The following is a 72,089-nucleotide window of genomic DNA, read 5'->3' as shown; positions in this document are numbered from 1 at the left end:
ATTTACCATAGTTTTATCCTAAGGTTTTTATAAATTAACTACAAGTAGCTGATTCTTTTATTAATAATACCTGAAATTAAATGTCAATGGCAAAATAAACCATATTTGGATGCTTCAGCGAATCTCAACTGCTATTTGACATTGGCCATATGCTCAGAAAATCATCAAGAAAATCATCTTAAATTGTTTGGCAAATCTGGGATAAATACACAAAAATCATCAAGAACTTAATAGGGTCCATTTGGCACAGAAAATTAATGGACTAATTTTACTTTACACCCCTAAACTTATATCATTTTTGCTTTGCACCCTAACTTTTAATTTTAGACACTGTGCACCCTTACCAAAATTGATAGTTTAGGATGCACAGTATTCAAAAACAAAGTTTAGAGTGTAAAGTAAATAGTGGTACAATTTTAAAAGTATAAAAATAGAGTCAATCCAAAATATACACACATACAATCATTTAGGACTAAAAGATTAAGAACTACACCTGCAAGAAAGAATCTGAAGAACAATGACTAACCCCACCAAGATAAGCATATATAGCTACACGTTCCAGAATATTTAGAAATCCGTAGTATGAAATTTGCTTTTTCCTAGGGATGGCAAAAACTCAGAATCATCTTCTAGCTACGAGTAGAAAGCACATACAGGTAATGGAGTAATGAGATTTTTATAAACACTTAAGACGAGTCAACCATGCAAGACTGAACAAAAATCAGTGAAAGACTAAACAAAAATATCTATATCCGTACCAAGCATTCGCAAGGCGCACGCACCAGCAAATTGGTGTCAACCTAAACTTCTCAATTAGCTTGACATTTTTTCTTTTAGCCAATTAGATTGATATTATCTAAAAAAAAAATACCAGCAGGTGATGATGAGTTCTTATCAATCCACCATAAGGACAGCATAGAAGACAATCATTAATATTGGACACAAGTTATTTTCAGTAAACATGCAAAATACATTCCTTATAATCACTTGAAAATAATAGGTTTTTTTTTTTGGCATTGTAACCCATTGTCCAGTTAAGAAACAAATCCAAATGTTTGGAAATTGGAAGAACTATAAAGTTAAGAAACAAATCCAAATGTTTGGAAATTGGAAGGACTATAAAAGAGCTAGTTTGAAAATTTTAGATGCATAAAATATGAATAAACAAATTTTATCTTCGACTATTTGGTTAACGGGTACCCATTGGACATTTAATAAGAGGAGATTCAGGTGTTAATTTTTTAAAAAAGTGCAGTTAATTTGAAAAAGTGTCACAATTCTCTTGATTTTAAGCATAACAATATGAACTTCAAAAAAGTGTATTAAATTTAGACAAAAAAGATATGTTTAACATAAATATCCATTGATTTTAACAGTACTTTATTTTATGAACAAACCTAATCAAGGTGAACACCTTAGTGTTCAAATCATTTAATTATTTTTACAAGTTTGAGATTGTGTTCAAATTGGGATTATTTATTTATCAAGCCAAGTTTGAACATGTTTTATGAAAGTGAGCTCAAGTAGCTTTAATATTTTATGTAGAAATTCAATCAAATCAAGTTCGAATCGAATTTAAAAATTTGCCGACCATAAATCACTGATCAAACTTAGCTTGATTTGTTCATGAACCAAATTCGACCGAATTCTTAACGAATTAAACTAGATTTGAGTATTGAGTAGGTTGGTTAATCTTTCAATCCTAACTTATTTCATATGCCTATTAGAGATTGACCCCTCCTTGATAGTTCAATTCCGTTCACTTAAGCCTTACTCGACCTTCTCACTTCAGTGTTCCTTTCCGTAAACCTATATACTTGATACTTTCTGATCAATCAGCTTTTCTGGTGAGAATTGGGCATTCTATGGCCAAACTCCACGGGAAGATCATCCTAAGTTTACTTTTCCTCTAGCTTTCTCAGCTTTGCTTTCTTCACTTTTATCCTAAGATCATCTGTTTTAATTTCGATTGTTTTCTAAGTAGTAGAGATGGAAATCTAGATGCTCCAAATTCCCCTCATATTGACCTACCCAACCTGATAAAAGAGGATCTTAGAATCCTCTAAGCCTAAATTATCTTCTGTCCCGTGTTTATACAACAGCAATGTGTGTTGACATATTGATAACTCAAACAAACTTTTGACTTGTTGACCGAGTTTGTTGTCAGTTTGCGACCCAGATTTGAGTACCTTTTTTAAAAGATATTTACACCTGATATAATTATTGGGCAAATTCCACTTTACCCTCATGTGGTTTAACCTTTTTTTACATAACCCTCCTATGGTTTCAAAAGCTATACATAACCCCCTTATGATTTGGATTAAAGTGTCAAAGTGACAGGAATGACCATTCGTAACGGAGTCACCTAAAATGTCAAAAATCCTTATGTAAAGTTGAAAATTATTTATTAACTAAGGGGGGTTATGTGTATATTTTGAAAACTATAAGGGGATTATATGGTAAAATATTAAACAATATGGGGGTTATTTAGTAAAATATAAAAACCATACGGGGTTAATGTGTCATGTATTTATAAGGGTAATTCGACATTTTTAGAAGTTCCATTACAAGTGACTATTTCCGTCACTTTGACACTTCAATCCAAACCATGAGGGGGTTATATATAGCTTTTGAAATCATATGGGAGTTATGTAAAGAAACACTAAACCACAAGGGGGTAAAATGTAATTTGTCCATAATTATTTGGCAGTTTTGCCTGTACTTTAACATTTGAGCTGGATCACATATCATCTACCTTGCACACTTAATATTTGAGGATGAAGAGTTCCATAACATGAATGCTTAATCAACTACAATTTACAATTTCGGTCATATAAAATTAAAACTGTAATTACTTTTATGGTATAATTTGCGTGTGATTTAATTTGGATTAAAAGGACTAAATAAATTATTTTTGTAGGGTTGCTAATTAAATGGTTTTCAATTGTACACCTTTCATCTTGCAGGCAATTTCAAAGGCACTGTCCTGCTACCGGTAGACAGCATAGGTGAAGAGGTAACGGGATTCCTTGTCAACACTTCTGAATGCAAAGTTGAATTATGTAAGCTTACATATCTATAAAACCAATTCTTCTTTTTGATTTTTCAAAGTGTACTCATGATTGAATTGGTCAAAAGCTAGACAAACACAAGCGTTAGTGCATCAGATCAATGATAGACTAAAGCACAAATCTACATGACAAGTACACGCAAAGCGCACGCACCACAAAATGAGATTAAGCCAAAGTTCTTAATTAGCATTTTATCTCCAATAAATCGATGTAGCAAACTAATGAGATATAACCTATCCTAAATTTTTGGACTTTCTATCAATTGAAATAGGAAAATAGATATGAATTATTATGAATGGATAAATCACATTATTTGTTTAAGGTCATTAATTAAATAGTTCTCAAGTGTACGCCTTCCACCCTACATGCGATTTCCATCATATGAAAATTGCTTTTTCCTTTCTTGCTACAAGTGAAAAAAGCATGAGTGATGGAGTAATGGCATTCTTTATAAAAACTTATAAATGAACCAATTAATTTTCCATTTTATTGCTATTATTAAAGTATACTTACATTCCACACCACGGATGTTCTTTGAATTGGTAATTGAAAAAGACAAAAACACACATAGTACTGTAAATTAGTGGAAAAGCAAAGAACAAATGTACATACCCAACGCATGCAAAGCACACTCATCGATAAAATGATGTATCAAGATAAGTTTTTCAATTAGATTAACAATACCTTTAACAAAATGCCTACCTATTTACTGTTCAATTCATTTTTCAAGCATAAAAACTTATTGTTGATTTTGACATTGTAATTCATTGTCTATTCGCGAAACAAGATTAAAATGATGGAACTATAACAGAGAGGTTTGACAAATTTAGATGATATATTACCAGATAAATAACTTTAATTTTCAAGACAAAAAGGACCTACTCTAGGTATGGGTGGAATACTCTTCAACAAATACGAGTACTAGAAACAAATACGAATACTATTTACTTTTCTTAATCAATTTCTTGAATCTAGAGCTCTGATACCTAGGTGTAAGCCCTCAACAAAATACACATTAATCAAACAACACTCAATATGATGAATCAGAGAATTATCAGGAAGTTTCCTATCAATAAAGCCCACGACTCTCATGCAATGAACGCTATCGAGGGAAAAAAGAGGGAAGAATTGGAGTCAAGTAAGTTGACAAGGAATGGTGAAGAAATTGTTAGAATTAGTAGCAATAGCAGTGATGAAAAGCAAAGGGGGGAAAATGTCAACCAAAACATCTTCAATAGAAAAACGAAGGGAACTATTAAAAAGAATTTCAATGATGATGAGAGTAGTGGAAGTGATGTTAGGATTTTGGGAGAAGAGAAAGTTGTCATGATCCAAGTTTGGAATAAACAACTATTAAAATATCAAGTGCACAACAATTTAATAACAAATAAGTCACAAGTATGAAAAATAAACGACACATAATATTTAACGTGGTTCGACTCCACCATTGAGCCTACGTCCACGGAGAGAAATCCGTTCTTTATTATGAGAGGAAAATCCTATACCAGAATACAATTTGAACCAAAACCCAACCCTTGTATACCATCTCTCATCTCCCAAGAACCTTCTCTCAGTCCCTATGTATAAGGTTACATGTCACCTCTTGTGTGTCCCTTGTGTGTCTCTTGTGTAGTATGCCAACCCACCTATTTATAGATAACATTATTTGGCCAAAATCCAAATAACAATAGAAAATCAATTCTAATTTCTAAACTTAAATAGAATAGGAAATAACTTCTAATCCTAAATAAAATAGAAAATTTTTTGGCTACTATTTCAAATAACTAAAATTAATTACAAAACTATTTACTTCCACACAAGACAAGAAACTTGCCTAAAAGAAATTAAGCCAATTTTCTAACAAATCACCTCCTTGGCGAAAATTTCTTTTAACAACCATTTGCTTTCAACTACCAAATAATATGGTACCGAACTATACACTCGAATCAATACAGTCCGGACACCAAATTGATTCAATCGACAAATGAACATGTGTAGTTATCCCGAGTCCAATCTCCAGTTGATTAGTGAGAAGGTGTCTCAATTCATCATCTCTCTTTGCAGGATTTCTTCTCACCACTACTTGCAATCCAGGATCCCATTTTGTGAGCTCTAACCCTATCCATGGAGGCAACCAAGTGGTAAAACCACCATACTTCTTCTCATCCTCAGGACTGTCTCGCCACATGTGGTTTCCAAGACTCCACCTAAAACGAAAAACTCGTAACTGTCAGAATCTTCTGACATATGGAAATTAGATCTCTTTGTTTCTTTGGGACATATGCCACACCACCTAAAAAACATAACCAAAATCTAAAATCCATCAAGATGAAGTATCAACTGTTAGAGGTATGAGAAAGTCTCTACCGATTCATGTCCAAAATCAATATTGGACTCCACATTTTTCTTGATCCAAACAAACCTATTGACTGGCAAGAGTTTCGTTTAAAGAATTTCAAATTTGCCGGTTTTTGTTAATAGATAATTCATACAGATTATGGAATCTAAATTAAAATGTAAGGCACGTTACTACCATAGTGGCAATGATATGGAACTAGTTGGTTTTGCCCTACTCTTTGCACATGATTGCTCGTGATTTTTTTCATAATCTATTGGCAAAAATGTTAATATATTAACTATGAAAATAATTATTTGAGCAAATATGTGTCAGTTAAAAGGTTAATATGTTAACTATGAAATAATAATTCAAAGCAAAAAAAGGATAAAAAAAATAAATTAATCTGTTAGCTTATTGAAACGCATGATTCATAAAATACTTGTCTAAGCTTTTAAATGACGAAAGAATAAAAAGTTAAAATTTTCATAAAAAGTTTACACGCGGATAAATTTTTGTATAAGTTTATATAAAAAGCATCACTATGATTAATGAATACATTAAGCCGAAAATGTAACAAACAAAAACACGAAATTTCTGGTTGTTAGTAGTACAATCAATGTATATATACAATGCATTTAGCTTTTATAAATTAGGTTGATTTATATCTTTATTTTTCAGGTTTTAGAGGTTATCATATTATTCGAGTCAACACTACTCAATAATTTAACTTAACACTTTATAAAACTTATAGGTTAATCTTTCAAAGTTTTAGAAACAGAAAATACTAGAAACCAAAAATATCAAAGATGTAAGAGACCAAATCTATTAGAAGCTAACTCAATAAGATTAATCAAAAGTAACTGAGCAATTCTTTTAATAGATGAGTTTCTATTTTTCCCAATAATTATTTATTCTTCACCAAAGAAATTAGTTGTTAAAGAATTAACCATCTAGCTTATTGCATCATTGTAATTAGCGTAGTGATAGGCACTCTAAAATGCTAAATTCTAAATTGCAACCTATCCTAGCCATAAAGTTGTGTATTACTAAGGGGAATAGACATTTTCAAAACTTTTTAAGCTATTTTGGTTTTCTAGAACTTATTTTTTAATGTCAAATTCAATTAGATTTTATATTGATTGTGGTCTTAAATCCTCTCTTTTATAACCTAAGTGTTTCAAAATTGCTCAAAAATACTTGATCTGTCAAAATTAATTTACGAATTTCTGTAAACTAGAATATTAATATATTGATGGTCAAGTTGAGCGTTAAAATGGGCATTCTTATCAATTGAAAAGAGGGAAATCAATTGAATTATAACCAAAGGAGAAAACATATCATCATTTATGTAATGCTCACAATTTCCATCATATGAAATTTGCTTGTTCCTATGGATTCATTCTAGCTAGGAGCAGAAAGCAAAGGTGATGGAATAATGACATTCTTAGTATAAAATTAATGTAAGCTACTAACTCCATAGTATAAAATTAATGCTCCTTTGTATTGCGATTACCAAAGGATACACAGATTCCACTCCACGACGAAGCATGCATAGCATCGTAAGTCATTGGAAAAGCAAAGAACAAATATACATACTCAAACACACGCGACGCGCACTCATCGATAAAATGATGTATCGAGAGATTTTTTCAATTAGCTTAACATTATCTCCCAAAAATGATGTACCAACTTTTGATATTATATATCATTAAGTAGTACCAAATCCGAAGGAAAAAAGTACGGCGCAATTTGAAAATTAGCCTTGTCACGGAGTATAATTTATTATGAATTGGCAGTGTTTTTGTCCAGAAATATAACAGGGTTTCGTCTAAATATTTTCAAATGAAGCAAGCCGGTATTTGATAAAAAGTAATTCTTACAAATTCTAAATATTGATAAAATAAACCAACATTAGAAGTATTTATTTATGTATTGACTAGTTCTATTGAAATCAGATCTTTAGTAGTTATGTTATTTAGAAGTATATGTTTCATTTGGTAATTGCTGATATAATTAGTTTCTTTTCCAACAAGTCTGGCAGTTTATAAATAGAGGATTAGTTGTCATAGTTTCTCATTCTGAGAGCACGGTTATAGTGTGAACTAGTTTTCTTCTATTATTTTGAAATATAATAATATTGTGAGTTATTTATTCTCACCCACATCAATATTATGAGTGATTATGTTATTCATTCAATTCTGTAAGCCTGCAAGCATTAATTATTATTAGAACCCTGAATTTGGATTCCACATTTGGTATCAGAGTTCCCTTATTCTTCTTTACTATAGTCTTTATCAAAATCATCAGCATCCTCTTCAGAGCTAGAGGATTTTTGAGTCAAGAGTATCATGATTCCCAATCAACAGACTCTTCCCCTTTTCCTGGGCTCTATTCTCTTAAGGTTCACTTTCAATGGTCACATTTTCATTTGTCTTATTTCCATCACTTCTTCCTCTCTTTCCTCTAGATGGAAACTGCCTCCTACATTTTACATAATTACATCTCAAGTTTGGAGGGACATCTTCTTTAGTTATTGCATCCACTTCCCCATCATCATCATCACAATCATTCTTCTCCTTAGTAACAGTTTTCCTCACCATTTTGTTCATTGTACTTGAAATCAATTCTTTACTCTGTTCCTGTTCGTGCAAAATCTTAACACTACTTCCAGTTGATGACCATACATTGAAATCTTAATATCATCTAGAACAGAGCCTTCAGTATCAATGGAGGAATAATAGTTTCTAGAGGCTAACTCACCCAAATGAACCTCGTGAATACCAAAGCAATCACCTCTGTGAAGGCCAACCCAATCCCATCTTCATAGAGTCTCCCTTTCCAGACAAGGAAAAATGTCCTTCATCTCCGTATACACAATTTGACAACATTTGCATATGATTCCAATTGGCTCCTCAAGAATCAGATGAAGTTCCCCTAACAGACATAATTCTACTTGGCTCTTTGCCATAGACAAATTATTATCATTGACAAATTCTCCCCTAACAGACATCAACCTATGTAATACATTGACAAGTACTCTCTTCGAGGAGATAGCAAGATGCTTGATTTGATAGATATGGATTTTACCGAAATTGAAAAATATTTTGCTCTTAAGGAGTTGATTGACAGTATGAAGGTTTTTAGTAATTGTGGTAATGGAGTTTCTGAATTATATGGTAGTGATCATTTTGGCAAGAAAGAAATTTATGAATTTATATTTTTGGGCACTTATGTTGGCAGTAAATATGCTGACTATGGTGACGAATGGGTTTTCCATAAATGTTTATTTTGATCGAGAAGATGCAAATTTATGAAAATGTAAAATTAGTTGTCCTTTTGAATTGCGATTAAAGTATACTTATGTACCTTTAAAATGACAAGATTGAGCACAAAGACACACAAAGCGCACGGACCAACAAGATGATATCAATTTAAAGTTCTCAATTAACTTGACATTGTCTTTAAAAAAAAAAAAATACCAGCAGATGAAGATGAGTTCTCTCATACATCCACCACGAGGGCAGCATAGAAGGCAACTATTGAAAATTCAACCTAAAGTATTTCAGTAAACATGCAAAATGCATCTCTTATAAAATACTTAAAAAGAAATAGCTTTTTCTAACATTGTAACCCATTGTCTATCTATAAACAACCATGTTTCACAAAATTTAAATGCATAAAATATAAAATAAAAACTTCTATCTTGGACTAATGATGTGGCAAAGGGAGAGTGAATGTGCTAATATACTTTGTCTGTGATTGAGAAGAGACGAGAAAGTGAGGGAGTTGGTTTGCCGGAGTAGAGATGCTACATTCGTTGAGGAGGCGTTGGTTTGCTGGATAAAGTTGAGGTTTCAAGATCTAGAAATATTAGGTTCAAATCTCCTTTCTCTCACCCAACTTCTTAAATTCCATCATTCCACTACTCGAAAAAAGTTTTTAAAAAAAGGATGCTAGATGCGAGTTCAAATTACATACCTAGAAAATCGTCTAACTTTAGAATTAATTAGAAAATGAGAAAAAAAAAACATTAAGCATTTCTATTCAATCCAACTTCTTTATCTCGAGCTTCGTCACCAAAATTTTTTTTATTCATAGCAAGCATATCTTCTTATAATAAATTAAACCCAAAATAAGGGGAAAATATCTTTTGACCCTAATATTTTACTAAAGATAATTATAACAATGATGTAGGAAGATGAGAACTTGAATTACCTGCAACCATTACAAATTTGACCTTAGAGTAAGAATTTTAACCATAGCACCCACTATTAAATTAAAAAATATTAACTGGGCATCATGAAAAATACAAAACAAAAATTTAATAAATGCTTCCTTCATTTCCTCCTCACACCCTTTCCACCACCAACTATTAGATCCAAGATTCAAATCTTAAATCTGACAATAAAGAGAACTCCAAAAACCATTCCCTATTTGTTGGGGTTGGCCCAATGATTTATACAATATATATGTTAATATTTCAATTGAAGTTTTAGAAACAAAAATGTAGGACTGTCAAATATATCAGAAGACATCTTAACAAGATTGATGAAAAGTAACTAAGCAATTCCTTTGATTGACAAGCTTCCCATTCCTCTCGTTCAAGAAATTTTTAGATTTTTTTTTTACAGTGACCATTTTTTTCACAAGAACAATTAGTTGTTGAAGAAATAAACGCTTAGCTTATTGTGTCAATTCTAATAAGAGTGATGACAGACACTTTGAAATACAAAACTACAAGCCAGCGTAATATCTTACGAAGTGTGTAATTTTTAAGGAAATAGGGATTTACAAAATTTGTAAGCTATTTTTTGTATAGAAATTTTGTTGATGCAAAGTCGAAATACATTTTATATTGCATGTGGGCTTAAATCCCTTCTCAATTGTGTGCCTTTCCATCTTATGAAAGTTGCTAGGAGCATTAGTTAGGTAACATTGAGGTTCCTGGTTCAATTCTCAAGTCCTCCCTTTTCCTCATCTTTTATGAAGTTTGAATTCTCTTCTTAGACCAACAAAAAAATTTTAAAAAAAATAAAACCATAAGTGATGGGGATAATAACATTCTTCATAAACACTTATAAAATCTGTCAATTAATTTTCCATTTTATTGCGATTATCAAAGTATACTTGTGTTCCACTCCATGGATGTAGTATGAACTGGTAAAAAGACAAAAAACAAACATTCAGTTTGTAAGTCAGTAAAAAATCAAAAACCAAATCCACATACCAAGCACACGCAATGTGTACGCATGAACAAAATAATATATCAAGCCAAATTTCTAAATCAGCTTGACATTATCTCCCACAATATGATGTGGCAACTTTTGTTATTATACATCATTAAGTAGTACAAAATCCTACGAAATATGGCTCAATATGTAACCCAGCCTTGCCACGGAATTCAGTTCATGCTAAAATGCAAGTGTCTGTCAAGAAAAATATTGCAGGCACGAGTTTCATTTAATTAACTAGTTTCTTTCCCGTGCATTTGCACAGGCACTTTTTTTATGTTCTATAATTTATATTTTTTTGAACAATATTTGTTATAAAAGAATTTAAAATGCTATTTTATAAAATTTAATATACTAATTCTAAGACAAACATTAAAATCAAACATATTAAAAATGATTAATTCAAAACAACATAATATTTTGTTTCAATCAAACCTTATCCCATAATTTAATTATGTTTATTCTAATTAATAGTGGCTAGTCAACATTTGATTCTTTCACTACTAAAAAGAATTTTAAAAGTAAGCTAATAGAATGCACTTACTATTTGCTCAAATTATTAAAAGCTAAGAAACTAATTTGGGAGAACTTTTACAACTCCGTGTTTATATGAATACTACTTTGGCCTTAATCGAATTTGAATGGAGGGAGTATAAAACTTAATAGAATATTTTTAGGAAAAAATGAATATTTATACAATTTAAAATGGACTTTTTTTTTATTCAAATGGACTTGTATTAGTAATATGCTAAAATTGTGTAATGCAGATTCATTAAAAAATGAAAATTGTCAAAACTTTAGAATTACAAATAAATAATCAAGTATAATAACAGAGATAGAGTGAACGTAATTGAAGAAAATTAAGAAAATAAAAATTATGCATTGAATAATTAATACAAATTTATGCGAGGTAGGTTATTGATAGATTTGTTGAAATTGACTATAAATAAAAACCATGTTATAAATAAGAAAGGAAATTAATTGTTACCAAAAACCACAACAAGAATAAAAAATAAAAAATGCAAACATAAAGACATCCACTTGACAAAAAGATAGATAATCCACTTGATAAAAGGCTAAAATAGCCAACTTAGCAACCTATTAATATATATATATATGTGTGTGTGTGTGTGTGTGATTTCAATGAGCCAGTTTTTTGTTAATAGATAGTTCGTGCAGAATCTGGAATCTAAATTAAAATGTAAAGTACCTCACTACCTCCCCATGTAGGACTCTTACCATAGCGGAGATGATATGGAATAACAGTATTTGGCTAGCCAGAGACATATATTATAAATTAGGAGGGCCAGATCATTAACATTTATATTCACCTACTCAAAAACTTAATTTTTTTTTTAAAACAACATCAACTGTTTTGGTAGGTTTCCAAAATCAATAAGGCCTATCTATTTACAATCTTATTCATATTCCAAGGATAAAAACTAATAGTTGATTTTGAAATTGTAATCCGTTGTCCATTCGAGAAACAAGCCCAAATGCTTTGGAAGTTGGAAGTATAACATAACAAGTTAATTTGATAAAGTTAGATGCATCAAACCTTCAAAAGAAGATGGACTTAATCTAGGATTGCTCAAATACTTGTTAAGAAGAAACGAGTAATAAAAATACTTGAGATTGATAAAGTGACAATATGAGTATGTGTATGCAAATATGCAAATGACTAGAAAAATAGAAAATAAGTGTGCATGTGTGTGTGTGCCTGTATTTTGGCAGTTTTCTCGTTCTCAATAAATGAAAAGCTCTAAAATGATTTCATATGCTACTCGACAAGTCCTCTGTACACAGCTGATAAGTGAGAGGCTCTAGATTGGTTCCATTCCATCTGACAAAAGCATAAAAATTTAATGAAAGGAAAAGCATTTGCAGTAAAGAAGGTATATAAGTGACCCTTTAAATTTGAAGAAAGCAAAAAAAATAGAGCATTTGAGTTCATCTGCTGCTTTTCATCATGGTACGCTTTCAGATCACAAAATGGAATGTCATTCTTCCCATCTGGCACATTCCAACTTGATAGAGGCAAATGGAGCTAAGTCCCAAAGGTCACTCACTTAGATTGTAACATACAATCAGCATCCTTTAGTGCTTGAACAAGATGGTTCGTGCGATACTGGTGCTTGGCATTTTCTGCATTTAGCTGCTTTTAGCTCTTTCTAAAGCTTGTTCTGCTTTCTTCTCTTCTAGCTTTGACTGAAGCTCACGAACCTTATTCAATAATTCCTCATTTCCAGCACTTCTGTCACTAGCAATTGCAGCTTCAAGTCTCTCCAATTGAGTCTCAGCTCAGCCAAGAGATTTCTTGAAGATTGTTTGCTGCCATTAGAGTAGATGGAGGCAGCAGCAGCCAAGAGACCAAAGGGACTCAGCCTCAGAAGCTCGCTGGTAAAAGGGTTTCAAGATTTCTTGAAGATTGTTTGCTGCCATTAGAGTAGATCGAGGCTGCAGCAGCCAAGAGACCAAAGGGACTCAGCCTCAGAAGCTCGCTGGTAAAAGGGTTTCAAGATTTCTTGAAGATTGTTTGCTGCCATTAGAGTAGATGGAGGCTGCAGCAGCCAAGAGACCAAAGGGAGGTATCTATATGCTGAAGGATACTTCTACATCTGTTTCGGGAGTCCATAGCAAAAAACCACGTGCATAAGTGCCAAATATACATAATAATCATTTAAACTCATAATAACCAAAAAAAAAAAAATCTTTGAACTCTAATATTCTACTGAAGAGAATATAAAATTACCTGCAACCATTTCACAGCAGCCACTTTTTAATTTGAATTAACTGGGCATCATGAGACACTTAAAAGAAATTAAAAAAAATGCTTAAATTCTCTAGGTATCTTTTGGCCCAACGATTGGTATGAAATAAAATTAGGGAATAATGAAAATTTTATAGAGTTCTATTTGGCAAAACACGTAACTCGCACGCCTCCCACCTTCCCTTCAACGGTAGAAGATACTAGCCAACTAGACTACTACTGTATATTACCATTTTATATTATCTCGGTGTCACTTTATCCCCAGAACTCAATAAATAGGTATTTTGCCTCCTTACTTTATATTTTAGGATAAAAGTGTCTTCTATATTGATTATTATTTTATTTTTTTTTCTGCTTTTTTGCCCTTTTTTTTTACTTGTCCCTTTTTTTTTTTATATTTTTGAATGTTTCTCCCTTCTCTCAGGTGATCAACTACTTTCTTCTCTTTATTATTATTGTCTGTATATTAATTCTAATCTTCTCAAACATATTCTTTACTTACTTCTATCATTTTTACTTTTTTTGTTAAAAGTGGTAATTATCATGAACTCTATGTTGTAACCAGATATGTGTTATCTATGCACATAGATTATTTCATATATTACTTAAATCGCTATGTAAATAGTTTAGAAAAAATTAATTTTTAATAAGAATAGTAGCGAATTCACATCTTAAAAACATAGTGATTAATAAACTGTACATAAAAAATTAAATAAAAGTACTACTTACTTTATTTAATGGGTATACTTTTAAATATTAAGTAATTTAAAGTTCTAGCTTGCTGATATCTTTTTAAATAGTCAAATTGCTAATAATATGCTCCTTTTAATTATGATAGGCATATATCTATCTTCTAATAGTGTAAATAAATAAAATAAGAATGAAATTATAAGTAAAAGATAATTATAATATTATAATAAGCATAAAATTAGTAATAGAGTAGGAAAGTGAAACAAAATAGTGACATGAGAGAAGTGAAAAGAATAAAATAAAAAATAAAAGAAAGTAATGGAAAAGAAAAAACAATAGTGCCTAAAAAAGAAACAAAATAGAATAGTAAAGGCACTTTGGTCTTAAATATCAAATGGATGGACAAAATACTTATTTAATGAGTTCAAAGAAGCAAACCGCAGCTAAAGTAAAGTTCAATGGCGTCTAGTGCATTTAACCCATATATATATATATATGCAGATAGATGTTTTTTAGGTAGATGTGAATCTTTTGTATTTCAAAATTGGTGAAACAAAGAGATCATTATCCTTAAGACTACATGTTAATGATTTTCCTGATTCACTTTGCTAATGGTTCTTGTCATGAAAATGTTTTGGAACTTATCACTATCCTTTTCTTCCAATCCAACTTTATAAGAGGTAAAGACTATAACATTTGCTGTAACAGATGCATATGGCCAATTTTAGATTCCAGATTATCAGTTCTGTCATTTGAATCAACATCATATGCTTTCTATCACTAACAGCACATACAGATTTAATATTGGTGATATAAACTAATATAGGCTAGAATACTTCTTATAGAACATAAGCAATAGATGTATATTACATTTAGGAAAAAAAGAAAACGAGTAGTTGTACACTGAGACTTGAAAGCGTCAGAACCACAAGGAAAGAACAGTTTAAGGAGAGAACACGTGACTTGCACGCCATCCCACCTTCTTGGCCTGTCCACCAAATCTTCTACTTGAAAGTTCAACTTTTCTTTCTTGATCCGTAATCAATGTATATACACAAAAATTTGTACAGCCATAATTTATCTATACAATGCACACATCTAGCTTATATAAATTACGCTGGTGTATATCTTTTTTCTCTTCTTCGCTTTTTGGAGATCGTGGTATGATATGGAGTCTCCAGAACTCAATAATTTTCACTTAAACACTTTAAAGAATACATAAGTGAATGTTTCAAAAAAAAAAATTTATCTGACAAGCAAAAAAAAAAACTACTCCTATAGAAGTAAAACATTTAAGAAACCAAGATTTCTAGTAGCTATATTTATCTTGCTAATGAAATTAAACTGCATATTTCTGTGTGTATCATCTTTGGACTTGTTAACAACCATTTTGAAGACTTGCAATCACTGAAAGAATCTGTTGGAAAAGACTATGCTGCCAGAGCAGTGGTACTGTACTGCACAAGAGTCAAAAGCCTGTTGATCACTTCCACGAGGCTTCATTTGGAACAAGATGCTGTGGATTTTGCTGGGATGGAGGGTTATGCTAGTGAGCTGATTGCTGGTAGCGGCAGAATGGGTATGGAGGCTTTTAAGATTCACGTACACATAATTAATTGAGATAATTTCAGAAGCCTCCCCTGAGGTTTCTAACAATTTCACTTAATTCCCTTGAAGTTTCAAAAATTACACATACCTTCCTTATCCATTAATTCAAAATGACAATACTGGCCTTAACATTCTAATGAAACTTCCTTATGTTCTATGCTTATACAAAAAATGATTTTATAATTTATTTTCCTTTTTTCTTCATGTTCATTTCTTTTATATTTAGTTGGAAAAAACAAAATAAAATTATCAATGTTACCCCTGACCTCTATCCTGATCAAATGTCAAACCAATAACATTTTTTTTTTGGATAACTTCTAATATTATCCAACTTTTTTGCAGCTTTCATTTGTTTTTTTATCAAAATCAAGAATAAATTAACAATAACCTAAAAACAAATGGCCCAAAATCACTACCAAACTATGATAGTTCCACCACTTAACTAGTCCACAAACTCTAAACAAAAATCAAGATGTGATTTTTTTCTCTATCTTAGAAAGAATCTATATATCCAATAAATCACTATGAAAAGTAGTCTATTATAGTGATAAATTTATTGTTATACTTGATTATCAAATAACAAATATTGTTATGAAAATTTTGACGCTCATTTTTTTGTAATTGTACAAAATGACTATGAAATTGTTTAGAAGAATAAATTAAATTTTATAAGATAACTGCATTTTAGGGTATTCATTAATTTTTTTGATCCTGTTTTAGGATTTGGTTATCGAAAGTGTCAAATCAAGGGAGGTAAATACAATTTTTAAAACTTTAAGGGAACCAACTGACATAGTTGAAAGCCTCAAGAGAGATTTCTGAAATTATCCCTAGTTAATCCTGCCTACGATTCAAATGCCATTGAATAGAGTTTTCAGACCTCACATTCTGGATGCTGTTTCAATTTATTGTCTTTCTTCTTGCAATTACACATACACACAGAGAAAGATGACTCCACAATATTTATGAAAAGTTTCCCACTCCTTTCTTTCAAGAAATACTCCGTTTTTTCCACAATAACCATTTTTCTCGCAAAAGCAATAAGTTGTCAAAGAAATAAGCATCTAGCTTATTTATCAAGTTTAATAAGAGTGATGATGGACAGTTTGAAATGCCAAACTGCAAGCCAAGTATAATATCCTACAAAGTGGGTAATATTCAGGGGAATAGAGATTTTCAGAGGTTTTAAATTATTTTTTATTGGGATTTTGTTGTCGCCAAATGGAAGTACATTTTCAAATGCATGTAATCTTAAATCCTTTTACATAACTTGAGTGATTCAAATTTAATTTAAGAATTAAACAATCCTGGAAATTTACTTACATTGATCCCAAGTTGAGCATTAAAATAAACATTCTTGTCGACTGAAAAGTGGGAAACAGATTGAATTATTATAAAGTTTAGGGTTGTTAATTAAGTGGTTATGAATTGTAACCTTCTATCCTACGGGCAATTTCCACCCCATGAAAATTGCTTTTTCCTATAGATGTCAAAAGCTCAGAGTCATCTTCTAACTACAAGTAGAAAGCATAGGTGATGAGGTAATTGCATTCTTTGTAAAAACTTATAAAAAAAAGAGTCACTTATAAGCTCCATAGATATACTAATTTTAATTCTCCTTTTGTATTGCCATTATCAAAGTTGCCTGATGTTCCACAGCACGAATGTTGTATGAACCCCTTGAGCGTAAACTGGTAAAAAGACCAAAACAAGCATTAGTGCATTAAATCCGTTAAAGACTAAGTAGAAATCTACATACCAAGCACACGCAAGGCGCACGCAACAACAAAATGACATGAATCCAAAAATGTATCCGATAGATGTTTTCGCCAAAATCCCTCGAATCAGTTTTGTGTGTGTGTGGTGAGTACATGACAACAAACCATATGTACAAAAGTACCAAACATTTCTAATCAATAGCAGGCATTTATCATTATAATTATTCAAGCCCAAAATAAGAGAAAACATTAACTCTCATATTCTACCGAAGACAATTTTAACAATGATGCGAGAAGATGGGAATTCAAATTACCTGCAAATTTGACCTTAGAGTAAGAATTCTAAATCATAAAGAACCACGACTTTATTCAAGAAAACTAGATAGTATTACTTATGCATCATGTGACACCCAAGAAAAAAGATTGAAATATGCTTACAATATGTAGGTTTTTTCAGCCCAAGGATGCGTATGAAATGAAATTAAGGAGCAATGAAAATGTTAATAGAATTATACTTGGCTGAGAAAAGATTAGATTCGTTGGTGCTGATTAGGTTACTATCACTACTTAGTGCCATATTTTATCACGAAAAAATATGGACAGCTACATACATTATCTGAAGGGAGAATTCGCCCAACACACATGTCGCACGTTCAAGGCAAGTTTAGCGAGACAATTAAAAGAAAATCATGGAGAACAAAAATCTGGAGACTGAAACTTAATTATGGTTTTTTTTTCATTTCTCTCTTATTGATTGTAGTTGTCCACTGGGTGGAAGAAGATTAAAAATTAATCTTGTTACATTTCTGAAGAACCATTGCAAGTCAATTATTTGACTAAACTTTGTAAAAATAAATGAATCCTCCAAAGTTATTAAAAAAAACAAAAAACTACTATCCAAGCTAGCAGCCTAGCAAACAAATCAAAAGCAAGAAACAAAAAATAATAATCTTGGAACATATGTCAGGAAGCATTACTAAAACGAACTAAGCAGTTCTTTTCACCCATGAATTTCCAGCTCCTCTCTTTAAAGAAGTACTCCATCTTTAGATCCTGACATAAGATTTCCATTTTCTTCTTGTTGTAATACAACTTCCCAGCAGAGATGACAACAGAATCCCTCACTTCCACATCGAAACTTAGTCTTTTTCTTGTCACTTCCATTCCCATGTCATCAATAGCATTTGTTTCTTCAATCTGTAACCAAATGTTTGGGGAGGCTACAGCAAACTCGACACTCTGGGTTGTCTCGTTCATTTTGTTCAGAGAAAATGTCTCCAAAGAAGAACTTGAAATCTTATGACCATTGTAAAACAAGGACATATTCAAAGTGCAAAACCACAAACTCGTTAACAAGTTGCGGTTTTTTACCGTGAATCCCATCTTATATTGAGTGGAATTCGATATATCGAACGAGTTAATGTGGATAATTGGTACTCTTGGACGAAGAACGTACCACACAGCGAAGGTGCATGCACTAATTGCTATTACGAGCAAAATTAGTGCCCATATCATGCAACGTAGTAACGGCCTTGCCTTGTTAAGCCCAGAAGAAGTTGATGAATGTGGTGTGAAATGCAGAGTCGAAGTTCGTATTCGTGCAGCTTCAAGATCAATGGATGCCATAGTTCATATGAGAAATATTATTGTATCACTAAGAGATGGTATATAAAAAAAAATGTAACACGAATTACCTGAAGGACTGTTACTAAAGATTTGTACCTCTGACAATTAAGTAAATAATTTGATCGCATGAGGGAGTGAAGACATCAGGTGAATGAGTTCAAGAATGTTGGAGACATGTATATAAATGTATATATATGCTAAAGTGCAACGAGTGGCTTAAGGTTCCTGTGAAACTTCCTGTGGCGGCTTTTGTTGATTAGAATGATGAAATGCCATGAAAACGACGTTCAATTTTTCTTGACTGGGCAGGATCCATTGAACTGCAGGCAAAAGTCAAAGTTAACGGTGTATACGTGCTTCTGTTTCTATGGTGGTTAATGCTGACATGAAAGGGCGCCATGCATGGGACTCGTCTTTTTCACACTTTGTATGGATGGTCGGTTGTACAGTGTGCATATGTGATGTGGAGTTGTTAGAGACACAACAAAATTAAATATTTTGGTAAAATGTTTAAATACGTAATTTTGGTAAAATGTTTAAATACAGAGAAACCTTGTATAGGATAGTTAAGAGGAAAAATCATCCAAATGTCCATCATATTTTATCAAATGAATTTTTTTCATCTTTTACTTTTAAAATGTTAATTTTACATTTTTTACAAATTTAAATTAGTAAAATTTAGTTTCAACCTAAATTTTCAATCACTTTTTACCTCAAATCATTATGTAACTCACATGCAGTTATTTAAAATTCAGATTTCATTTTTTTAATGACAAAAATAAATATGAAATGAATCAAATCTCACTCTTTTAGGAAAAAATAAATATGTTTTGGGTCACATCTTACGTTTTTAAGGATAAAAATGAATATGAATCAAATCATTTGTTTAATTACAATAAGACCTAACCTTTTTGTCGCTAACAAAAGTGACCATGTATAGGTTACGTAATGGATTCAGGGTAAAAAGTAGTCGAAAATTTGGATTATCACTAAATTTTACAAATTTGAATTTGTAAAGGATGGAAATAAACATTTTAAAAGTAAATGATGAAAAAGTTCATTAAACAAAATGTAAGGAATGTTTTAAACAAATTTTCTAGGTTAAGAGATGGGTAAGTGAAATTTCATTTTCTTTGTGTACATGTATTCGAGCAGAAAATGTTGGCAAACTACTGTCTGTGCTTAATTTTATTAGAGATTCAAAGCGTAAATCCCACTATTGAAAGTTATGCTAAAAAAAAGGAATTTGGGTGGACAAAATCATTTAAAAAATTGTACATCATGACTTTCGACAGCCAAAACATGAAAAAATTTGGAGGGTTAAAAAATGAGTAAGAAATACACTTGGAAACCTACTTATACTTAATACAAAATTATGAAAAAACAATCAATTAATACTACTTACCACCGATATATTTTTTTAGGCCTTATCTATGTAAGAATTATGGAACATGGTTTTATTAGTAGGTTTACTTGGGAAAGAGAAAAAGACAACCTAAAATTAATTAGGACTCCAAGAAAATTCAGCAATCTATATTCTGCATTTTTTTTTTAAATTAACGAAAAGGCCAAATGAATCAATCCAACTTTTTTCATTCTTATATTAATTGACTTAGTTTTGACCCTTTTCTCAATTACGCGGGGTAAAAGGCAGCTGTTGCCCTTGACGTCATATTCCACGTCACATCCCATTTCAGGCACCGCATCTGCACAACTAGGCCTGTCAATCGGGCCTAATGAGCCGGACTTTGATGAGCTCAAACTCAGCTCATTTAATTTGAATCATTTTCGGGTTTCGGGTTATGAGTTTCGGGTTCGTAAATGTGAAGCTCATACTCAACTCACATAATATTCGGGTTGTGAGCCTTAATTGTGCTTAGCCCAAACTCACTTATTACTCCTTAATTTTCTTAATATAATTACTATAACTATTAAGTTGTAAAACTAATTTAACATTTACAAGACTATAATATTAAAACTAAACATGAACAAATAATAGTTCTTAAAACGTATATAAACCAAAAATTTTTCAACAATATTTATATTTAATCCATTTAAAATGCATGAAAAATAGTAATAAAACATGCGATCATAAGCCAATACATCTTTAAAAGTTGAAACTTGTTTTATAATCTTGTGATTTAAATCCAAATATGCTTGATGATTTTTGTGTTTGTAGACCAAAAAAAAATCAACCAATATTATGCCAATACAAAAATTTACTCAACCAATAAGAAAAATTAGAGATTTAGTTATGCATTACCAATATTGGCTCTCAAGAAAGCTCATGAAAGAGTTTTTAGATGTATTTTTGTGTTTTGTAATTTATGTATATATTTAGTATTTAGTAATAATATATTTGGATATATAATTATACATAATATCAAAATATAAATATTATATATATAGGTAATTAAAGGGTCGGGCCTATATCGGGTTTGAGCTTAATAAGGCCCAAGCTCGGCTCACATTTAATTCGGGCCTAATTTTTAGGTTCAGGCTCAGACCGGCTCACTAAATGATCGAGCTCGTCGGGCTTTCTGTCGGGCCAAGCGAGCCGAGTTCGGGCTGGCCCAGCCCCATTGACAGTCCTATGCACAACGTTACGGTAGGAACTTCATCCGAGGGTCCCGGCGTCAGGGAAATGGGTCGTGTGGGCAACAAACACTCGGGTGTGTTCGAATTGTCTACCGATTCATAAGAATTCTTATAAATAATCTATGATTTTGGGGCATGCTCTGATTTGTATTATTAATCAGAATCGAGCCATTTAAACTTCTAATTACAACAAAAAATCATGAAAATGAGACAATAATAGTTGTAAGATCGATTGGCGGCCAATACAAAAATTCAATTGTAAAATTATGGTATATAATTTTAACAAAATTAACGTGTACGGGTGATCAATACATGATTATTACATCACTTTCACAAATTGTAACAAGTTATTTATGATGAATAATCATATATTTAAAATGTCATACACGATTCGTATCGTTCATAATTTACTAAATAATTAATATCAAACTTAGTGTTACACATTGTATTGAACAAGTAACACGAGTGTTTTAAACTAGAGAAATGTATAATGACACTTCTCTTTTTGTTAGTCACACTCCTATTATCATTTTTATCATATGATTTTTATTTATTAAACTATTTGATAAAACAAACAGTGAAAGTGCAGTTAACAAAAAATAGAGCAAGATTACCTTAAACTAAATGAACAATAATGCAGCCTTTGTACTACCAAAAAATATATATATATACTACTTGTGTAACAAAAAACTCACAACTTTCATCAACCACACACGGTAGATAGATTTGATGATTAACTATATAAATTCAGTGTTACACGTTGTATACCAATTGTGTACTTAAAAAAAAAAAAAATCCAAAGCCTTTCATCTACCACACTGCAGATTGGTTTGGTGACAACTTGCAGCAGTCTTTGTGGGCGATTGACCTTTCCTGGATTCCACGGTCCGTGGACTATGGAGTCAATCACCAGAGCCGCAAAGGACATACGCGGATGCTTGCAGACGCGCCTTGTACTCTTTCTCAAGTGTCCAAAGATCAATACTTCCCCTCGTTCAGTCGTCAATTAGGAAAGCACGAGGTCAACACTCAAACACGTGCAAATTTGAAACTTTTTCCAGAATATCGTGGCATGCAGAGAATGGAGGCCTAGGTTTGAACTTAACTTGGAAGTAATATATATGTTCTCAAACATGGAATTTTGGCACTAAAGGGTCTAAGCAGGTGAAACTTGGTTAAAAAGTGTAAAACTTCGAGCTGGAATGTTCAAGAACCCTTCATGTTTTAATGATCCTGAGATTAGTCCGGACAATATTCTTGATTTTCAAAAAGTTGTGTATTTAATGATCCTGATCCATTCAAACATTTTTTTTGACATTTCAAATTGTATATCTGATGAATGACATTTGTAAATTGTCCGAGAAGGCAAATTTTGTCTTCTCAACTGCATTGGTTGATGTACGGTACCAACCAACACAGTAACCTCTAAAACAATGCAACAACATGGAAGTCTGCTCAAGGAAAAGATTTGCCCAGATTTAGCTGAAAGCAAATGGAGGGAGATATTAGCCTGCGCGTGCAAATGAGAATGGATGTAACAGTACATCTGCACAAAGCATTCTCAAGATTTCTTCTGAGAATATCCCTTCGGGTGATACAAGAAGGAACAGTACTTCTAATCTCACTAACAGGATAACGATATGATGTTCCAAAAGATATCCTTACAATTTTCTGGAACAAAAAATTATTGGGTTTATATTGTTGCCACTATGTACAAAATATTGCACTGAAAGAATTCCAAGTAAAAAGAAGATGAAAACATGTATTAAATCTATGTAGAAAACTTTTAGTGGAACTTGGAGAATGCCAAATCTTTGGAGCCTGATGAACATGCAAGGAATTGAAAAAAAGACTCCTACCAGCAGGGTTTTGGCTAATTGTTCATGACATCCGTCCTGAGTCTTCAAGCATCATCCCTTTGAGACTCTTAGCTAACCAGATTGCTGTCTCCCTTGGAGAAACCTTATCTTTTCCGAAAGGTTTTAGAACAACAGCAAGCTCTTCTAGTCTATTATGCTGAAGCAAATCTGCAGACAATTCTAGGAGCCCTTCTAGTGCCTCTGCCCTCTGCCGGAAAGATTTGACATCCAAAGTTTCCTTTGCTGGTGTTGTTGGGGCTTCCTCCTGTGCTACAGGAGAATTCATTATTGCTGGTTCTGAAGAATCTAACTTTGGAGCTGGAGTGAAGTGATTGGTCGGAGCTTTCACGTCCACTTCTTTAGCGTTTGCATTATCTGAGAGGTTTGATTTTAAACTCAGAGCCTCAGAGCAACCAGGAGATTTTGGTGTAGTGGCTAGGTTTTTAATATCAACATCATCTGTCACCACATTTATTAGCTTCCCCACATCTAAGTTTCTATCCACTGTATCAATCACTGGTTGATCACTTCCAACTCGGAAGCTGCTATGCCGAATGACGTGAATCACATCATCGAAAGCTGGTGGAAGATGATTACCAGTTGGTTTTTCGATAATGACATTTTGCTGAATCGTTCCCATATCTGACAGCAAATTTTTTTGGCTGGATGGCACAGGATAGATACCAAGAGTAGTGCTCTCAGGTACTGAAAGTTGGAGTTCCTTTACCATGAACTTGTCATCACCACTGGATGCAGATGGGTGGATTGCTGGAGTTGAAACATCAGGCCTATCACTTGACCTCTTAACTGAGGCTTCATCTTTAGAAGGAAGCAGCTCTTCAGAATGCCGAAACGGAATCTCCAAATCTCCAGTTGAAATCAGTTTGCTGTTATTAGCAGCCTTATCCATGCTTTGATGTCCGACATGCTCCTTTGGTGTTTCCACTAAGCACGCTTCAGATTTGTGTCTGACATGCTGCTTTGGTGTTTCTACTAAGCACGCTACAGGTTTGTTTTCAAACCCATGATTCTCTCTAGAAGAATTTTCAGGCATGTCAGAGTACGAGGAACCGACTGAACAGCTTGGCCGTGATTCTAAACTTCCAGTCTCAGTCGTGTGCTCCTGATTCCAAAATATCTGCGCTGCTAAATTAATGAATGGAGTTGTTGCATCATCACAAATCTCGAATGCTTGGATTGACACAGAAGAGGATGCAGAATTGCTGCTCTCCGTAGGAGCTCCTTTAGATGCCTTGTGAGTTTGCTGCAAAGTTCCCCTAGAAACACGTGTCATGCAGCCATTAGGCCCTGAATCAGGACTCCTCTCGGGATCTTCAGCAGTCTCAGATGGAACAATCTTATTACTTGCAGGAACAGGAGCATCAAGTCCAACATTTTTCATCCTTCCAGGGCATGATGACCGTCTCACTAGATTTGGAGGAGTTTTTTGTCTTGGCCTCAGAGGAAATCCATCTTCAGGAATATTCTTTACAGGAAGAGGAGGGATCACCTCATGTCTTGGTCTAGTCTTAGGGGTGGAATCAGAAACAGGTAACTGCAGAGAAATGTCATTAATACGAATAACAAGGTATGCTGATACCAATTGTAATGCAAGATACAGCTAGTACCTGATGCTTCAAAGATTGCATCGCAGGCCGTTTGACAGATTCAGAGCCGGCCTTGGCTGTGACAGGAGATGGCATATCTGTGTTTCCTTTTAAACCTGGTGTAACTGAACTAGGTCTGGGGATTTTGGGAGGTGCTTCAATATTAGTTTTCTGTGTACATATGCCACCAACCTTTGTTCGGTTCCTCATGGGAGAACTGTTTTCTCTGGCTTTTCCTTCTTTAAGAGCCATCATGATGTTTCTTATCATCCTTGGCTGCTTGACTTCAGAATTACATCTCTGCTCATCAGGGAAGGGTTTAATCATCTCAGCATCCTCAACATTCGTGGTGCATATGTCGGATCCATGTGGTTCATCACCTGGATGAAGCAGCCCAGAAGAAGAATCATCATCAACAGAAGCCAAGTCTGCATCACTGGTTCCTTTTTCACAGTTGTACACCACGGCCTGAACATTTCTTTCAGTTGACAGCAAACTATCTCTATCACTGCATGAGCTGTTACTACTTTGGCTTTCAGCCATATTCTTCCGAGAATCTCGAGTGGTCAGAAGTTTCTCAGGATGGTTGGCAGGAGCATGTGTGAAGGATACGCGATATTGGTCAACATATGCCTGTAGATAAGGGTGCTTTAGGATTTCAGATGCCTGCAAAATATTGTGATCATGTAGTTGTTATTACATCCTGATGAAAACTGCATATCAAAATTGTCTTCTATAGAAGATTACACTTGGCCGATGTTCAGGATTCTTTCTTAGCATGCCCTTGATAAGTGTTTTCCTGAGAAGGAAACAGGAAATGTTATTCTCTGTGAAACAAGGCATGAGCAAGTATTGCAACACAATGCAACATAATACACCAAATAAAAATAAGATTGCGATAAAATTTTCAGGGAAGCTGAGAAGATCAAAATATCATCTCATCTTCAGAGAACTGTGACATAGAAAAGCTCTTTCCAGTTCATACTGTTCAGACAAAAACAAACTGTGATGCTGTTCAGACATCACGGGCTGTTCAGGAATTTATTTACATCAAGAGTATGAGCAATTATGAACAAACATCAACTTGCATCCACAAACAATATACTAGACAATGAATGTAATAGCTTCCTAGGAAAACCACCCAGGAACCTGGAAGTGCAAATACTTGCTCATAAAAGCAAACAAAGCGTAACAAATATCAATGAATATGAAAAATGTATGCAACTATACATAAGTGACTGCATGACTGCTCGGTCACATCGCCCACATATGCTGAGGGGATTCCAATATAGATAAATGACTAAGTGATTCATAAAGGAGTATGGGTTTTAAGATGTTCACAACAATATTGATATTTGAGTAAACAGCAGAAGCCAACTTACAAGGAAGGAGAGTAACAAGAAGGCAAAGGACCTATTGATGATCTGTTGATCTTACTAATCAATCCAGCCATGTCCTGAAACACAGCATCATGCCAGAAAAAGATCAACAAGGAATCCATGCACGCAGAAAAAGCATTAAAATGAGGAAATTGCAATTTTTTGCGCTAACGTCGAGTCTATTAATTCTTAAGTTATGTCCAGTAGGAAAGCGGCACAAAAAAGCCAGTTTACTTACTTAAAAGACAAGAAGAAAGAACAAAATGCAGACAGCAAAAGTCCTCTTTTAAAAGTACATCCTTTATCTTCCAAAAGTCTCATAAATTAAGAAGAAAATGATACAATGAAATTTAAATTTAGGCTGATCCTATAAGGAGTGTTAACAGCTTAAAACATCTGGGCAAAGGAATCGTTGATGACCTCGTCAAACAGAGAAATGGTTGATAAGATTACAATAAATAGCAAATGAACAGTTGAAGTTTCATGTAGCAGTCAATTAGCACAGTCCAAGTACAAAAGGATATGGCAACTTTCAATGAGAAAAACTCTGGTCTGCAAAGTTTCACATGAACCAGCCAATCACATAACCGCCGAAAAGGTTTCAATTGAATTAATTGGATAATAGTTCTAGGGCTATTATCACACAAGAAGCTCATTTTATTGACAGGATTGGATAACAGAGAGTGACAAATACATCAACGAGGAACTAAAGGAAGTCACCAAAATGTCTCAGTTTAGTATGACCTCCCCAAGCTTTGTACAATAGAATGAGGTAATGTCCAACTTTCAAATAATCCTGTGGTTGGCACCAAATTGACAAAGATCTACCCAATATCGCTAATGTCTGGTTACGCTACAAAGGACATTCACAACATCAGACCACCATTTCCCATCCTGCACAACCTTCATCCCATGGCAACAGCAATAAAGTTTCAACAATTTTTTTTCCAGTGAAGAAGAAAACAGAAATCCACTACATCTGCAGAAGCTCAAGTCTTTGTGGTGCATAAGACTTCATACAAACCTCTACATTGGTATAAAGACAGACCTGCACCTGTTTAAAACAAAATATGTCCTGCTCACTGCACATACGGAAGCCATTTTTTCTGGTTGGCTAGTTGGTTCTTATTTTCATCTGCTGGAAGAACACCAAAGAAGCATCTTCACGGAGCCAGTTTCCTAGTCAAGACCCAGAAGGTTAACTGTTGCTGTAACCATAACCATCGGAATCGGGCTTTTGAGAACCTATTTCAAAATATCATAAGATAAGAAAAAGAGCGCCCAGCCCAACAAGTCCCATGCTTTTCCTTGGTCAACAACCAAAAAAGGTGATTTCTAGTCTACTTCTTCACTACTACTCCTACAGGCTTGATGGAGTTAAGCTGTCTGGAAGGAAGCATTTTTGATTGATCATGATATGGACCCTAGGTTCTTGAACTTGTTATCCGAAATGGCTCAGGACATTTTAACCATATTTGGGGTTGCATATCTTCAGCTCATTGTTCTTATCGTATTCAGGGTGGGTGGTCACCTTCGCAGTTTAAATGAGGAGAACATGACCAAAAGGCTGGGGCACCTTTGTTTCAATACCATCAAATCACAAATTCAGGATAAGATAAGAGTTACTACAGCTTTACTATGGTAATATGGAGCTTCCATCTGGTCAGAGGATTCAAGACGTTGCGACCCATCTACATCAGGATTCTGATTCCATGGAACAACTTCTGACTATTTTAAGAAATCTAACTGAATTGGGACTTCAAAGTAACAGATGCTATGGCAGAAATAACCTACAGCAGGTTTAAGTCTTCACAAGTTGATCCTACTGGCTTAATGTGAGAGTTATTGAAGTTGAAACCAGTTCCACAGGTAGTAATCATCCCCTGCAACATTGGGTAGCTCCATTGATCACAGCTGGCAGATGTGAAGAGAATCTTCTTGGGAGTGGTGAGAAGGCAGAGAATGGTCAAACTAAGAGTGGCAACTGGAGAGGGTTGAAGCAGTGGAATAGTAGAAGACCAGAAGAGTCGGCAGGAAGGTTGTGGAAATGAGAATGGGAAGGAAAGTGGCAGCAACAATCAGAGGAAGCAATAAAGATAGCAATGAACAGAAAGATTATTTTGGAAATGGAGGTCAGAAATCTATTCAGGAAAGAAGATTCAAGCTTTTAGAGTTACATAAGACGGCAGATGCAGGATTATGCCATTAATATGGAGTACTTATCACCTTAATATTGATTAAGCACTATAGGATCCAAAAACCAGTTCACCTGATTGTAAACAAAACAAGCCCTAAGAAACTAACGTTTTATGCTGCATGGACACCTAAGAAAAGCTGTATATCATTGGTTTTATGCAAGATCAAATGTTTCTAATAGTAGAATTTTCTATTCCATCCCTCCATCATCCAATAAGATTCAGAACTATTAATTCATAATTAGTCGCTATTATGATCCAACTGTAATTCGCAGTAGATTGATCAATGGCAGGATTGAACTGCAAAAAGAAATGCTTTTAAAAAAATAAAAAAAAATAAAGAGGATTATCAGTAAAAGAAGGCTGGATGTCTTACAAAAGCTTTAAATGCAGGCCGGTGAGCAGCCATTTCATACATACAACAACCTGTTCCAAAAAGAACAATAACAATTTCAAGACTAAAAAGAGAGGAAAAAATTTTGTAGAAAGAGATAACAAGAAGTACATGCTAGATGTCGAGTCTGATGACAGCTACTTAACAAAGTAAATGTTCAGAGTTGACAAAAGTTAGCCAAATACTAATTGAAAAACTCAGAACCAAGTAAAACTTCAAAACTCGGGTACACATATTGTGAATCCAACAAAAGATGTTACTATTTCTTTCCAGAATAACTCAAACTATGTAAAAATAAAATAAATATAAAAACCTTAGATATTTTTCTTTTTGCCTCAAGTGAATAACCATCTCCTCGACTGAATACCTTAAAGAACTAGCGAAAATGGTAAGACTTACTCAAAAGTAAACCAAAAAATTAACTTGACTAGTTCTGTCTAATTCAATCCACTCCATTGGGAAGTAAAGCAAATTTGGAAAATCTATAACCATGCACATCTCTATATGTGATAATATGCTTTTCATAATATACATAGAAAGTGAAACTCAAATGGCAAGGAGAAAGTATATGCTTCATTTCTTCGACTCTAGTGCTTGATTACCAATCAAGTCACCAATAAAAAGAGCAGTACTAATAACGCCACTAGTGTCAGAATTTTTTGATGATAATTGCATCTAATAACAAGTCACAGGAAGAAATACATAGCTTTTTGCATTGAGTTAAATACAAATGCTACATTGCAAGGAGAAAGATAGAGCAAAATTATGTACCAACCTAGCGACCAAATATCGGATTTGAAACCATATGGAATATCAGCAAGAAGTTCAGGGCACATGTAATTGGGAGTCCCAACTACCTGGGTAGAAAGAAACAAGCAATTGGTAAAACATCTTTGACACTTAATCACAGAGAAAGCAGTTGAAATATAGCAGTTATAGCTTAATTCATTAGAAAGTGCCAGATGAATTCAGATTAGCCACAATGAGCCAAGGCTGAAATTCTCTAACCAAATCCCTGCTACATGCTTATAAGTCATTTAAGTTTAACCAAGAACTCATTGTAAGGCAACTAAAGTAAAACGATACTTAGATCATTTCTCTTGAAAGGAAAATCCTTGTAGAAAAGTGCATTATTTGTCTCTTCAAATTATAGCAGGTATCCTAAACATGCTAGTAAAAAAAGGTTGATTCCTAAAAAGACAATCAATAGATACAAAGAGAGATACATACTGAAGAAGCCAAGTCATCAGCCTTCAAAGTTTTAGCAAGTCCAAAATCCCCTGGACAAGAATGACAGTTTCCAATATAAAAATCAGTATAAAGGTTTATACAAATTAAGCATGTCATTCAATATTCAATTGAGAAAGCTGAACTCACCAAGACGAACATCTTGATCTTTTGTGAGAAAAATGTTAGAGCACTGCAAGAAGATGGTGCAGAAATAAGTCATAATCTCAACATAAATTCCTAAAAGCCCAAAATTTCAACTGGTACTGGGGTATATACTTTAAGGTCTCGATGCAGGACAAAGTTGGAGTGCAGATATTCCACTGCCAACAGTAGTTGAGTAAACCACTTCAATAGTTTCTGCATGATCCACATTGTCAGAAGTAGTCAGATAACATAGATATAATTACCAAGCATATCTCAAAGTTACTGAAATTCTAAGTTAAAACTTATCTTCTTAAAGAATATTGAAATATGTTGCACATAACTCAATAACAGCACCACCCCTTTATGTGTTGTGATTCAACAAAAATCATTTTCCCAACTAAAAAAGTGAAAGGAATACCTCTTCCGGGAAGTATTGCCCATTTGATTTCTTCATGAGTTCAGCCCTGATAAAGAGGTATGCATAAAGAGAATTTAACTGTCAATATCAGAAATGACGTGAACACTAAAACCGATATAGGATTCATTTTCAGTATAAAACTTACATGTCACCACCTTCACAGTAGCCAGTAACTATGCAAACATAACAACCCTACATTATGAACAAACATTGCATCAAAAACAGCTGATAAAGTACTAGCAACAATAACCAATGACCAAGTATAGATTTTATGATTCATCTCACCTTCTCCACCCATGCCTCCTTGAATTCAACAATATATGGGTGCTGAATTCTAGAAATTAAAGCCATCTGCATGTCCAAATTGGCAAAATGTCGATTATCAATTTCACCTCACCTTAACCACATATTAACCAGCAGATACACGCAACTAGAGAGGGCGCAAAACTTAAAAGTTTGGAGCAAACGGGAAATAAATACGCGAAGAGCGTTCCAAATTCAACCAAATTGCAATAATCAATTGTTTCGCCAAAAAAAAAATTCAATCATTTTCATTTCTCTTCACCCCCCCCCTCCCCCCTCACACCCAAGAAGTGTACCTCTTGATGAGCAGATCTTCTGCAACGCTCAGTTTGTCGAGCTAATCGAATCTTCTTCAATACATACCTAAAATGAATATCGACACAATCCAACAAAAGATTCTGAACAGATACTCCAAAAATCAATCTACATTACAGAATATATAGAAATAAATTGACAACAACCACATTGCACCTACCTCTTTCTCTCCAGCTTATGATTGACTAAAATGGCTGCTCCAAAAGCCCCTCTGCCAATCTGCTCCATGATCTCATACTGATCCATTCTTGACTCCATTCTCAAACCTCCCAAATCCACTCAAAAAAACAATCTTTCTCCAACTAAAAACACCCCAAATTTACACACTCAAGAAACCCAATAAACACTACAAAAAGATAAAATCCTTGGATCTTTTCCACCTTCTTTGACCCATTTCAACATCAAATTCAAACAAACCAAAAAGAACCCACCTGGGAAAATGCATTACCAAGCCTGATTATCTACTCAACACCGAAAATGCTTTCTGGGCTTTCACTTCTATGAATGCTATACAAACTAGTGTCTGTCTGTGTACGTGAAGTGCTTGTTTCTCTCCTTCTTGGGCTGTTGTTGGCTGTTTAAGGTCTGTTTTCTGATCTAAACAAACAGTTCCTACAGGTGTTCTCTTTCCAAATTTTTTGTGAAAGTGCAAGTGAGACAGGACATCATTAGCACTATTTTAATTGGAAAAAAGAAAGCTAATTTTTTAAATTTGGGAAGTTGTGTAAAGAGAAAAAGTAAATTAATAATAATATGGTTTAGTGGCTAATCATGGTTGGGGAGAGATAGCAAGAGAGGTAGGTTTAGTTACAACTTCCAACCAAATTCTGTCTCTCACTCACTCCCATTGTCTTCTTCTCTTCCTTCCTTGCCTCTCTGATTTCTGTGCAGTAACTGCAGCTATTTAATGGTAGTGTACTACACTGCTGTTACTATTTTCCTAGGAGGGAAAAGTATATTCTCGAGGAGAATCCTGTGTGGTTTTCTATCCCACATCGGGGGTTGGGGTTTGGGTAGATAAGTCCCTCACAGGTCTCCAAAAACTTTTGGAGTTACTGTGGGGATTAGATTTATTTGCGTAAATTCTTACCTCAGTAAGAAAATGTCAGAAAGAAAACTCATTCTCGGGGGTTTGGGGGGTCTTTATTTCTTAGCAGCGGGGCACCCTGTGGAGTTTTCTATCCCACATCCGTATTGGGGGGGTTGGGTTTGGGTAGATAAGTCCCTCACAGGACTCCAAAAGTTACCGGCTTTTGGAGTTACTGTGGGGATTAGGTTTATTTGCGTAAATTCTTATTTCAGTAAGAAAATGTCAGAAAAAAAAAAAAAAAAGAAGGAGAAGCATCCCTTAGCTAGAAATGGTTGTAGGTAGGAGCATTAATCTTGTCTACGAAGGAAGATTAATAATTAACCCGATTTGGAACATGTTATTCAACTAATTTTTAGACTTTGAACATGTTAGGGTAAAAATTGCTCTTTTTTAATTATATCTATAGTGTTCCTAAATCAAGTTATAGAATATAAACATCCGTACTACAAAAAGATGTCATGTAACTGATGCATGATATCAGCCTGTGCATCACATATACGTTTCGGATGTGAAGACTGAAGAGTTATATCTGCACCTCTTTATTCTAAATTCATGTTTTATATAAGATTTAATATTATGGTACAAGTCAATACTGCATTCAATGTGCAAAATTCAAAATAGAGAAGTGTAGATTTATTTCATCCGGTTTTGAAATGTCAATTACAGTTTTGCATAGTCTATTCGATTATTAATATTAGGGGGTTCACAAATTTACGACGGCAATTTTACTGCGTGAAACTCATTTGAATTGCTATTTTTGGAGTTTTTGAAGAAAAAAGTATATTGTAACAATTTAATGTATGTAAAATAAAATTTTGATTAAGAAATATATTCACGAAAAGTCTAAAAAATTTTTTTAGTAGAAAACTATATATAGTTCAAACACCACCTAAGTTACGACCTTTTGCTAATGAAAATGAGTCAATTAGTTTTACTACTTGACTTTCAACAATTTCTATTGAACATTTGATTCATTCATGACTCCTTTGACTCATCCATTATTACAAATGAGCCATTTCATTTAACCGAAGTCTAACTTTAGTCTAACAACTGTGGAGCAGATTTCACAAATTCTTGGAAACATATTCTTGGAGAATTGAGGTCAAGACAGAGAATTATTTAAGTCCATTTTGTATTGTCTTAATTTCACTTTTCCGTCATTTGACCAAAATTTATAGTGGCACGTATACAATTATCAAGAATTGATGATGAAATTAGCAACTTAACTTCATGGGATAATTTTAGAAACCTCCCTTGAGGTTTTAATTAATTTCACTTAGTAAAACTGAAATTTGAAAAATATCACTTGCCTCCCTTACTTTTGACTTTTGTAACATTATCGACCCATTTCAAAATATATTATTAAAAAAACTCATTTTTGGATAGAGAAGATGTTGTCATTCCAAAAGTACCTTTTGTTGTCATTTTTTTTTCAAAATTAAAAATATGTTAAGAAAAGCTTGAAATCAATAGACAAATTATGTGAATGTGCAATTTTAGTGGGACATAATATAACACCAGGGTTTAAGGTATAAATAATTTATTTTTAAGAGAGTATTCAAGGTGTTTTCAAGCCAAAAAATATTATTAATTTACTACAAAGCATTTGCAATCAACTTAGGAAGTTTTTCAAATTGTTAGAATTTATGAAAACTAGAAAAAAAAGCACGTTTAATATTATTTTTAGAAACTCATTTAAGATGCTTTTAAAGACCAAAAAGAAATTATTCTTTTGCTGAAAAGTGTTTGTGAATTTCTAAAGTTTATGTTTATTGTACCGACTGATGACATGAAAACTATTAAAAGGTCCTTCAATACTGTTAACATCCTATAATTTTCAACTACAAAACCAAATCGGCCAAGTTTTTAAAAGTTTAAGAGATTAACGAGATTTTTTATGAAAATAAAAAAGGTACACAAGAAAAGTGGAATATTAGAATGAAAATATATTCTCTATCCAAAAAGGAGTTTTTTTTTTAACAATATATTTAAAAATGGATTTACATTGTTACAAAAAGTTGAAAATATGGGAGATAAGTAATTTTTTCTCAGTTTAAGAATGCTAATTAAAATTATCAAAAATATTGGGAGAGGTTTCTGAAATTATCCATAACGTCATTGAAGAATGAAGCCGAGCTCATGGGACTGCTTACCTTCCGCCGACACACCCAGCTGGTTTTTCAGCCAAAATTAAATACTCTACGCGCTAGCGCATAGCCATCAAATAGAGATGACCCCTTAACAACTCATGATGGTGAGATGCAGCTTCATCATCACCGTTGACCACAAAATATGGGTCCTACTAACTTTAATCCCAACCACCAATTTCACAGAATTTTTTTTTGTTTTGACCAAAATATTTTAGCTACCTAATCCAGTACAATTTCTCAATGATTAGATTTTGTGATGTACGAAGGATCGTAGTAGGGTGTATTAATGGGGGTAGGGATCTAATTAGGGGTGCATATAATTTTGATTACCATGTGCTTGCATGCATTATGCTCCCCGGCTAGCACTGCGCCCATGCACCTGCCCATTGAGTGGCCTTGATGCAACTACAAATTTAAAAGAAATATGTGTTTTGATATATTTAATTGGGAATAGTAGTAGTTTTTTAAGATTATTTTGTATAAAAGTAATCAATCCAATTCAATTTTAAAAAACGGAGTTGCTAATTATCTCTTCACATTTCACACTTCACTGGGGAAAAAAAAAACGAAAGAGCGAGCGGTTTTCTCGTGACCTCAAAACGTTACTTCGGTTTGGATGATTATTTTTGAAGTGTTTTTGAAAATTTTTATTGTACCTTTGCTGGTATTTTTTTATATGATATAAAAGTTATTAAAAAAAGTATTGCAATTTTTTCAAACCCACAGAAATATTTCACCCCTTGCCAGAGATAGTGTGGTACCATGCAGACATTTATTCCCAAAACCCATAAAGGGGATTTAAGGCACACCACCCCTACCAAAAATGGTGGTCCTTTCTTTGTCATGAAATAATGACGACAATGGTGTCTGTGAGTAAATTAAAGAGAGGACGATTAAATAAAGCTTTTCATTTTGTGATTGTAAAATTTGAAGTGAAAATGAACATACATGAGGAAGTAATTCTTGATGTTATACCATCTACATCACCTGAAAATAATCTTGAATGAATATTCTACCCAATGTTCATTGAGTTTCTAAAGCTTAGGAAGATTTTCTTTGGTGCGAGTGAGCTGCTAAAGGGACCATAGAATTGCCCTACTTTAGGAAGCCAGAGGATTGATAGCAAGCAAAATAGTTCCCAAGTCCCAATCTTGTTGTCCTAAGCAAAGGTACTAAGTCATGATAAAAGAAATCATAATACTAAGGAGACGTCAAAGGAGGGGCAAAGAAGCATCCTGAAACAAAAGAAGACATGATAAAATTGCCAACACATAAATTAAAGGGAACGCCATTCTTTTATTTTTTTGTCGAAACGATAGATGTCCTATAACCTAATCTAGCCTAGTCTAAGGGGAAGGGGTTCGATGTGAGTACAGACTCCATCGATGAAGGTCAATTAAGACCGTCACAAATTGTGACAAATTTGTGGGAGGCAGTGATTGAACCCCTGACCTCCAGCATCACCTTTAATGGTGATGACCACTAGACCAAATGGCCAGTGGCGGGAACGCCATTCAAGTCCCCTCAATTACAATAATATTACATAGGATGGAAGGTGCTCTTGGAGGGGTACTTACAAAGTTACAACATTGACCCCTTTAACATGGCTGATATTCCCTAGGTGTTTTCATGTGTCACATGACAAAACTTGCAATTGAAAATTGAGGATCAAATGATAATAATAATGATTAAAGAAAAGTGTTGGGTTTCTTTTTTTTTTTTTTTTTAAAAACTTCAATTTATAAGCCTACCTTTGTAAGAGATACTAAAATATGCTACTCAGATAAGTGTCAAAAGTGCAGTGCAGTGGTATGACATGATATTACAAGTAACTAATTTTTTCAGAACAAAAAAGTTTTCATGTATTGAAACTTCAAAGCCATCAAGGACTATTAAGTATTTCTTATGGAACTACACAAGTTCATGAGTGCAAAATGTTAAAGAAAATTACACGAAATTTGCTACATCAGTTCATGAGTACAAAACGTTACTTTATTCACACCACTGTCTATTCTTTCCTCTCTCTCTCTTTTTTCTTTTCTTTTTTTTTTTTTAAAAAAATTAGGTATCAAAAGAAAATCTGCAATAACCCTCAAATCTCAATATACTAATCACGTTAGATTTAGACATGTCAAAAAAAGGACAAGAATGCATGTCAATTCTCCTCACACTGGCGTAAACTTTAATTGACAAAAAATTGTTCATGCTGCTATTAGTAGTAAAATTGTCATTTGACAATGGCAGATGTTAAATTGCCACTGCAAATTGTCTGTTTTTGTTTGATAGAGCCGACTGCATGGGGGAGGGAGGTCCGGGGATTCTCATTTGCCTCTAAATTCCAAGCTCCAAAAGGCCGATAAATTACTGTATTTTTGTCTCAGTAATAGGCTGTAATTCTCATTCTGAATTCTTTATTCTCATGCTCACATGAAGATTCTACACAACAAATATAAACATCTACATGGGTTTGTACTAGTGTCCCTGTTAGCTTCAAGACCACAATTGCAACTGAGATTTTGAGTACTTTATGCGAAGCCAAAATTGTAGAAAAGTACTACTATAAAAGATGGGTTACATGGACTGCTGCCTAGCTGGTCATGTAATTAATGTTGAGCTATATATAAGCACTGCATGGGAGTATCAAGTAAGTACCATATATGTTGGATGAACATGTAATTGATATAGTTTAATCTTTAATCACATGATAAATTAATATTTTGGGAATCAAGTTTATTGGTTTACTTTTGGCATTGATTCCACCATTGATTTTAATCTTTGTCTTGTCACCCAAAAAAAAATCAATATTCACTTTCTTTCCACTTGTCTATCACACTTGCTAATGAGGTAAAATGGGAAATCACCTTTTGGTTTACCCTACCTCTATGGACCACTTTTCTTCATTTTGAATGTTCTTGATTCTGATTATGATGCTAGCTAGAGTTAGTAACCCCCCAATAATGGAGTATCATTAGGTGGGGGTTAACCATATTATTAAGAAAACGATATTGCTTAATCATGGTTTCGTTAACTGTCCTATTAAAATCATGACTTCTTAACACCTTGACATTGAGAAAGTAACCAGAAGATTATTAACGTAACATGTATGCATGAAACAGAAAATCTTTATAAACGTAACTTTTGACAAAATGGATGGTACACAGTATATAGTGTATCATGAAAGATCATTTGCACACAGGACTCATCATTAGATAAACCAAGTATGAAACTGTAACTAATTAATTTCTCAAGTTTGGTTTATTTCACAGGTCTTTATAATTTTTTTTTTCTCATCTGCAGTTCTTTCTTCTTTTTTTTTTTTAACCTTTTAAAGATCATCTGCAGTTCTGTAATGAGCTTCACTACGCTTTCTATGCATCAAGGCAAACATTGCAACATTATTACTAGTCTATTATGGCCATCGACCACATTTTTGGTGGGATACATTTCCATCCACAAATTCTAATGGGAATTTAACTGGAAGAAGTGTGTAAATTCTACAGGATTAATATGAAAATCAGTTATCCATTGCCTTCTCTTTCTCCTAATCTGTATAGGGTTTTTGCCCTAAATCTGATCAGCACATCTACCAAGATAACATATTTTTCAGTTTATAGCCCTTAATTCTTTCAATAAAGGATCATGTTATTTAATCTATTGTAATTATTGAGGAATACAATATTGTTGTGGCTTAAGTTTAAAATTCCTTCAATTTCTTTTTTTTTTTTTGCTGGTTTTCTCCAGTGTCTTGTCATATATTTGGTCTGTAATTATACCATGAGGTATAGTGCAGTTCTTCCTGCTGAAAAGGTTTCAAGAAATTGAAATTACCAGTCATGAGAAAATGTCAAATTGTTGCCACAAAATAGATTTTCAGACTCCCTCTTTTAGAAGATTTTTAAAGATAGTCCACCCTCCTGAGGACCTAATCTTTTGCTTTATTTATGAATAATTTTTTGGGTCCGAACATGTTCTATTTATTTCATGGCACAAAATCTTGTTTGATAGTAAAAAAAAAACAGAGTGGTCCTTTACCTGCCAGCTTAGGTTATTGAATAAAGTTAAAGCCGCATGATCGACTTTCTTGGAATTTTCTTGTTTCTTCTCTTCGTTTTTGCTTGAAGATGGCCACATGCATTTATCTCAAAGTACAAGAGTACATGTGACTGTGAATGTTTAGTTTATTGGCTTCATTCTTAAAATAGCACTGTTCAAGATCACCATTATTGCTTACTATAACAATTCTGGAAATTTATATGTATGTTTTGAAAAAAAGTTGTTTTTGTGGGGTGGGGTGGAGGGGGGGGGGTAAAAAGTTTTAGTGGCAAAATAACTTTTCTATATTAAAAAATTTGATTAAATAATACTTCAAACAAAAAAGTAACAGAAAAGCATTAAAAAATTATCAAACACTTTTTGACGAGTTTTTATCATAAAAATGAATAGACATGCAATTTCACCAAGGCTTAAATTGATCTCAATATCAATTGTAACCTGGCTAACACCATGTAGGACCAGCAATGAGCATAAAAAGTCACAAAATATGATTATTCGGGAAAAACTTTCAACCACAAGAAAAAAAGAAAGAGTTTGAGAGTCGAACTGCAAATTTTAAAATTACTAACATGACCGTTTAGAGTTTAATGTTTCTATGCCTCCTTATATTTGTTCTCTTGGTTATAAATTATAATCATTGGACTTATGGATTTCTAATCAGAGCCAAGATACCATTCATAATTAGGGGTGGCCTAGTGGACCATTTCATACCATAATTTGTTGCTGTAAGTTCAAGAATTAGGTGTTTTTCAAATCTCTTGAAGGCTCTGAAATTGATATGCTCACCTATTAGGTCCACGCAGCCCCCCACCTTCAAAATAATGAAGAAAATAAAGTGAAATTTCATTATAACCTATGATTTTCTACCTGAAAAGTCTTCACCTTGAAGCTGTATTTTAATGTGATAAAGGGTTTTTTTCTTTCACATTTCCCTTTAGCTTTTCCTTGTAATTGCCCAAATGTTGAATCTATGTATTAATGACACTTCTTTTGTTTTTTCTTCCTCATGCATGGACAAATAAATTAAGATGGATTAAAAGGCGAATAAATTCTTAGCCAAACAACCACAGGGGTTTGTTTGGATATCATCTTATTTTTAAAATTTTTTTGCTTATATCATGAATATATTTTTCAAACATAATTTTTCTATTTTCAACTACCATTTATCTCACATATCACATTATAAAAAGTATTACAGTATTATTTCAAATAATTTTTTAAATAATTTTCTATCCAAACACGATATATGCCTAACTAAGCCAAAAACCTGACAATCCAAAGCCCAATATTTAAATGGTTTAAGTCCAAAAGTTAAAGATCTGGATAGGCTTCTGGGCAACACAAACACCAAAGCTAGCTTACAAGCAAGCCCACTTCTAACTTGGCTTTGTCCAACAAGGCTGGTAACTTTGTCATCATGGCGTTAATGGGCTTGCAAATTGTCGATCAATCTCCTTCACTTTGACATGGTATTTTGTAAGTGGCAATTTCACAAACATATTATTTTGTGTTGTTCTGTGATGGAGACTCTAAACTTTAGAAAGGAGAAAGAGCAAGACCTGGGAGTTAAATAAGGAATTTCAAAGTTGCCTAGTAGTTAATGTTGCAGTTACTAACTTTACTATTATTTGAAATAATTACTGTAATAATTCTATGATGTGATATATATGAAATAAAAAAAGGTAGCTGAAAAGATAAAACAAGTTGATTGAAAAATATGTCTGACATATATGACATAAAAAAGTGATTAAAAAACATGTTTATGATGCAAGCAAATAATTATGGAAAATGTTATTTATATTCCCTTTTTCGTTATTTGCACTTCCACCATTTGTTCTATCATATAGTTTTTAAATGATAGTGGATGCGTGAATAATAAAATGAGAGTACAAATAACATTTCTCATAATTATTTGCAAATAATGCCTATCCAACACAAATTGGCAAAATGGGCGGGATGCATTTTGGAGAATGATAAATGGGCTCATGCGCAAACAGAACACAGCTTAAGGGATCCACCCAATTCCCTTAACGCTCCCCGTTAAGACATCTAAGGCTTCAAAAGAGGTTAATAAAGGGCCCGCCCAAAACTTAATAGAATTTTTTTTTTTTAACTTAATACAACTTATGGGAACTTTACCAAGGGAAATCCAAAAGGGCAAAAAAAAAAAAAAAAAAAAAAAGGCAACAATCTGTACAACCTCAAAACCTTTCTCGTATAATTTAATCACACTCCTTCTATCATTTTAATCGTATAATTTTCATTTATCAGATTATATGATAAAACAAATAGTGAAAGTGCAAATTACAAAAAATAAAATACAAATAACATTTTCCATGATTTAATTGCAAACAACTTAAACATCACCTTTTTTATTTTTGCATTGGTTTTCCATTCTAACTTCCGGCCTTTATGTAAGCATTAACCCGACGACTTTTCTTTTTTTTTTTTTTTTAACTCTAGCAAAACTCAAATTCGATGCTTTTGACTTTCAATCAATGTTCTTATCAAGTCAAGTAAGATGGTTGACCTAGTATTTTCACATGAAGTTCTTTTGACACGGTCATGGCCAACTTGAACAAAAATTAATGTATAGTATCAACTAGTACTTGTTTAAACCCAAGAAGCAAAAGTCAACTACAGAAGCAGGAAAAAATAAAGCTTAATGGGAAAGTTCTTCAATCCCATGATTCAAGGGACGCCAGCTGATGAACATTCCTAGAATCCTTCTCACTAGTTGACAAACATGTTGGTACATGTCTTTCTTTAGTAGTATTTCTCAAGGCACAATTTATAGTTTTATTGAATGAAATCTTGATCAAAAGTCTTATCTAAAAAAATTCTTCAAGTCGACCAAGTAAACACCAACCACTTTCCTTGCCACACAAATGTTTCTTCTCGTTTATCAGCTCTTTCTGGGGCCAATTTCTTCTCTCTGTCATTCATTGCAAATCTTGTTTACTAGATAAACATCATGTTGTTTTTGTGATATTAGTACAGAAAAGGAAGAGGGATACTGTTGGAGGAAGAGTTGGATGGAGAAGGCAGGGGACATGGGAATTGGAAGAGGAGGGAGGAGGGTGGTGGTGATAGGAGGTGGAGTAGCTGGCTCCCTCATTGCTAAGTCTCTTCAGTTCACTGCAGATCTCACCCTCATTGATCAGTAAGCTCTCATTCTGATTTTTTTCCTCTGCTGATCATTACCGGAATTTGGACACTTCAATTGGCTCTCGTATGATGAGTTTCTTTAGTAGTCATTATTGATATCTACTTTTGTCTGTTTTGCCTTTATTCTTCATCTTGCACAGTTAATATTTGGTGGCTTGAGATAAATTCTGCTTCGCTTACTTGTTCAGGATAAAATAGTTGCAATATAACTTGCTCTTCTGTGATATTATAAACAGGAAAGAGTACTTTGAGATCCCATGGGCAAGCTTAAGAGGAATGGTGGAGCCTTCATTTGCAGAGAGATCAGTGATCAACCATAAAGATTACCTGACTAATGGCCGTCTTGTAGTATCCAAAGCCATCAATATTACCAATTCTGATGTCTTAACTGCAGAGGGTCGCCTTGTTGCTTACGATTACCTGGTCATTGCTACTGGCCATGATGATCCCCTTCCCAAGATTAGAAATGAGAGACTTACCGAGTATCAAGCAGGTATTACTGCATTGGTATAGCTCCTATCTATACTATCTGCAGAGAAGTAAATCATACTATCTATAGCTACAGACCAGCAAATTATACTATCTATTGCTGAAATTTACAAGTGAACAACAGACACGCAGATTAAACTTCTATAGAAATGGTATAGCTACAGACAAGCAAATTATACTGTCCATAGAAATGGTATAGGTACAGACAAGCAAATTGTACTATCTATTGATGACATTTGTGTGTGAACTAGGAGTGAACGTGCTATGTTTCATTTTACCTTGACAAAAAGTTTTGCAGGGCAAACGCATGCTTGGAGTTGTAAGGATTTTCTGATCTGTTGTTTTCTGGATTTATAATGACTCAAGCACAAAATTAGATTCCACAACTAAATTAGATGTTGGCCTAATTTTTCACTAGGATATTATTTTTGCTTAATCATAGTCATCCAGTCACTGGTGATAAAAGCTAGATCCTGCTCCATGGCAGCAGAGAGATATCAGAAATCTGTGATGGTTGTAGAGCAAACATGATGTTTTTGGTCCAATAACTACAGCTAAATTTAAATTAAAATTTCCTTGAAAATCTTACATCCGACAGAGTATCACATCCTTGATGTCATGTTTTAAATTGCATTTTCTCTTGGTGGCAGAAAATGAAAAGATTAAAGCTGCTCGTTCCATTTTGGTTGTCGGAGGTGGTCCTACTGGAGTTGAACTTGCTGCAGAAATTGCTGTTGATTTTCCAGAAAAGAAGGTTGTTTTGGTGCATGATGGACCTAGGTTGCTAGAGTTTATTGGACCCAAAGCTTCTGACAAGACTTTAGGCTGGTTGAAAAACAAAAACGTAGAAGTGAAATTGCAGCAATTTGTTGAGTTGGTTAGAAGTTCAGATGGAAGCAACGCTTACATAACTTCATCTCGTGAAACAATTAAAGCAGATTGCCATTTTCTGTGCACTGGAAAACCAGTGGGTTCAGCGTGGCTAAAAGAAACCATCTTGAAGGATGGCATGGATAGTTTTGGGAGATTGAAAGTTGATGAGAACTTGAGAATCAAGGGTCACAAGAATATCTTTGCAATTGGAGATATCACAGATATTAAGGTGAGTCCTAAGTAGCACATAAACTTTTCTTTCTTCCTTCTTCTCTTTGCATTTTCATGGTTGATCAAGGAACTATGGCTATTTCTTTTCACTTAATTGGGCATTTAAGTTGGACCTCGAATTAGACAAATGCAAATATGATAGGGATGTTCTGGTGCATTTATAGTCACTATGTCAATTTCAAAATTCAGTAACAGGTTTCATCTGCAACTCTCATGAATAAATCATAAGTGTAGAACTACGTGTTTTGTTCCAGTTGGTGTAAGTATCTTGTGCTGTTTGAACCAGATTATGCATTTCTGCCTTCCTAGTAAAAAGATGGGCCTGAATTCCTAATCAAATTGGGTAGTTCTGAAAATGCAGAGCAGCCTCTGAGATTTAACTTGGTATCTGTGGTTAAAGGAATAGGAGGAATTCGGACTGCGCTTTATGCAATTTCATGGCATTGAACTTCCTCTGATATTCAGAATTTTCTGTCTGGGATTCTCTGTAACAACTGACACTAAGAGTGGATGAAGAAAAATGAAAGAGGAACTTGGGTAACTGCTAATTATCCAAGCAATAAATAGGAGGATAGAAACACAGGATGGGAGGATTGTTAGCAATATTAACTTCTGTCATGCCATGATCAAAGGCTCTCTTTCATCAATGTCATACTTTATATACTATTTCTTTAGTGCTGACCGCTGATAGTAGATTCAAAGTTTAAAACAGCTTTGATATATCATCAGAAATCAATTCCAGTACTAACATAAGATGAACTTGTAAACCAGGAAATTAAACAAGGGTATTTAGCTCAAAAGCATGCTTTGATTGCTGCAAAAAACATAAAGATATTGATGGATGGACAAAAGGAAAGCAAGATGGCCGTTTACAAGCCTCGTTCAATCAAGGTTATTGTTTCACTTGGAAGGCATGATGCAGTGGCTCAATTTCCTTTCACAACACTGATTGGTCTTGTTCCTGGTTTGATCAAATCCAAGGATCTATTTGTTGGGAAAACAAGGAAGGCGATGGACCTTAACCCTCATATTGTTCACTACTAGTTTTGGGGTTGATTGCCTTGTTTATACATATTCTTTCCACAAATCATCTGATTTGCAAGTTGTTCTTGCCCTGTATGATCTGCACCAAAATTCATTTGTTCATCCAAACGTGCATAACTCCAACTCCTGAGTTATGATCATTGATTCATTTCTTTAGAGATATCAGTTTTCACATATTCTTAGCTATATTACATTATTATTATGATTGTGAAAGTCATAATCTGCCGACATGTTGGTGTATGTAAAAATAGCTTAAATGGTATTGAACCATCAATCCAAAAGCCTAATGAGGCAAATGCTTTTGTACTAATCAACTCAATTCCACTTTTAATGGATTCTATGAGAAAAATATTAGGTATACCATGTAACAATATCACCTGGTGCATTATTTCCAATCACAATCTACCAATTCTTTTGGTTGGTCATTCTTTTTATTTATACCCACTAAACAAAGAATGATCAACTGTCATTATTTGATGATTAATTGGTCCTAATACATACCACAAGCTATACATGATTTACCCAGTAGTTTCCCAAGTCTGCCATTTGGATCAACACCATCTGCATGATGAGGTGGTACATTGATTACTTACATGACTTTGATTACAAATCTTTATTCTACATTTTCTTGAACCTAAATCGGCAATCGATGTAGATCGGGGAGCCAAGAGCTATTGGACTTCAAAAGATTGCTCCGAGGCATAATGGTATTATGTATGGTTGTTTCATTCAACAGTAATTAACAAATTTCGTCTACTAAAAGTGCTACACTTAGATAGCATAAGGTACTAAATTTTGACAGTTAATTTGCAAATCAAAAGTAGATCAGGGAGATGAATTGCAAAAAATCCTTTTTTTTTCTATGAGTTTTTTCTGGTTTATATGTTAATTTTGGAATTTTTGGATCTTTTCATCAGATTTCAACATTAGCTTTGAACTTGAATCGGTTGGATAATAAATCTAAAGAAATAGACATGTATAGATATTTATGGAACAGTTCGTGCAATTGGTGATGGTTTGTGATTTACAGTGTAATCTTTCTTATTTTGTAACTCTGTTAAATCTAATGATTTTTCATATGAGCTAAAACTGTGTCATGTTTATGTATTATCTGCCATTAATGCAACGATCTTTGTCAAGTAAATTGTATTGGCTGGTTTGTAACTAGTTTATTAATAATATTAACTTCTATTTTATCAAAAAGAATCCAAAATCAAACAAAGAAAATAACATGGGTAGAAATAATTTTTGAAGAAAAGAAATTTTTTTTTCCAATGACATCATTTTTTGATCACTGATGAGTGATGACTGCACGCTGTCGACCATCTTCTTGACCACTATCACATTGCAAATCTCAGCTGTACTAACCTCAAAATTTCTTTTTAGTGTCTCTGTGCATGTAACTGCAAATAGGCATCATGATATAAATCGAATCTCCTCAAGTAGATAGCTAACTCTATCTATAGTCTAAAGCTAGCTAGCTGCTCTGCATCTCTGTGTATTATATCCTGCTGTCAAGAATCAGCATCATCAAGATTCAAGAAGCAGGTTCATCAGAAGGGCATGGTCGTCATTCCACACCATAAAAGGTATAGTCCCAGAATAAAGGTGACCACCCAAAGTATCACCGTACTGATTCAAAGAATATAGTGAGATTTTAGTACTTTATAGTAACGGTAACTGCTAGTTCTATAAAGACTTTTATTCGTACAATCTGCACCGGTTGGGCTGCAACTCAGCCATGGTGCAGAAGACATTTGTAGAGTGACAGAGGAGAAAGATGTAAAGGGGAAAACAAAAAGAGGCCACATGTGTCATCACTGAGATTTTGCATGGATTTGGAGCAGAATTCCTATCTATTTTGAGTCTTTAACTCTAGATGAATTAGAATTAAAATGTTTGTTTTATAGAAAGTAGGAACTAGACAGATTTCTAAGAAATGCAGGCAATTTCAATTACATTTTTGCATGGATACAGTTTGTATAATTCCAGACAACGTACACAATATCGTTTATGTTTCACATCAATTTTTTCTTTTTTTTTTTTGAGCTATTCGCCATATCTTGGAGTTAGCTTTGTTCCTCTTATTTCACGTATGGATTAGTCTTTTTTTCTTTCTTTTTTTTTTGAATCCGGAATTTACTATTTTTTGACAAGTAAATAATAAGCCAGCAATTATACCTAAACTATTTTAGCACAAAATTCTTGACGATTATTTGGGACCTCAATCAAGAAAATTATTAAATGTAAAAACCCTCATCACGTATTCTTCGAAGCGGTTTAAAATTATATCATTTTCTATAAAAAGTACAAACTAGGTTATTTTCTAAATTAAAATTTGCATGGAAAATTGAATAGTTTATGCATGGTGTATGTATGCGTGTGCGTGTGCGTGTGCATATATATATCGTTTTTGTTTTCTGAGCTATGTGCAATATCTATATTTGGACTTATTTTTTTCCTTTCTTGATGCGCATTTGGTCGGACTTACTTTTCTATGAACAAGTAATAAGCATGTAATGTAAGTATACACAAACTATTTAAGAACAAATTTATTCATATTATTCATCCTAAAACAAACAAGCATTTACATTTATGCACTTGTTACAATAACTATCCCTCCCTATACATTCTAATTTCGATACTATATGGCTTGAAAAAAGAGAGGGGACAGAGACATAAAATATGAGGTTAAATTTATGAAAATTAATTTGTGTATAGAAACGGAAAAAAAAAAGAAGAAGAGAAAAGCATACTCTCTCTCTCTTTTAAAGCGTTTGACAGTTACCTATACTATGACATTGATAAAGTATTTTCAATCAGTAGAATAAAACGTCATAATAATAATTATTATTATATAATGTTTGGTTTGTAAAAACTAGTAATAAAGATACTTTTTGCCAAACTCTTAACTAACAACAACACCTAATACCCTTTTTTTTTTTTTTTGAGCAACAACATATAATACATTATATTGCATATATGGTACTGAACCCATTTAAATAGACGTAAATCAGGTAAATTTGCAAGAACTCGATTGATGAATGTACAATTTGTGGATTTGTAGTTGTGGAACGTACTTGTCTAGTAGACTAATTTGCCAGAACTCTATAGATGCATGTACTACTAATTGTGGACTTGTAGTTGTGGAAAATACTAGTCTAGTAGACTAGTTTGCCAAGGGGGCTGCTAACAACTGCTAAAGGCTTTGCTAACAAGGACAGTAAATTAACTTTCTGATGTGCGAGTGACATCGTCGAAGGCTGCGCCGTCCCCAAGGAAAACTGGTTTGATGAGCTGGCCGTTGACAAGGGTCACCTGCACAAGTTGTCATCAGTAATAAAGATGATGAGATGAGTATCGTATCTCAGTTACTACTAGTCTACTACTACTTTGCAGATGGATTGTCGTAGTTTTAGTGTGTTAAATTGTTGTGTAATCTCTCTCCAAAATTGGCTGCTCGTGCAATCATTTGATAGCCTTCCAAGACTTCTATAAATTGGCCATTTTTGGCTTCATAAGCTTCACACTCACCTTTCCCTCTACCTTCTTTCTGAGAGATTGCATTTGCATGCACTAGTAAAAGTATTGTACCAAAATGGCCTTCCTTTCTATTGTTTCCAAGTCTGCTGTCATGCTCTTCATCACTGCCTTGTGCTTCCTCTTTGTCATGCAGCTCCAAGCTTCTGGTACTTGAGTCTTCGTGTTTGTAGATGTGAGATTAATTGATAAAGTTTGGTACTTGAGTTTGGTTATTGATTATTAACATGTATTTTAGCCTTGGCAGATTGCAAGATGGGCAGTGGATGCTTCTACGTCAAAGCAACTCTGCATGAAGTGCATTCCAGAAAGGTGATTTTTCATATGCAGCAAAATGCATCAATAACTAAGTGAAAAATCAGAAAATCTCCCTATAAGAAAAAAAAAAAAGGAAAAAAAATGTTTAAAGGGTACTCTTTTTTTTTTTTAAACATTTCTTTGGTTTATTTTGATGCACTGAAATGTCAAGTAATTTTGGTTTTACACTTGTATAGTTGCTTGAAGGGATGAAGGGCAATGAAATGGTTTTCAAGAGTGGCATGGCTGGATCGGCAAGTGGTGGCAAAGGGATGAAGGTTGGTGCTGGTTGGGAGTTGAGGGAGGCTCCGATGGGTCCAGACCCCTTGCACCACCACGGTGGCGGCCCCAAGAACGCCAAGACACCATAGTGCTTTTGTGGATCCCTACCCTTTTGAGACAGAGTTGTCTTAAGTTTTGGCTACTCCGATCCTGCTATAAATCTAGAAAATGTGCGATAAAGTTTTTTGGCTTGCTTAGTATGATGTCAACATGTAAGATACTTATTATCGTTTCCTAATGGTAATGTAATGCTATCGTAGCATGATCTTTTGCTCTATATACAGTGCATTTTGTTACATGTTAATCGAAAGCAGAAGGCGCATTATATTCCCTTGAACTAAGTCATTAGACATCGACTACATTTTAAGGACATTCAGCTATATCAACAAAAAGTTTGGACGACTTAACTTTGGACCATACATTCTAAAAAGAGGGAAGAAAGTTCAAAAATGTGGTTTTGTTTTCTCTCTTGAGATTCATTAAACCCTAAAAACTTGTAAAAATCGAATGCCCTACTTGAATGCCCATCTTATTTTGCCAAAGAAGTCACTTACAATTGTCTTACAAAATCTCTGCTGGCGCACCAGCCCAACAGGGCCATTAGTTACAATTGTTTTTGTTTTGTTTGTATCATTGTTCAATATTAAGGGCATTAAACAACTCCACTTTGATAGTAAATTGTTACTCTGTATGAAAGTTGCAATGTTACAACTCTCGGAGATTGCGACAAATTTTCTTAATCCAATACTTGATTCCACAATTAATGAAAAGCTCTTTTTAAAAAAAAAAAAATTCTTTCATTCTTTCTCGCATCCTTTCTCACACCCTTTCTACTGTTGGAGACAGAATTCAAACCCGAACCCAAATCAGTCTAATTGAACTAGCAAGCAACTTTTATTCAAGATATATATATCATCCAACAGGATGATCTAGGCAGTCTTTTCTGAAATTAATAGTCTAGTCTGCTCAGAGGTAATGCTATCATAAGTTACCTGGTTTTAGCTTTGGTAGTACAATTTTCTTTGTAAGTCTTGTGTCAGCTGTAATAGATGGCAAAGGCTTCTTTCTTTTTTTTTTTTTTTCTTTCCGTCGTTTCTCTGGCAAGGGAAGGCAGCCTCTCGCATGGAAGAACACTTTTGTCTCCCTTGCCGGAAAGAGGGGTGCATTGCATAGAGGTCTACTAGGGAAGAAAATGCCTTTCAATGCAAGATGCTCATGCTTATATGTAATGTCTTAATTATGTCGATGCAATTTATTTAGTATACGGATAAAATTTGTTGTTGGTATAGAAATAAACAAGTGTTTACAGTAAAAGATAGGGCGATGGTAACCAACTGCCAAATGGTAGAAACAATTAGAGATTAGCAATGAGAAAACAACCAGTTATATATAAAGAAAATTAAGGTTAAATTAATAGTAGTAATTGTGCACATTCTTTTGAAGCAAACTTGATATTTACTCTAATGACTTGCAGTCAATCCCCGCTTAGTCACCAGTGATTATTGAGCCAAGTGGTAAAGAACTCGATACTACTTAAGTAACGTCTCTACAGTAAGTTTTGTGGATGAAAAAAATAACGTTGAAAATATCTTTCGAAAAGAATCTGACAATGCTCGACTTTAAATTAATCGGATCCAATATGATCACCGGATGTTCGAGTTTACGCCAATTCTCTCCTAGTCCACAAAGGGATCCCAAAACTCAAAAACTAGTTCGAAGTAAACTTTGTTTGGCTTTCGTTTTAACGCTTCAAATTAAGGCAACTAAAAATTCAGAATGCTAGTCCAATTTCAAAAGGATCTCAAGCATCCATAATTAGTCTGCTGTCTCTCAAGTCGTTGATTAATTCCAAAAGGCATCCCAAGCATCCTTCATTACTCTGTTGTCTCCAAGTTCTTGATGAGATCATTGTTCGCTTTTTCAATCTTCAAAATTTTATCAACGTCTGCGTAGATCACCGCAGGGCCACCCAATCCTGTTAAGAGTCTTCCTGAATCTGCATGCCATGCATTAAAACCGGTGACTAAAAGGGCCTCTGCAAGCGGCAAAGACCACATCAATCGATCAGTCCCGCTTGATTTGGATATGATAAAAACAGCCATCCATATCCATATATACACACAAAGAATAATCAAATCTAATCATTGCGTATCAGTTGAATTTACTTCTATTGACAAAATCCCAGTTCACAGCTACATTTGTATAGCTATGTACCCATAAGATCTTTTCAATCTGTGCTCATATACATTGACTTTACACCCCTATGTACAGATTTCTTGTGTTCATTTCATGCAGCAACAACTACCCATTTCATAGTTTATACACAAGAATGGCAATACAGTAAAATACTGCTTTGATGTGAAGAGAATAATTTTTAGTATCTACTGAAGAGAATCCCAGATGAGATTTTCGTACGTCTACCAATTTGATTCTGAATTTAGTACATTTGAGAAAAAAGGCAAAATCTCCTGGAAAAAAGTGACAGTATATAATTTGTGAGCTTCATAGTCCACCGTACCAAAGTGGAATCTAAGCATAACAGAAACTGCAAGTTGTAAAGGCAATACATATCTGATTTTATCAGAAAAAGTTTCCATATGATCATGGCAAATGCTGTTAGGGGTGGCTGGCTGGGAGATGTCACCATTTCTCGAGGGGAAGCATAATGAGCTGGAGCAGTCGATATAGGATACATACACTCTAATCTTTATTGTAGAAGCCTTCGTTTTTTTTTTCTTCTAGCATTGAAGCAAGTTTTATTCCCATAAATTTTTTTTTTAAAAAAAGGTTTGTTTAATGGGTGTACAAAATGTTTCAAAGGTGTTAGTTTTTAAGAAAATTAAAGCTATATCAGGAAAGGGTTTAATTGCAATGGACAGATAATCAATTTGAGTGCATATATTGACATGGTGATCTTGGCATAAATTATGTGTACTAACACGTGTATAGGATATGTCATTAGAAAAGTCATTAGAAAGAAAAAAAAAAGAGCAAGTTTTTTGGAAAAATTATACTCTATAGGATATGTCATCCAGAACATAATTACTAATTAAATACACTTAATTTTGTATTTAATCCCTGGCTATTAATATGGGAATAAAAATGCTTAGATATGGAGGGTGAATCAGCATCTAATTATTGGTTAAAAACGAAAATGAAGCAGAATTGCTTCCATTCCCATCTCTAGTTGAATTAATCTCACACTCGCTAATATGTGCAGACAATTGCTAAATATGAAAGGATTAAATCATCAAAAATGATGAAACTTTGACAAGAATTTATTTAGTCGATGAACTTCAAATTCACCAATTAATTCAGTCATGGACATTTCCCATGGTTCTTGATACATACCTTGGGACTCTTGTGGCACGATATGATTTACTAGAGGAGAGAAAAACTTTGCTCGAATTGGAATGAGGGCCAATTAGAAAATAAAGAATAAACATTCAAGGATTAAATCGGTGAATTTTCAAATACTAGCATTAGAGCAGATGGATTAAAAAATTCTAGGGATATTTTTTGTAATACTAAACTAAATATGTTTTTCTTTTGAATAAAGATATAAAAGTTGATATTCCACGTACTTTCTTATTCTATTACAGTTCAAAAGAATTTTTATATAAAGAAAGAATAAAGACTATTTACCATTTATGCTTCCCAGCTTTCCAAAAGGGTTTTATTTGTTTTTTAGCCTCTGTTGCCTTTGCCATTCTTTTGATCTTCTTCCTTAGTTTTTGATCATAGAACTACGACAGTTCGATGAATTAGTACAACTGCCTCAATTCCAAATGATATAATTTGTAGTAATAAGATTCAAGTGCATAACCAAGCTGTGAAATTCCATAATTTCCAATCTGAATTCTACCTTATCCGTGATCTTGGACATGCAAAAGCAGTTTTTGTGTCATTAGTACTCGAAAGAATCATATGATGAGCCATGTGAAGGAATTCCTCGTTTCTACTTTATGTACTACGAAATGCGAAGACTTGATCCAAAAGTATCGTGGGAGGGAGCAGCATTTCAGTAATATGATGAAATCTAGATTGCAGGTTCATGCAACGGTTTGTTGCTTATAATTCTTGGAAGTTTTTTCTACTTGTGGAATCCATGGACAACATACTTCAGCCACATACTAGAATTAGACGATATGGACCTGACTATGGTGCAAGAAATCCTCACTATATATGTTGTACAAATTCTGGGAATTGTTACAGCTCATGCACAGACGATTAGAAGCAGTGATATGGATTACAGATAGATAGACAGACTCCAAATTGTAAAGATGATCTTGTTTTGGAGGCAGGATTGAAAAACAAAGGTTGGTAAGAGCTAAATTTTCCTTATCAGCGTCCTGAAAGAACAACAGGAGTGTTATTCAATGGTTTTCTGCACTTGAGAGCTAATAATGGTGATGATTTTTGTAAATATCTTCCACCTAATAAGATCATTGATTTTGATTCAAAAACTGATCATGTGAGTGAGGTTGCATTGCTGAAGGACTGCAGAAGCAAGGAAGACAGTGTCATATTTGGAGAGGTCATAAAAAATATCTCATTTACCATAATGGGGTAATTTATATTTTCCATCCTCTTAACTCTAGTTCATTCCTACCTCACTACTTATCTACTTAGAGGACCTCCATTGGCGGTGTAGGATTCCACTGAAATCTGTTTATGTTCTATGTTAACTTTCCTAGTATGCTCAAACAAGCTAAAGTAAGCAAGACAAAATCAAAATGGTGGACATTCTATCAAAATTTCATTTGTGCAACGAAATAAATTTCAAGGAGGGAAACAGATTCTGTGTTCTCTTCAAAAACATGAACATCCGACGTTACCAATGATTCAGTCATACTCGTACAATTCTGATAAATTAGTCTCTGGCATGTAACCTGATACTCTTAGCTCTAGCGACAACAATTCTAGCATGGCATAAACGTACTCTGTCTCGACATGGGATTTATCACCAGCTACAAATTCATGGATGACACCATCAAGCTCAATTGAACTGATTCCTGGTTTTTTCCGTACCCCAAGTGCCTTCATTTTCTTCCTAACATGGCTTGCCCCATGCCAACTTCCAAGTGCTGCATATATGTTGGAAAGCAATACATGATTAGAATCTCCTTCAGGATCCATTTGATAAATATAACTCATAAGCCTTTCAGCCAATTTGACATCCCCCTTGTTCCTACATGCTGCTAATAATGATCCCAATACAACTTCATTTGGCTTCATGGGCATGTCTTCTATCACCTCCAATGCATTTTCTAACATCCCTGCTCGACTGTATAGATCTACAATGCAGCCATAATGCTCAATTCTTGGAGAGATTCTATGTACCGTGCTCATTGTAGAAAACAAATTGAGGCCCTCTTTTACTAAACCTGCGTGGCTACATGCAGTGAGAGCTCCAGTAAAGCTCACAGCATCTGGTTCAAACCCATCCTTTTGCATCAACCAGAAATACTCGATTGCCTCCTCTGCATGCCCATTCATTGCCAAGCCAACAATGATGGAGTTCCACGATACCAAACTCCGTTTAGGCATGCTTTTGAACACTTGACGAGCCAAATCAACAGATCCACACCTACAATACATGTCAATCAATGAATTATTCACCCGAATGTTATCCCTCAGGTCACATCCCATCACATATCGATGCAACCATAGGCCTAAACCAAGCATTCCCAAATTAGCAATTGCAGATAATAAGGAGATCAAGGTTACATAATCAGGTTCTTGCCCTGATAACTGCATCTCCTGAAACCATACCAAAGCTTCCTGGAAAAGTCCTTGTTTCGAAAATCCACCAATCAAAGCAGTCCAAGTAATTGCATCTCTCTCAGGCATTTCATCGAACAGATTCACTGCTGCTTCAAAATCGCCATTCCTCATGTACCCATCAATCATAGTGTTCCAAGACACCTTGTTCTTGAACCCCATGTGATCAAAACACAATCTAGCCAGACCCATTTGTCCAAACTTGGAGTACATATCAATAAGAGCCGATCCAACCTTCACATCCCCTGTATCCAACCCGAGTTTTCGTGTATACCCATGAATAGCAGCTCCAAAACACAAAGCCCGAGCTGGAAAATGGGCACATCCAGAGATGATGCTCACAAAAGTAATGTGATTGGGTTCAACACCGGAGAGCCTCATGCGGTTGAACTCTGAGGCCGCTACGGATAACCGACCTTTCTGGCAATGGTAGGCAATCGAAGAAGTCCATGAAACTATTAGCTCATCAATAAGAGTATTTGGTTTGTTCTGGGTGGTCTTGAAGGTGGGTTGATGCTTTTGAGGACTGCCATTGACAGTGATGGTGTTGGGCGGTGGTGGGTTGGTGGTGGGATTATGGGGAAGAGGTGGTGGAGGGAGTTGGTTGGCGGTGTTTGTGGTGGCCGTGAAGGCGGGAAGGCTCATAGTTTAAATGACCGTTGAAAATCCCAGTTGGTGGTTCCATGGGCACAAATAAATGGGCAATAATTACAATTTTTTTGGTTCACCATTTTTTTTTTTTGGTTCACCATTTATTTTGTATGAATAAAGTCAATTTATCCCCTTGAGCTTTGTCTTAAGTTAAACTAAATTTTTAACCGATGATTCATCTTAAAAGATATGTTGATTAATTCTTTAAAACAAAACAAAAAAAAAGAGTAATTGTGGTATAGTTAACTATTGAAAACCAAATTATAATGCCTATCATGAAATTTTTGATAAAGCATTTATTGACCTATCTATTGATTAAAATTGAAGCTTTTAGTCATGGTGGCTACTGTTACAGGAAGAATTAGACCAATTAAGGTAATAGGGGCATAACGTCACTTCTTTATCAATCTACTAAATGATCGGCTAAAGTACATACCAAGTCCTCTAAATCAATATGTAAATAACGTTGTAGACAGATTTTAAAATGAGGTAGATTCTGATCAATAGCATATTTAGACATTTGGTTCTGTTTGGTAAAACTGAAGTTTAAAAAATGAAATCTGAAATCTAAAGTATGATCTATTTTGAATGTCAGTACTATTTAATTAATTCAGATGTTCTATTTTTTGTTGTCAGACTTCATCCGAACATGTTAAGATCTGAACCGCTTAAATTTAAATGTTGAATTGAATTTTCAACCAAGGTCTAAAACATAGATAAGGTTGGTAGATAAGGAGAAAATTTTCTGTACAAACATTTGGATAATATTTCAATTTTTTTTCTTAACTATTTGTTTGCTACAACAACATTCAATTATTATTTTCTAGTGGATGAGAGGGACCACAAGTATAATAGAATGACCATCTCTAGAGATTAGAACCACAATTTGACAAAGAGTTAAAAGCATTTGGACTTGAGTTAAGACATTATTGTTAGGAACACAAGGGTTGTGGCCTAGCAAAGTTGATGGGTCTTTTCACCATCAACTGAAGAACAAGAAGGTTATCTGGCCTTTAACTAGAATGGCTTCGAAAGAGTTGAAAGGAGTTGTACGAGTTTCAGTCACATCTGGGCAAAGGTAGGTGAAAATCTCACATTGTGTCAAATTTGAAGACGAAAAATGATGCAAGCATTGGCAAGCCAATCCATGGACAATATCGTGAAAAAATGAGTACCAGTTTTTTACTGCTACTTAGTAATGATAATAGGTCTCAAAAAGTATTTAAAAGTATCAATTTGGATTTTTGTACCTTATCGAAATACTACTATAAAGTTTGAATTTTATCTGAATATATATAAAGTCTTGAGTAAATATTTACAAATCATCCAGTTCTCTCACCCACGGTGGTCGTGGCCCTGAGTGTTAAATACAAGAAGCAACTGGCAGAATTCAATCATGGTACTTTCACTTCTTGATGGTGGAGCTGCTTGACTCCAACAAAGCTTACAAGCATATATAACAGCAAAAGGGCATCAATCCAAACTAAATTCTTCCACGTTGTTGCCTTGAAATCTCAACCATTGAATGAATGCTAGGTCTAAGCCCCATGATTGAAGCTTTCAAGAATAAGCAATGTGACTGGTCTCTGTAGCAGTTGAATAATGTTCAGAAGATGGCAATGGAAGTACAAGACAATGAGACACATAGATCCCACAGTCCTCACTAATTAAAACACCTTGTACTCATATGGAAAGATGCTGTGGAATCAATTCTACACACTGGACCCTAGTTTGTTTGGCGTATTTGGGTGGTAGGTGAAATGTCCAAAACTTTCTCTTCTTCTTATCCTGATTCCTATCTTTTGGGATCATCACATATTTGTGAAATGCCACTTCTGCATAGTTATATTAACTTTGAAAGTGAACTCTGCCGACATTTTTTTTGTGTGGTAGCAGAACATCCACGCAGTACTAGGACAGAATTCTACTAAAGCCTCCAAAAACTAACATTAAGGAGTTGAAGAAGTTAGACCACATCGGCAGAACACTTTTAAGGTAGTTTTAGTCTTGTCAGAAACGACAGTTGACAACCACATTCTGCTGCTGTATATCAAGCTTGATGTTGGACATTTTCAAGAGGGGTGCATGAAAACCTGTTCAAGAAATTTTCTATAACGGTAGCTCGAAATTTGAGCAGGACTGATGAGTCTAATTTTAGGAAGAGTAGTATATACTGCAAATGCCCGGGAGCTAGCTGTGATCACCTATAAAGCTGCTCAATTATGCAGTTCTGAGTTAAAGACCATCTAACACAACAAAAGTGTAGAAACAACAATTGCAAGTTGAAACTTGACACCACCTGAATGAAAACTTTCAAGATAATGTATTGTTCAAATTAAAAGAAAATTTGAACATAGCGTATGGATTTCTCTGCGTATCTACATGAAAAACAGGTTGCTTACCAATATTAACATAGAAGGTGCAAGCACCTTATTTGGAGGAGAAACCAAATAAAGATTTGCAGCTAGTAGCTATCCTTGACTAGCGCGCATCGGTGCTAGTAAATGAATCTGCAAATCCAGCTGGTTTAGCCGGAATACTTCCCTTGCTATCTTGACTAGAACCAGTAAAATCTTTCGTTTCTTCTTCTTGCCACCCCTTCAACATCTGAGGAAGAGGTAAACTGTAATCAATGCCCCCATGTTCGTCTGTGTCTTCAACGGGCGTCCATGTCTCAACAAGTGGAGATAGCACATTAACTGCATGCCCCATTTCAGGGCGATGATTTGGATCTCTTGCAGTGCAATGTCCAGCCAGCTCTGCTACAGTGAAGACGCTATTGTCAATATCTCCTTTCATATCAAGAGCTGGATCCAAAGAAGCAATAAACTTTTCTTTGTCTGACTTTATTTGCCAAAACCACTCGGCCAAGTATCGATTTTCCTCTGAGCGTTGCTCATCAAGTGCTACTAAGCCTGTCAATAGTTCCATCAACACCACCCCAAAGCTGAAGACATCAACTTTAGTTGTGATTTTCCCTGTGACTGCAACAACAAAAGAATATGATTATCATACACGTCCACAGAAAGAAATTAACATATTTAAGTTCTCTGATCGTTTACATATGACTACCAGCAGCATCTCAAATTAACATCGTTGACTTTAAAATGAATAAAGAGAAAAGGAAATGGAATGCTAGTAAAAGACATTTGTACTTCCTTACCAGCATACTCGGGTGCAAGGTATCCAAATGTTCCTGCAAGCTTCGTTGCAACAGACATCTCTCTGTCAGGAGCCAGCTTCACCAATCCAAAATCAGCAACTTTTGCCCTAAAACAACCATCCAAGAGAATATTTGCTGATTTGAGATCTCGATGAATGAAGCTTCTGTGAGCCAAACTATGTAGATATTCCACACCTCTTGCAACGTCTAAAGCAATAGATAACCTTCTTGTCCATGATAAAGGTTCTAGGTTCAGGTTCTTCCTCCGAAAGAGATGTCTACTTAGAGCCCCTTGATTCATATATTCATAAACAAGTAGCCTCTCATTTCCTTCAATAGAGTAACCGAGAAGGGAAACCAGATGACGATGCCGGACCTTGGAGAGAACTTCAATTTCTGCCTGGAATTCCTCCAAAGCCTTGCTGGTAATTGTCCCAGCTTCCATTCTCTTCACTGCTATATGAGTTCCATCTTCTAGTACCCCTTTGTAAACTGCTCCAAAACCTCCGCGACCCAGCTCATTCTCTTCAGCAAAATTTTTAGTCCCACTACGAAGGATCTGAACTGAGAATCTAAGGTTTCCATCCTCAATAATATGAGCATTTTCTACTCCAGCACTATGCTTACTTTTAGGACTGCTTTCAGTCAGAGAGTGACCAGTATGATCAGAGACTGTGACCTTGATGATGTCATCTGATTGAGATGGATCCTTAGGGTGGACAACGATGCCACCAGTAACAACTTTGGTGCCTTTCCTCTTTTTGATGCAGTAGATACCCAAAGCAATTGATAAAAGAACAGAAATAATAGAACCTGCTGTGACTCCCACAACTAAATCTAGATTGGATCTTTGAGGACCTTGTGGTTTATTTTGCTCATTCCCAGCACTAGGAGATCTAGCGGTTGAGCCTCGAGAAGGGGAAGGTGGATTATCTGATGATGGCTGTTGATTATCACCAGATGGGGAAGGAGGGCTGTCTGTTGGTGGAGGAGATGGTCTAGGTTTTTTACCAGGAACCAATCCAGGATTACCATTAATCATCACTTTCACACCATCACCGAATTTTGGCAATGGTGAACCAAAGTTATTGTCAGTTATATCCAACAATCTCAAATTCTTCAATTGAGTTAAATTTGAAGGAACAAGACCATGTAAATTATTTCCAGCCAAGTGAATCTCAAGTAATGAACTTAAGTTGGCAAGCGAAGGACTAAGTGTACCATTAAGCTTAAGATTCTGTAGATTTATAACAGAAACATGACCCTGTGGATTACAAGTGATTCCCCACCAGGGTTCCTTACATGGATCATTCCCCGTCCAGCCAGAAGCAAGATTAGCTGGATAGTTCAAGCCATGAAGAAATTCCAAAAGGGCATTCACTTCAGGAGCGCATAACTCACCAGGATTTGATTGACAAAAGGAATTTGAACTATAGGTAAAATTTGCAGCTTCAAATTTAGGAATAGGACCCATAAGCATATTATTGTTCAAATCTAAAGACTGTAGACTCATACTAGCCAAGCTCTGAGGAATTAAACCAACAAGATGATTTCCATTCAGGTTCAGGTCTCTCAATGAAGTTAAATCCCCAATATTATCTGGAATTGACCCTGTAAATTGATTTCCATGAAGCCATACCTGAGATAGACCGACCATGCTTGCAATCACAGTAATGGAGCCAGTCATTCCACCACCATCCTGATCATTCAACCAAAGAATCTGCAAATTTGAACCACCAAAACTAGGAGGTATCTGACCGGATAAGTTGTTATATGACAGTTTCAAAGCACTCAAAGATGCTAATTTACCCCAAAAATCGGGCAATGGTCCAGCAATATTGCAAGTTGAGCATGAAAAATTTGTCAACTGAGCAGACTCCTGCAGCTCAGGAGGAATACTCCACCCAGTGCTAGCATTGAACGGATTTTGATCCAGTGCTAAAACACGAACACTACCTAGCCCATGAAAGAAATCCGAAGGGATTGTATCAAATTTATTGTTATCCAAGTATGCAAATTGCAAGTCAGATAATCCACTAAAACTTGGCAACTTTCCCTTGAAATTATTCTTCTGGAGGCCAACATTTTGCAACTTAGCTAACTGGTTCAAGTTCTGAGGTAAAGTTCCACTTAAACCCATGTTCTGGACTTGAATTTGTGTAACTCTACCCCCAGAACAGAACACATGAGGCCATGCAGGAGGGCCACAAGGGTCATTCCCTTTTGCAGGCCATTTCAGAAGATCTGCATTGTCCAAACCATTCCTGAAATCATCCAAAATCTTGAAATCATCCTGGTTTGTTGTGCCTAAAACCACATTGAAGAAAAGGGTTGGAAGTATAATGGCTAAAAAAATGTGAACTTTCTTTTGATCAGCACCCATTTCCATATGGACCATATCTAACTATCCTTGCATCATAACAAGTTTGTCATACCATCCCATTTTTTTCCTTTCCTTGCTTAAAACAAGAAAACCCCAGGTGAAAAATGAAGAAAATGCTAAAAAGGTGCAATTTTGGGTAGCAAACAAAAAAGAGTTCTTGGGTTTTGGTATTTCTTCAGGGGAAAGATGGTGGAAGCCCAGATCAGAAAATGTGGGATGGAGGAAAGAGAGAGGGGTTTTTGGGAAGATTTCCTCAAGCTTTAGGGTTTACAATCCCTTGAGAATTAGATCAATGCCTAAAGAAGAGTAGAAATCTGAGTTCTCTTTTGCCTTTTCTCTTCCCTCCCTCCATCTCTCTCTGTTTTTGTTCTATTTCTAAGTGCCTATGTCCTTTTCTTTCTGGCCCTCCTTTTTTTTTCCCTGTCCTTGTTCTATTTCTTTCTGGCCTTCTGTTTCTTCATTTTTTATTTATTTCTTTTTCCTTTTTTCCGTGTAATTTCTTAGATTTTGTTTTCATAATTAGTCAAAAAGATTAGAGGGATAATTGTGGTAGGAACTTGGATAATTCATTTCTTAATGCCGGATTAAGATATCAAATAGTATCAAACAAGTGTTATATTTTCAAATATTAATCTACTTACATCATAGATATATTTCACATCACAAAAAAGTGTTACGATGTTATTCTAACAAATTTTTCCAAACGATCTTTACCAAATTATCGATATCTCATACAAGTCAATAGAATCACAAAAAAACTTGAAACCTGAGGGAATAAAAGTCGTAGGTTCTAATTTACTTATTTCCTCTCCGCTTTTTAAATAATCTCGCCCTTCTTCGGTTAGGAAAAAAATTAAAAATAAAGAATAAAAGACTTTTCTCCCCAACAAAAGTCAGAAACCAGCTAAAAGCACAATAATAACCGTCATTTATTTATTTGGTTTGCTTTTCCTCCCGTGTCATTAATATTGCCATGGGCTAAGCATGATGAGGAGTGATGAATGATGAATGGCGATGATGATGGAAATGGTATGCCGTAGGGCGGTAGGGGTAGTAAATAAAAAGAAGTCTGGTTGTTCAGTTATTTGTAGGTCCCATTTGGACTTTTCAAATTTAGGCAGAAGGTCCCAATGTCCCATACGGAGTTAACCCGTCTGATCCGCGCTCATCAAGGGCCAATTTTTCTTGCCACTCCCACTCCTAGCAAAAATATCTTCTCACATACTTTTTTTTTTCCAAGAAAACCGAAAGAAAAGAAATTTGGTTTTCAAACAAGATGGCCTGATTTTTGACAAAAAAAAAAAAAAAAACAAGATGGCCTGATTGCTCACTTTCTTTTTTTTTTTTTTTCTGAGGATGAAATAAAGATTCCATTCATTCAAATTGTAAATTACAGTTTTGAGCAATGAAGGACGGAAATCATCCCAGCGGACAAATCTGTATTTTAGATCAATCGAAAGTTTTGCTAAAACATAGATTGGAGTGTTAGAATTTAAAGAAAAAGGTGTCTACATGTAAGAAGAGCAACAGTTTGGATTGCATTTTCTTGGATTTTTTGTAGAAAAATTACTGTAGCGATTTGATGTATGTGAAAAAAAAAGGTAATAGGGAAATGTAATCACAGAAAACGACGCAATTTTTCGGAGAAAAATGGACAGTCCAAACGGGGCCTGATGTATATTCTATACTGCAAAGATTTTTTTTTGTGTACTAATGAGTGGCCTGAAGGCACTAATGGAATTGGTTAGCAAATTCCCTTGTTCATTTATGGCCTCAATTTTCTTCTATTGCTTAAAGGGTTTTCAACTCCACATCGCAGATATTTGTAGTTTAAACAACAAACAATTAAATTTGGTTATCAACTACATATTCATTAATATTGAACTAAATAGGGTGATAAGCACATTGACATATCGCCAACTTGGAAGATGAAAATGTGGATCAAGAAAGTTCCTCCTAATCCAGCAGTATGAACAGCATAATTAATTAGCCATTGATGGGGACAACAACATGCATAAATTCTCAACATCTTCTCTAGAAATAGGGAGAACCATTTAATCAGTTGTTGCTACATGAAAACTAGTTTCTTAAGTTGCAGTAGAATGACAAAATTTTGTGTCTTGATTTTCCAATATTCGAGTTTGGGATGTCAAAAAGATTCATCATATGGTAGTATTTGTGAAATTTCATGTTGGATGAGAATTCGTCTAATGAGTATCTATTAAGAAAAATATTAGACGTTGCTTTTATAGAGAAGTGAAGTTTAATGCAAAAAAAAAAAAAAGTCTCAATTTTAAGTGGACAATAAATGCGAGTATAAAATACTAAGCAATGTTCATTGGAAAATCACTTCTGGCCATGACTCCATACTATCAAATGGGCATCTTTGTTCGTCAGATTTCTGTTTAAAGGCCTCCTCAGCATCTTTGGTGCATGCATGATGTTTTGTATTATGATCAAAATCAGGTTTATACTCATTTCAAGAAATTTTGAAAAAAAAAATGTGTTAATTCTTTTCTTGGAAGAATCAGCCAAATTTCGAAACTAATCTCTTTACCATTGAATGTTGCACGACAATCAGTCACCAGTACCGTTCATCATCAAAGATTTGGATATTTATTTGACAATATATGAAAGAAAATGGGAAATTTTAGGCTGGCAAAGTTGAGACAAAAACAACGAAATGGTAGATTAACGATTGTAAATTGATGGGGACACATACATTAACTTATTGTGTCTGTTTACTGTGTCTTGAATCATTGCATGTGCTTCGAAGTTGACATCCTTCAACAGAATTGTGTAGTTGTTAAAACCCAATAGGGAAGCCAGACTTTTCGGCCAATTAAGCGTATAGAAATCCAACAAATGGAAGAAGAAAATTCAAAGGGCTGTGATCACCTTGGATAAATGCACTGGAAAGCAGCAAATAATCTTCTTCCACACGTAGGTTTGTATAGATAGTGGTATTTCAATGTTGACGGCACTCTGTCATTTCGTTGTTATTGTGATGTGTAAATGGTTTCTTGCTGAGACGATTTGTTGGCAAGGCAAATCGTTACAATAGGTGTCAGATTTTTAGCTAGTTTCTAGAAATGTAGAATTAAAGAGTAAATCTTATACATGCTGACGGTTGGATGTATGATACACGAGCAAATGATGCATCCAATGATAATGACGTATACACTATCAGTGTATAAAAGATTAATCAAAAATTAAATATGATAATCTCTGTGTCACATAAAATTTGTTATATTTGTCACTTTTTTGGTTCTAAATTAATTGTCATCTTAGAAAAGTCAAATCATATTTTTGAATGAAATTTTATCTTTACTTTTCATATGACTCACCACTTATTCCATATAGTTATCAATTCATCAAATAAAAGACGACTTACTACTAAGGATATAAGAGAAGAGTAAAAATTCTCTTTTCTACTAATATCATTCTACATAAATTGCCCGTTCTCCTAAAAACGACAATATTTATGGGATAGAGCGAGTATGTGTTAACGCGTAGAGAAAAAAAATAAATGTGAAATTCGTTAGCTTTCGTAGAAGAAATTTGTTTTTTTTTTTTAAATAATAATATCATCATTTTATTAAATTCGTACTAATGACAGAAATTGCATTAATCATACACAAATATAAATAGATCTAAAGAACAAATACAGCATACTAAGAATCTTAAAAAACAAACTCCAAAAATATCAAAATATAGAACATTTATAGCTCAAAGATCATCTATGTATATGCTTCCTTTCGTGCCGCTTGCTTTCACTCAGATCTAGTAATGAACTGATTCAAATCCAATGTTAAGAGAAAACTAAAGACATATATTGTTTGGATTGCGGTTTTCCGTCGAAAAATTACGTCGTTTTCCGTGATCACATTTCCTTATTACATTTTTTCCTCACATACATCAAATTGCTACAGTAATTTTTCCATGAAAAATCATGAAAAATGCAATCCAAACACAAAACTCGTAGAAGAACCCTTTAGTTAAAAATAGCTAGTTTTATATAAATCTCAATTGTCTTTCAAACTTTAAGACAAAACCCAAACATTGACATATCTAGTGCAACATTGACTGATGATAATTTCACAAACGACAATGCCAGACACTGTTGTAACATTTTTTTTTTTCTTGGCAAGCAGTTAGCACGTAAACATATTAAATTATATGATTATGTAACAACCCATAATCTAATATTTGGTAAATGTTTCCATGACATATATAATTATTATAGATAGGTAGGTATTCGGTACAGTACCAAACACATCATGGTCACCTCATTTTTAACCTAATTTTGTGCTTTGTAGAACTGAAAGTCGAAATCTTTTTTTTTTTTTTTTTTTTTTGTAGTTGTGAACATGGTCTCATCAACTTTGTACCATAAAAACTCACCATCAGCTCAGCAGCACCAATTTAGCCTGCAAAAATTTCCTTAATTTTGCATTACAATAGATCAGCAAGCATCAATTATATTTATATCTACAAACAGAGTTATAAATTAGAATTAATGAAACTCAACATGAATGCTGACATTACATGATGAGTAATTAAAGATAGAGCCCCTTTAAAGATTGTTTACTTTCTTGTCAGCCAGAATGACTTTGGAACAATCTGATTTCGAATTAAAGGTTGAAAACACCTCTTCCTTTCTTTGACACAAGTTTTTCTTCCTTTTGTCTTGATATTTTTCGTGGTTGGAGCTAAGACTTGGCCAAACGTATAGGACAATCTAATAAATCTGCCATTGGTTAAACATAATGAAAAGGGAAATAAATTAAAGCAGCCCTTCATTTTGTTAAGATAAAACAAGACAAGAAATCATGGTTCAAGAAAGAGAGAAGAGAGTTAACACCATAATTAGGTCAACTGTCAAGATTGTCCCCAACCGTCACTTTAGTTAAGGATTTCTTTTAGGGGGGCTTAACTTTAATTAATCAAGAAATAGACAGAATGTAACAGTCTCCTAGAATAAAGTACAATGTTGTCAATTACGAAACCTTTTACTTTATACTCCAAAAGGGATTCGATTTAGAGAATCTAGTATTTAAGGGCAAATTACACTTTACCCGCTGTGGTTTAGCGACTTTTCACATAACTGCCCTATGGTTTTAAAAGATATATATAACTCCCTCATGATTTGGATTAACGTGTCAAAGTGACGGAAATGATCATTCATAACGGAACCTTTAAAAATGTCGAAATTACCCTTATAAATACATGATACACTAACCCGTATGGTTTTATGTTTTATCATATAACCCCTTTTGATTTAATGTTTTACCATATAACTCCCTTATAGTTTTCAAAATATACACATAATCCCTCTTGGTTAATAAATAATTTTCTAATTTACATAAGTGTATTTTGGACATTTTAGGTGACTCTGTTACGAGTGATCATTTCCGTCACTTTGATAGTTTTATCTAAAACATGAAGGGGTTATTTATAGGTTTTGAAATATAGGAGGTTATATAAAAAAATATTAAATCACAAGGGGATAAAGTGTAATTTGCCCAGTATTTAAAACACAAATTGCACATAGGAAATTAGAAGCCATATCCAACAGAAATCTTGTGGGGTGTTTAATGTTAATCAACAGTAATACTAACTTTTGAAGCATGTTTGACTACATGAGCCCTTTTACTGCGAGATTTACGGGGAATTTTTTTTTTTTTCCCTCTAAATGCGTTTTAGTCCAGGTTTCGATTTAATCATGTTTGACCGCATGATTCAAGAAAAAAAATCTTTGAACTCAGAGAATTTCCCTTTTATTTTTGCTGTGGAAACATAATAACTAATAAGAAATCAATGCTCTGGAAAAAGGTGCATAACTAGCATGGTTTGGAACATTCTCCTTGCTTGGCAGGATCTCCAGTCCAGAGTGAATTGACAGATTCACAGCTCAATACATCTTTTCCGCGTATTACCATGGAGCAAGAAACTAGACAGTTTCGCTGAGTCTTCTCTACTTGCAAGACCTGAAATTGGTTGATTTGATTTGATAGGATAAACTAGATTAGCTGTAGAACTAACCAATTTTGAATAAATCCATGACTCATACGGGGTCCAAGGGGAAGAACGTGGAATTACATAATTTTTCTTCAATTCTTTCATACAAATTGGATACGAATTCAGAAAATATTTTTCTTTTGGTACAAACCATAGGTATTCGCATCAGATTTAACGGTCAATCTAGAAAATATATGTATACTAATAGAATCAAGATGGCTAGATACCTTAGTCTAGGGTAATTTTCTATTCGTCTTGCCAATAAAAGTTTTGACTAACTTAGCTGTGTTTATGCGCAAGAGGAAAAAAGCAGGCAACCGCGTCCTAACTAAAGTTGGCAAGGAATTAGATTTTCTGTTGGTCCTTAAAGTCGTCATTAGTAGGTAATTTGTGAAAAACAAGGTAAGTCGTCAAATGTAGTAATAATAGCATGCCATGACATTGGAATGGGATACACCTCCTTTCTTCCTAATGTTCCTACTACACTCAGAAGGAAAAAAAAGAACTCTCACAAGGGGCAAATGTTTGAGATCGTATGAACGCTTCCTACTAGCCTAGCACCAAGATGATCCAGGAAATCTATAAAATTGCAAGTGACAATGATGCTATACTGAATAATGTAGACACTAATGTAATAAACACGTAAACATTAAAGCAAAACATGCAAAAAATTATAATAAAATTAGTTTTTTTTTATTGAAAATTATGCCGAAAATTCAATTTCAAACTATTCATGTTTGATCACCATAAATTCTGTTTAATTTAAGAATAGGAAGTAAGGATCAAACCTTCAACCTCGCACCTATAAAGGCATCCAAGTCACCTGAACTTGATTCTATGCAATCAGTAGAGGTGGCAAAATGATTCAAATCTATTTATCCATCTATATAAACCAAGTTTAAATGGATTTGGATGATTAAAAAAGGGATGATGACTTTAAAAGAAAAACCATTTAAAACCAATTAAATTGATGGATTTGCAAGGATTTTCCCTTGATCCATATAAATCCATTTACTAAAATGGAATGCAACAGGAAGACCGACAGAAGAAAACTCGTCTCAGGCCCAGCGCCACCAACTCTACAAACGGACTGCACGTAAACCCAGGACTGACAACTTCTTCCTCACAGAAAGCGTCATCGTTGTCGGCCCACAAAACTAGAGAACATTTGCTGAACACTTGTATAATTCACAATACAGAAGTGGAGCTAGAAACAAGTGGTCAAAATATGAGTGTGTCTGGACTTTGGAGTGCATCTTATTTCACTTTATTTACATCTTATTTATACACACTGATTTGCTTTCATCATCCATACATTTTTCAATCAACTTTTTATCTCACATACATAATACATCATATCAAAAAAATGCTACAGTATTTTTTCACAAAATTATCTCAAATAATTGATAGCCGGCCTCTATGAGTTATTTAACTTGAGAAGAATCTTTTTTGTTATTGTCTTGTACTTCCTTTAGTACATTTTCGTCTTTTTCTTTTAGTAGATTTTCCCTTTTAGTTGCTTAATAATCACGTGTTCTTTGCCTTCTACCATGGGCTTGTTTGGAGTTACAATAACTTGTTAATAAGTAATTCTCCAATAGAGGTTTTAATAAGAATATTTATTAAGTGCTTAAGTGCTTTTAAATATATTATTTGGAGATATAGTTCAATAAGTACTTATTGTATTGGATGATATGTAATTAGAAATTTTTAAATGTATTTGTCTCTTTATTTAGTTCATAATATAGGATAAAATGATTAAATTCAATATTGTATTTTTAAAACACAAAAGTTACTCTAAAAGTATCAAATTCAAGCTTTTGATAAAATTTTTTTAACACAAAAAATTCCACTTCTAATTTTATAAGATGATATTTATCAAATATCTTACTTTTAGCACCTAAAAATGCGTTTTTATTAGAAGCACCGCAGCCCCAAACCGGGTCTAAATCTATTCCAAGTACTAAGTTCATCATTATCAAATGTTTGAACTCAAGTTGCTTAATTTTTTTTCTATAGGAAAAGGGTGAAACTTAAGAAATAGGAAAGAAGAAAGATATTTAAACTCAAAACTAATTCTTGAGATTTGAACCTTAACCAGTTGCTTCCCTTTTTCTTCTTTTTTAATCTTTTTCATTTTCACTCAAATTTTCTAGTAAGATAGTTTGCTGCAATTTCTATCTTGACTATAGAATGAAATTTTTATTGCCAATCTTTTACACATTTTGGAAATGGAAAAAAAATCACGCTTTTTTTTTTTTTCATAGCGGCTTGAGATAATCTTTAAGCATTATGAATCAAAACTTTCTTATCACATTATCTTTGTATTAGATTTATTGGATTACATTCTAACCAATCATTATAATCAATTTTGATGAATTCCTAATTTAATGAATAAGACTAGGAAAAGTAGTAGAGAGGCGTGGGAATGAACTAAAATTGTGAAACATCATCCAGGAACCAAAAAAAACTTGCAAGAACAACAAAATATGGACAACGAGAATCCGTATGCACGCCTATAAAAAAAAACTACAATACTAGTCTACTCTACTAACTGGTTAAATGGATGGATTACAATTTTCCATTATCCATTTAAACCCTATCCATTTATATCCATTTACTAAACGGCCGTAATTGGATTGGATTGATTTTATCCACTGTCCATTAAAGAAAAACCATTTATCAACTATTTATCCATTTTGCCACTTCTACGCAATCATAATTATGATGGTTAAAACCCTCAATCCAATGCAGCAGAAGCATATTTATACCACCGAATTTCAATCCTTTCACTCCCGACGGGCTGGTGGATCTGGTGGCGACCCCAACGTACCAAGACAAATGATGACTAGAATCCATGTGTTCCTCCAAACAAGGCTTAACAGCTTTAGGAATTAACAATTCTGGCAGTATGACATAACAAGTTCCCTCATCCACTGCCATTGAAGGCGTTAATTTGTCTTCTCAACAGTTCATCCCTACCAACTTCAGATGATAGAATGGACTCGATGAATCATTGCTCCAATGAAGTCGTTGTCAACAGCTTCATTCACTTCAATCCCTTCAAATCCGGTAAGCATTAACGCGAATGGCTTGCCCGTGCCCTGAGTCTTGTCTGATAAACCAATATCCAGGGATAGGTAGGACTGATCCTGTGCTCGTCAGTTGATACCACTTTTCTTTCTTGCTGGGGGAAATCAGGAACAAGGACTGTCATAACTGCAGTTGAATACAAGATGTAGAGGTAGCCAACATAGAAATAGGGGCAGTGTGGATGTTGCTTAGAAGGGGACTGAAATGGCTATTTGTTAGAGATGGACATAGGCCTCTGCAAAATGTGGATCAAAGAATGTTGAAGCTCATGTTCTAAGGATGTCGTCAGAATGGAGTTTGAATATAGGGAGAAGGGTGGGTAAACAAATAAAAATGGCCTGTAAGAGCTTGCTACTCTATTGGCCACTACCAATTTTCGGGCAAAAATTTTCAAACAGTGCAGTTTTAGTTTGGAAAGAAAGAACTTGCGCAAAATTTGATGAATCTGTTGAGTGGAAGGTTGCTTTCTCCATGTGGTTCATGAGACAGGCAAGTGTTGTTAGAAAGCCTGTGGAAAAGAAAAACAAAATTTGAGGAGAGGTTCCGAATCCACCTCGCTCTCCTGTCAAATGAAATAGCTGTTTTTAAGTTCAAGATGAGAGTCCATGAAGGAGCTGGCTACCTGATTCAGCCTCTCATAAGAATGGAACAGTATTTATCTGGTAATCTTTGATGGATTCAATAACCTTGACACTGAATGCTTCATCTTCTGGGTAGTAAGCAATGGGATCAGATAATAAAGGAACTGGAATTTTCAGCACTCCTTCAAGGATTGCATGCAAACAATAAGCCGAATACGTGACATGATATCCACCTTCTTGGACGATGAGAAGGCATCCATGGCTATGCTTATCAGCTAACCCACGAACAGTTTGTCCAATCACTCTATACCCATCCATTGTCAAGCATTGTCTTCCATTTGGATCAAACTGAAATTAGAAGCCAAATTGTGAAAAATATGGACCTCTAGAATCCAAAAATCTGATATCAAAAGTATAACACTTCAGTCCATTCTAAGCAAGGTTTTTCTTTTTCCTTTAATAAACTTTAGGGACTAGGCTAACTCAAGCAACTGTCTAGTCTGAACAAGCAAATAGATGATTGAGAAGGCTAACTAGTACCAGATAAACTGGATTAGTGATAACTAAAACAAAGTTCAGGGAGTAGGTTTAAAAGAAATTACACGTAACACTGCAATCTCGTAAGGAATCTGTCTTCAGGTTCATAGTGCACTACTGTTTATTTTGCTTAAGCAAATTTTAACAGCGGAATCATGTAAGCAATCTTTTCTTTCATCTTTTTTTCCTAGGAAACCATACTCTCTGAAGCACAATCCTTGTCTTTACTCAATACTAGTAACTAAAACTGACACTGATTGAATGATGCTAACTTTTTATTAACCATTCATGGTTCAATACCTGACATCAACATTATTTGTTCAAGAACAAAAATGAAGATTGGGGAATACAGTTTCTAATATGGGCAAAAGATAAGCATGTAATCCCTTCCTAGTAAGAAAAGTAAAGAAAAAAAAATTGAACTTACTGCACTTGAATCTTCGCCAATAACCAAGACCAACATATCGGGCTTAAACTTCTCAACAGCAGGGACAACTAACTGCCTCATTGCGTAATCATATCCTCTGTCTCCAGTTCCATTAGGGAGAGGTATATTCAGATTATACCCAAACCCTTTCCCTTCACCAAGCTCATCTACAGTTCCACTCTGAGGATGAGAGGGACCCCAAGAACCATGATTCATATGAAGAGAAATAGTGAGAACTTCATCAGAATGATAAAATCCCTCTGCAGTTCCATTTCCATAGTGAACATCAACATCGATAACAGCAACCTTTCGGCAGCCAGAACCTAAAGCCAACTGTACAGAAAGAGCAGCATTATTCAGAAAGCAGTACCCATCACCTTGATTGGGCTGAGCATGATGACCTGGTGGCCTAACAAGTGCATAAGAAATTTTTCCACATCCATCAATTATATGCTTCATAGCAGATAATGTAGTGCCAGCAGCAAGAAGTGCACAATCCCAGGACCCGGGATTCAAGAATGTCCCAGCACAGATCATTTTGCCCCCCTCTCTATCGGCTTCAACAAGCTCATTAATGTACTCTGAGGAATTTCAGAATTCAGATATTATTAACACAGATTATTTTCACTTCGTCATTCAAAATTAAATGCAAAGAGTTGTAAAGACCACATAAATAAAACCATACAAAATGCTAGGGGACAAAAATTCGTGCCATAGAATTTCCGTATCACTAAATTT

General features: G+C 34.3%; 7 protein-coding genes across 10 annotated transcripts in view; 2 read left to right on the top strand and 5 right to left on the bottom strand.

The window, feature by feature from the left end:
• Positions 1-18,389: 18,389 nt before the first annotated feature.
• Positions 18,390-19,052, bottom strand: LOC113772809. Its single transcript, XM_027317291.1, has one exon. The coding sequence runs from the start codon at positions 19,050-19,052 to the stop codon at positions 18,390-18,392; it is 663 nt and encodes a 220-aa protein (XP_027173092.1).
• Positions 19,053-23,173: 4,121 nt separating this feature from the next.
• On the bottom strand, positions 23,174-32,344 carry LOC113783384 (serine/threonine-protein kinase Nek5-like). The gene is made up of 14 exons (XM_027329509.1): positions 31,655-32,344; positions 31,476-31,542; positions 31,162-31,227; positions 31,022-31,068; positions 30,877-30,922; positions 30,591-30,671; positions 30,462-30,504; positions 30,315-30,364; positions 29,860-29,941; positions 29,067-29,116; positions 26,499-26,572; positions 25,864-25,915; positions 25,138-25,782; positions 23,174-25,064 (listed from the first exon to the last, which is right to left on the bottom strand). The coding sequence occupies exons 1-14, from the start codon at positions 31,750-31,752 to the stop codon at positions 23,532-23,534; spliced, it is 2,934 nt and encodes a 977-aa protein (XP_027185310.1). The 5' UTR covers positions 31,753-32,344; the 3' UTR covers positions 23,174-23,531.
• A 9,079-nt stretch (positions 32,345-41,423) lies between these two features.
• LOC113779413 (apoptosis-inducing factor 2-like) lies at positions 41,424-44,766 on the top strand. Of its 2 annotated transcripts, none has more exons than XM_027324989.1 (5): positions 41,424-41,535; positions 41,788-41,950; positions 42,192-42,448; positions 43,095-43,546; positions 44,320-44,766. In XM_027324989.1, exons 2-5 carry the CDS (start codon positions 41,823-41,825, stop codon positions 44,590-44,592), a joined length of 1,110 nt encoding a protein of 369 aa, XP_027180790.1. In that variant the 5' UTR covers positions 41,424-41,535; positions 41,788-41,822; the 3' UTR covers positions 44,593-44,766. The 2 variants fall into 2 exon arrangements, with proteins under 2 accessions (XP_027180790.1, XP_027180797.1); XM_027324996.1 differs by having other exon boundaries at positions 41,424-41,539.
• A 3,424-nt stretch (positions 44,767-48,190) lies between these two features.
• Positions 48,191-48,800, top strand: LOC113772799 (protein CLAVATA 3). Its single transcript, XM_027317281.1, has 3 exons — positions 48,191-48,281; positions 48,380-48,444; positions 48,627-48,800. Exons 1-3 carry the CDS (start codon positions 48,191-48,193, stop codon positions 48,798-48,800), a joined length of 330 nt encoding a protein of 109 aa, XP_027173082.1.
• A 4,680-nt stretch (positions 48,801-53,480) lies between these two features.
• LOC113782142 (pentatricopeptide repeat-containing protein At1g05750, chloroplastic-like) lies at positions 53,481-55,135 on the bottom strand. Its single transcript, XM_027328055.1, has one exon. It carries the CDS (start codon positions 54,874-54,876, stop codon positions 53,557-53,559), a length of 1,320 nt encoding a protein of 439 aa, XP_027183856.1. The 5' UTR covers positions 54,877-55,135; the 3' UTR covers positions 53,481-53,556.
• A 2,276-nt stretch (positions 55,136-57,411) lies between these two features.
• On the bottom strand, positions 57,412-61,034 carry LOC113760612 (receptor protein kinase TMK1-like). Its single transcript, XM_027303264.1, has 2 exons — positions 58,310-61,034; positions 57,412-58,130 (listed from the first exon to the last, which is right to left on the bottom strand). Exons 1-2 carry the CDS (start codon positions 60,705-60,707, stop codon positions 57,628-57,630), a joined length of 2,901 nt encoding a protein of 966 aa, XP_027159065.1. The 5' UTR covers positions 60,708-61,034; the 3' UTR covers positions 57,412-57,627.
• Positions 61,035-69,173: 8,139 nt separating this feature from the next.
• Positions 69,174-72,089, bottom strand: part of LOC113772438 (histone deacetylase 8) — a 4,137-nt gene continuing 1,221 nt past the window's right edge. Inside the window, exons 2-4 of one of the 3 annotated variants that reach the window (XM_027317140.1) lie at positions 71,352-71,932; positions 70,429-70,735; positions 69,174-70,314 (exon numbers count right to left, since the gene is read on the bottom strand). In XM_027317140.1, coding sequence (XP_027172941.1) covers positions 70,442-70,735; positions 71,352-71,932 — 875 coding nt within the window. In that variant the 3' untranslated portion in view covers positions 69,174-70,314; positions 70,429-70,441. Of the gene's footprint in view, positions 70,736-71,351; positions 71,933-72,089 lie in introns of all 3 variants that reach the window. The other 2 variants (XM_027317209.1, XM_027317067.1) reach the window with 2 other exon arrangements.

The sequence above is a fragment of the Coffea eugenioides genome, chromosome 1, assembly GCF_003713205.1.
Source record: "Coffea eugenioides isolate CCC68of chromosome 1, Ceug_1.0, whole genome shotgun sequence".
In the NCBI taxonomy this organism is placed as follows: domain Eukaryota; kingdom Viridiplantae; phylum Streptophyta; class Magnoliopsida; order Gentianales; family Rubiaceae; genus Coffea; species Coffea eugenioides.
Note: the sequence above shows the minus strand (reverse complement) of the source record. Positions and strands in the feature narration are given on the sequence as shown.

Coding starts and splice junctions, on each gene's coding strand:
- LOC113772809 (XM_027317291.1), bottom strand. CDS start 19,052: ATGGCATCCATTGATCTTGAAGCTGCACGAATACGAACTTCGACTCTG.
- LOC113783384 (XM_027329509.1), bottom strand. CDS start 31,752: ATGGAGTCAAGAATGGATCAGTATGAGATCATGGAGCAGATTGGCAGA. Junction 25,916..26,498: donor TCTTGTTACTCTCCTTCCTT/GTAAGTTGGCTT, acceptor TTTCCTTCTCAG/GAAAACACTTATCAAGGGCA. Junction 25,783..25,863: donor ATCCTGAACATCGGCCAAGT/GTAATCTTCTAT, acceptor AATATTTTGCAG/GCATCTGAAATCCTAAAGCA.
- LOC113779413 (XM_027324989.1), top strand. CDS start 41,823: ATGGAGAAGGCAGGGGACATGGGAATTGGAAGAGGAGGGAGGAGGGTG. Junction 41,951..42,191: donor GATCTCACCCTCATTGATCA/GTAAGCTCTCAT, acceptor TATTATAAACAG/GAAAGAGTACTTTGAGATCC. Junction 42,449..43,094: donor ACTTACCGAGTATCAAGCAG/GTATTACTGCAT, acceptor TCTTGGTGGCAG/AAAATGAAAAGATTAAAGCT.
- LOC113772799 (XM_027317281.1), top strand. CDS start 48,191: ATGGCCTTCCTTTCTATTGTTTCCAAGTCTGCTGTCATGCTCTTCATC. Junction 48,282..48,379: donor CATGCAGCTCCAAGCTTCTG/GTACTTGAGTCT, acceptor TAGCCTTGGCAG/ATTGCAAGATGGGCAGTGGA. Junction 48,445..48,626: donor ATGAAGTGCATTCCAGAAAG/GTGATTTTTCAT, acceptor ACACTTGTATAG/TTGCTTGAAGGGATGAAGGG.
- LOC113782142 (XM_027328055.1), bottom strand. CDS start 54,876: ATGAGGCTCTCCGGTGTTGAACCCAATCACATTACTTTTGTGAGCATC.
- LOC113760612 (XM_027303264.1), bottom strand. CDS start 60,707: ATGGTCCATATGGAAATGGGTGCTGATCAAAAGAAAGTTCACATTTTT. Junction 58,131..58,309: donor CCTTGCACCCGAGTATGCTG/GTAAGGAAGTAC, acceptor TTGTTGTTGCAG/TCACAGGGAAAATCACAACT.